Source organism: Oryx dammah, unplaced genomic scaffold (assembly GCF_014754425.2).
Source record: "Oryx dammah isolate SB20612 unplaced genomic scaffold, SCBI_Odam_1.1 HiC_scaffold_10, whole genome shotgun sequence".
NCBI classification, from domain to species: domain Eukaryota; kingdom Metazoa; phylum Chordata; class Mammalia; order Artiodactyla; family Bovidae; genus Oryx; species Oryx dammah.
The window spans coordinates 40791218-40844856 of NW_024070194.1; the positions used below are offsets into that span (position 1 = coordinate 40791218).

Genomic DNA, 53639 nt, shown 5'->3' on the forward strand with positions numbered 1-53639 from the left:
TTCTGCCTGGTCCTGAAGCAGCTTAGTTAAAGGTAGAATCCATCACTTCTCTGGGCTTCCCTGGCATCTCAGACAGTAAAGAATCTGCCTGCAATGCGAGCCACCTGGGTTCTATCCCTGGGTCCAGAAGATCCCATGGAGGAGGGCATGGCAACCCACTCCAGTATTCTTGCCTGGAGAATCCCCACAAACAGAGGAGCCTGGTGGGCTGCAGTCCATGGGGTCGCAAAGAGTCGGACACGATTGAGCGACTAAGCACAGCACACAGAATCCATCACCAGGTGGCAGTGTTGGCCAGCTTTAAAGTTTGTCAAAATCTGCACGCCTAGAAATTTGAGCGCTGTTTTCTATCCCTCACCTTCTCTTTAAATCGGTCCACAATCTGTCAATCCAGATTTCTAGGGCCCCAACTCAGTCCACACATAACCTTCCTGGGTCCTCAGCTGGTGCCTGCAGGGTTGGGCTCTGTTTATTCTGGGGCCCCCAGGGGCTGACCCAGAGGAAGTGATGTTCACACCAGGAGGTCAGCACAGGTTTGCTGCTGACCCTTCTCTGCTGTGGCCTTTGTCTCCAAGTCATGCTCCTATCGTAAACCTCCATATTTGGAGTGGTTGAGCCGAGATGCAGGGGAGCCCGAGACTGGTGGTGAAGTGGTTTCAGCTACCTTTGCTCTCTTGGACAGGAAAAGGAACTTTACTTCTCAAATCAGCCCAGAGGCTGCTCCCCGGTTTCACTCTGTCCCTCTCATCCCCCTCTTATCCTGAGGAGCCCAGCATCCAGAGTGATCACTGCCAAACAAGCGTCTAAGTAAGGATATCCCCTGGCCTGAGACCTGGAGAGGGCAGGGCGGCCACTGCCATCCTGACCAACCTGTTCCCTTGCCCTTGGCAGTAGAACCATCCTTCCCCCACCCCACCTGCCTGCTGCTCATGGTTGGGTCTCAAAGAAAACCCCGAGACTCAGCAGAGGGCATCCTCCCTAGCTGCCCAGCCCCTGAATGTTAATTTTAAGCATGTTAAAATACAAGCCTTCCCAGCCCAAACTGCAAGCTGCCCTTCTCCAAAGCTACTGGACCAAAATCTGTCAGTTGGTCTACCCCTGATTGTACTTGAGTCCAGTGTGGAGTTGGTTCCAGGGGAACTGACTTCAACAGGAAACTAGAAATGATGAGTTGAGGGGTGGAAGGGGGTGGTGATATGGCTACTGGAGTCCTGAAGTGGGAAGAGAAACAGCGGCTGCAGACTGGGGGTGGGACAGCACCTCTCGAGCTGGGACGATGGCAGTCTGCTGAGTTGGGAACCAAAGAAAGACAGGGAAGGGGTAGGGAGGGTGTAAGGTATGCAGAACTGAAGCCCTTCAGCCCTTAAATAAGTCTGTGCAGCCCCCAAACCTCAGAAGCTATGATTTTACATAAATTGAAAAAGCCAGCACATTCTTACTGCGATAAACTCACCACTAGGCATCTGAGACCTGAAGGGTTCAGGATCTCTCTCCCATTCATTCATTTTGCAAACGACAACACTGAGGTGCTTGCCTTACACATGGTGGGCTGGGGGCAGTGAAGAGGCCTGGTGCAGGGCTTTTGACTCCTCCACTGTGCCCTCTGTCTACCTGGCTTCCTCGGGGTGGGCGGAGGAGGAAGCCAGGGCTTGGTCCACGCTGACAGTGGTCATGGCTCGCAGTTGTTAGAGACTGGCCCTGAGAGGGACCTCCTGTATCCTGTGGCTGCCCCTGGCTTGCTGTCACAGCAAGTGTCCAGGCAGAGAGGCGGGAAGAGCCGTGGGTGTGAGGTCCCTGTGGACCTGGGCAGTGAGAGAACCGGTTCTTTCAGGTACCAGTGACACTTCACAGGCAAAGCCACCGTCTTCTCTCATGGCGTTCTTGACCACTGTGGGGTGTAGGGGTGTCTTCTGGGGGCCACAGAGAACCCCAAAGCCAAAATCCTTTCTGTGCTGTGTGGGTGGTTGACACCCCAGTCTTTCCTGCTCACCAGGGGCTGGAGAGAGTTAAAGGCTTCTGGGGTCTGGTGTTGTCGGCATTTAGGGAATTCACTGAGGAGTTGCCTGAGAACAGACCTACCCGGAAGTCTGGTGGCTCCTCAGATGGGGGTCCCTGGCTCTGGGGGGACACCACTGCAAGCCCTGAGCCACCTGGAGTTCTCTCTGGTTTTCACCTGTGGTCTCTCCCACTCTTTGGTGGTGAACCCTCTCACCCTGGGAACACTGTGTTCACCCTCCCTCCCGGGGGTCCAGTGTGCATGTTATGGGGCACTGCATGGGGGTTGTGGAGCCCACCACTGCTGAAGCCTTGGAGGCATGTCCCCACTCTCCATTGCTGCCCATGGGGACATTGGGAAATGGCGACCAGAGGGCAGGAAGCCTGACAGCCTTGTGTGACCAATCCCAGACCTCCAGCAGCTGCGTCCTTTCCTTCCTCCAACCCACTTCAAGGCTCTCAGTGTGGATTTTTCTTTTTGGTTTTGCTTTGCATTTCAGTCATTTGAGCTGGTGCCTGTCTCCCTGCCCCTCCCTCTCCTTGGGCTCAGGGGGTGTGTCTGGTTTATCGTTGTCCAGCTGACAGCCTCCACACTGGCCCATGCACACAGCAGGGAGGGACTCCTCAAATCCTGTCATTGAAGGGAGCTGGGGGAGTGATAACAAGGGCTGAGGAGCAAGGGGGTCTGGTGACTCAGCGCTGAGGGTCTTCTGGACCCTGATCTACAAAGCTGCTCCTTAGAAGGGTCCAGTGGCACAGCTCCGACCAACGCGGTAGGTGAGGCTTAAGAAGGCAAACACCTTACAGCTGCTCAAGTTGTGAGCGCTGGAGGCTGAGGCTTCCCATTTGCCAGCCATGAGACCTTGGGTGGGCTTCTCTCCTCTCTGTGTTTGCTAAGTGAGGATCAGAGCATCCTTCTCTTAGGATTGTGCGGGTTGCCATCTCCGACTTGAACATCAGGGCTGAGACGTAAAGTGAGCCCAGTTTCCCTCTCAGGCCTCCCACGTCTGCACCTGCCAATGCACTGCTTTCTGCAGCGGAGGGCTCTGCTTCTGTTTTAAGGGCCAGGGCTTCTGTGATGCGGGCTGCCTGGAGGGCCAGCTGTTCTCAGAACAGTCCAGGCCCCATTAGAAGCTGTTCTGCGGACGTCACTGGGTGTGGCTCCACCTGCTGTAGTTCCCGGAGGAGAGACGCTTCCAGGAGGCAGTCTTGGCCTTGGCCTCTGTGACCTCATCTCAGGTAACATTGGGCCACAGGACATGCAGTTCTGTACCACCTGGTTGGCTCTGCAATGTTTTCTGTACACACAATCACTTCTCTTTCTCCAGCCTGAAGGAAAGCCAGTTTCACACGTCTTGAGAGTCAATTCCGTGTACTTTCCCTATTGTTCTTGCAGTAGGGGCGGGCAGGGGGTGGGGCAGGCCTAGCCAGCTGCTCTTATCGCTCTGCAGTGGCGGCAGTTAGAGGCCCCGCTGCTCCACCAACAGTCAGCTTGCAGCTGTCCCCGGCGGTACAGAGCGCAGTGAGAGGTGGATTGTGGCCTTCTTCCCCGGGCCCTCCAGGCCTTCCAGCCTTGGGGTGGTGGGTAATCCTGGGGCCATAGGGACGGACTGAGGACTGTGTCTGGCAGAGTCCTCACCACAGCTGCCCACCACCGAGCCCAGGCTCTAAGCGGCAGCAAACCTCTCCCCTATCCCACCTCCAAGACCTGATGGCAGCAGCTGTCTCCATGGGTTGCCGTTTGTGGAACCCCGCCCCACTTTGTGTGGCCTGAGGAGCCTGAGTGCCATCTGGGGCTGGGTGGGAACTAGGGACCGGGCTGTGAGGGGCTGTCTGCTGAGATCTGTCTCTTCAGCACGCTGTGCACTGGTGGGAGAACCCAAACTGGATGCTGGACAATTGCTCCTAGGCAGGGTAACTGGCCTGCACAGGGACCCCTCCTCTTACCAAGGACCTGGGCCTCGCAGGGCAAAAGCTGAGCCTTGGGACCTTGAACCCGTAAAACAAGGGGTAATCATGTTGTTTTGCTTAGGAGGTTTGTTACGTGTTAACAGCTGCAAGGAGGCACGGAGACAGAATTAAATGACTCCCCTTCCCTTTCTGGTCAGAACAGATACTAATGTTTGTTTTGGTGGAGGTTTATAGGAACATCATGACTTGACCATGAGCTGACCTCAAGAATAAAGGCTCTGACAACATGAAGTCTGCAACAGCTACCCGCCATCTACCTTTCCAAGAAAAGGGCTTTGCTGAAAAGTTCTGGGGAGTTTAGGGTTTTTAAGGCATGAGCCTTCTCCCTCCTTGCAGGGCCCTGCAATAAACCTTTCTCTGCTCCAGACTCAGGTGTTTTGGTGTTGGTTGGCCTTAGGTGGACTTGCGTTTGGTAACATTCTTTGCAGGGGTCTCTAGGGCCTGCTTCTGTGGCCTCTCAGGGCCTGGGCTGGGATAGTCGGAGCAGCATTGCTCATCCACTTTTGGGGAACAGATCCCTCCTCTTGAGGGGGAGCCTCTCACCTATAGAGCAAATGCCTGGGAGTTTTCACCCACTGCTCCAGCATCTGTAGTCATCTTTGGGACCCCCGGCTACACTTACAGTCTTTCTATATTTCAGTTTTATTATTTATTCTATTAAAAATGGTGATTCAGGGAATTTCCTGGCAGTCCAGTGGTTAGGAATCTGTGCTCTCACTGCATAGGGCCCAGGTTCAGTCCCTGATTGGGGAACTAAAATCCTGCATGCTCTGTGGTGAGGCTTAAAAAAAGAAAAAAGTAATTCAGGCCAAGTGGTGAAGCAGAAATTGAGGCGGGAGTGGGGTTGCTGCCCAGCACGTGTTTATTTCTTAGGGCTCAGCGTCCTCATATGTTCCACTTGGGAGCTGACAGTGGGCACGACTTGATAGCTAGCACCAGATAACTTTTAAATTAAGTAGAAAAATGCAGGTCAAGCACTTGGCACAGAGCAGTGCCCATGTGTAAGTGCTAACTGTTCTCATTGGATCCCAGCACCCCCAGCCTTAAACAGTAGGCACCATGTGCAAGCAGACAAGTGCACGCAGGCGCACAGGAGAGGGAGCACACACACACACACACACGCGCACAGGAGAGGGAGCACACACATACACACACACACGCGCGCGCGCGCACAGGAGAGGGAGCACACACACACACACGTGCACAGGAGAGGGAGCACACACACACACACACACACACACACACACACACACACTGGGGCTGACAGCAGAATTTGGCTGAGGCAAGTTTCTGTGGGTTCCCTTCTATCTTTCCTGGCTTGATAACTGGGACATAGCCTCCATTCCCGTGCTCCCTGGGTACAGCTGGGGGAGAGAGATATCATGCGTTTCCCCCTCCCCAGGGCTGCATAAGAATAAATGAGTTGGTGTCTGAAACTTGCAGCCTGGGAGGGACACCCAGGGAGCTCAGTAGCCGGGGTGGTGTAGGCACAGAGACGTTTAAGGAACTCACCGGAGGTCAGAGAACTAGAAACGTCAGGTTTTGAACCCAGGACACAGAAGCTGCAGCAGCAGGCTGAAACCCCCGGGCGTTTGCTTCGTTGCCACAGGAATGCGGCGGACCCTAGACCACCTCCCTGGGTACCCCCACAGCCTCTTGGGTAGAGGACCCCACTTAGTCCACGGAGCGGGGGTACTGCTTGTGTGTGTATATTTTGAGGGGGGTCCTGTGCAGGCAGACCTGCGTGTTCCTTTTCCAGGGCGCACGAAGAGAAGAATGCCTTCGGCCTCTGAGATGCTGAATGGACCTAACTGGTGGTTCGCTGGCTCCGCGATCGCTCCCGCGCCCGGGAGAGCCTGCGTCCCCGGGTTCCCCATCTTTGCGGTTCCCCGCGCCGCGTAGCCGTCGGAGCTGGAGGACGCACCGGTTCAAGCGCCGGCAGCCCGCCCCGGGACCCTGTACCCTGCACTCCGGGAGGCCCTCCTTCCCCAGCTGCTCCCCCTCCCTTGGCGCCCCGCTCTGGAGCGCGAGCTGAGGGATTGGGAGGGGCGGGGCGGGGGGGGGGTTGCCTGAGGGCGGGCCCGGGGCGTTGGCCGGAGGGGCGGGGTGGGGGCGGAGCCAGGGAGGGGCGCGAGCGTGCGAGGACTGGGAGAGGGAGCGGGATTGGGCGAGGGCCGGGGCGTTGGCAGGGGGGCGGGGCCTTGGGCGGGGCGGGGCCGGGGCGGGGCGCGGGCACGCGGGCGCCTGGTTGCCACAGGGCTCTGAGGCGCGGGACTCTGAGGCGCGATGGCGGCGCGCTGCTTGGGCCGCGGCGTCGGGCGGCTACTGGGGGGCCTTCGCGGGGTGGGGGTGCGGGCGCTGGCGGCCCCGCGGCTCTGGAACAGCGCCTCCGCCCCCGCAGCGCCGCCCGGCTCCTACCAAGAGCGAATCAAGCTGGCAGCTCGCGAGCCCGCCGCCTTCTGGGGGCCGCTGGCGCGGGACGCTCTCGTGTGGGACACCCCCTACCACACGGTGAGCGACTGCGACTTCCGCAACGGCAGGATCAGCTGGTTCCTGGGAGGCCAGTTAAACGTGTCTGGTGAGTGGGCCTGGGGACCGGGGCGCCCCAGCTCGCGCGGCCAGGGGACCCCGAGCCCAGCGTGCGGCGGCTCCACACGCCCCCTCCTCCGCGCTCCGCATCGCTCCCCGGCAAGCGACGCGGCCCCCCCGCCCCCACCCCGCCGGCCCGGCCCCGACTCCTCGGTCGTGGCTCGGGCTCCCCGGCGCCCCCCCGCCCCGAGTCTAACGGTGGCCCCCACCGGCCCTAACACCGAGCGTGCCGCACGGGGGGTGGAAGGCAAGGGGCGCGCCAGGAGCAGGACTTACCGCCCCCGGGGCCGGCCGGCGACAGAACCGAAAAGCTTCTGGCCGTTATCACCGCCAGGTGCCGGCCGGCGACCCGCCTGGGGAGCAGCCCTGCCCATGTAAACAAACGGGGCTGCGCCGGGTGGCGGGGAGGAGGAAGCCGCGCCGGCAGCCGGAGTCAGCCCGCGGGCGGGCGGGCGGGAAGGAAGCAGTAGTGGGACCTCCCCGCTCTGTTTCACCTTCGCCCCGAAGACCCAGGGGGCCGGTCTTCCGAGGTCTCAGAAGCCAGCTCCATCGCCAGTCTGTCCTCTCTGGCCCCTACTGGAGATTGAATCCCCTACAGTTCTGTCCAGACTTGGGACTGGGGTTCACACTGCCAGCCATGCCCCCGGCCCGCCAGGGGCAAAAGGCCCAGCAACTAAGGGAAGGAGGAGGCAGGCTAAGCCTGGAGTGTGAGCAGCCAGATTGGGGGGCAGTCAGAGGGGCTGCCTGTCAAGGAGGAAGTGGGTAATGGGATAGATGGGAGTCTAGGGGCTGTTTAAGGAAAGGTCTTCCTGACCAAGGCCTGAACTTGGGCAGTGGGGTCTAAGTCTCCAGGTTCCACTTCTTTACTGGTCCAGTTTTTCTGTTCCTCTGAGTTTCAGCATTCTCCTGTGTAGACTGCTGCTGTTAAGTGGCTTCAGTCGTGTCTGACTCTGTGCGACACCATAGACGGCAGCCCACCAGGCTCCCCCATCCCTGGGATTCTCCAGGCAAGAACACTGGAGTGGGTTGCCATTTCCTTCTCCAATGCAGGAAAGTGAAAAGTGAAAGTGAAGTCGCTCAGTCGTGTCTGACTCTTAGCGACCCCATGGACTGCAGCCCACCAGGCTCCTCTGTCCATGGGATTTTCCAGGCAAGAGTACTGGAGTGGGTGCCATTGCCTTCTCCGCCTGTGTAGACTAGAAGGCACAATACCCACCTGAGGGGCTGGCTGTGATGACCAGGCACACAGGGTATGGAACAGGCCCAGTACTTACTAGTGAGCAATAAGTGGTAGTGATTTTGACTCGTGAAATTTAAAAGTAGCCAGAGTTACAGGTAGTTTCTTGCAGTTATTTTTCAAGCAAAGATATTTAAAGGAACTTTGGACCAGAGTTTTTTTTTTTATATTGTATATTGCTTTGCTGGTTTAATAAAAATGACTCAGTAGATAAGTGTCTTCTCTAAAATTGAGTCAGCAGAAAGTGTCCTTGGACTAGTGGGAGAAAAACTAAACCTTTAGGTTTGCAGGGTTGGTGGAATGCACCCTGGATTGAGAGAGCTGCATGCAGGGGCAAGGGGTGGAAGGTTGCAATTCCTTTAGAAGCTGCCTTGGACTTGGGAGACCTGAGGCTGCCAGGGACATTCAAGGTGAACACGTGCCACCTTTCACTCTCAGATAAGAAGGGGGGAGTGGTGGTGGTGGTGTAATGACAGATCCGGTGCGACGGGCAGCCAGGGCCTTGTGAGCCCTACTCGGTCAGGTTCAAGGTCAGGGTTAGGGTGTACAGCAAGACACTCTTCTGCCTCTTTTTCTTCATTTATTTCTCCTTTATGGTTACCTTAGCCAGAAACTGAACTTCAGAAAACTGCCTTGTAGAAAAACAGCATTTCAGCCACATTCTCTCATCAAATGTGTATGTGACGCACTCATCTGTCAGAAATATCTCTGATGGTTGCCAGTGTCTGCAAATCAGAGGTGATCATATGAAAAAGGACCAGACCAAGTTATGGCTATCCTGGGAGCCACTAGAAAGTTGTGGGCTGGGGTGGAAGGGGGTGTGTTTTGGCATGCTCTGTCTGTCTGTGTGATGGTCATGTGATGATGGCTTATTCCAAAGGAGCATCACTTAAAACTCCATTTGCTCCTTCAGGAAGGTCTGTATGTACAGTTCTCAAAGTGTGGTCCCTGGACCAGCAGCATCATCAAGACCTGTGAACTTTGTAGAAACATCCTAGATGGCCAGAGCCAGGAACCTGGGGGTGGATCCTCCAGGTGATCCTGATACACACTTAAGGTTGAGAACCACTGACCTGTGTCCAACCAGGGCAGGTGGGGCACCACTAAATGGGTGGATTGGGATGAATGCCAATCTGTCTCTCTCAAACAAACAAAGAGTCTGTGGGTGGTACCGTACACTTCAGTGGTGCTGGGTGTGTTTTTGCAATCATACCTGAGTTTGAATACTTGTTTTCCCCTGATCATTTTTTTTTTCTTTCTATCTAAAGTCTTGCCAAGTGCTTAATTTTTTAAAATTCATTTTTTTTGGAGTATAGTTGATTTACAGTTGTGTTAGCTACACAGCAAAGTGAGTCGAGTATATATATACATATATCCACTGTTTCAGATTCTATTCCCATATAGGTCATTACAGAGTACTGAATAATTCTCTGTGCTCTACAGTAGGTTCTTATTAGTTTACACTATTTTATGTATAGTAGTGTGTCTGTGTCAATCCCACTCTCCCAATTTACTCCCCCTGCCCTCCCCTGAATGTTCTTTGGTGTGTCTCCTCATTTGTAATGTGAGAACAGTGCGTAACTGAAATTCTGTTCCAGTTCCTATCCGTGCCATTTTCTTAGTCTCTCGGATTCCGTGGGTCAGGACTTTGGACAGGGCCTGACGGGAGTGGCTTGCCTCTGCTCCCCGCCTGTGGGACTCTAGTCATCTACCTTGCTCACTCCCATGTCTGCGGCCTGGCCTACAGGCTGGGCTTAGCTGGAGCTGTGGCCTGGAGCACCCACAAGGAGCTTCTCACAAGGTGGTGACTAGACCCAGGGCTGTTGGCTACCAGAGGTCCCAGAGACCAAGGCAGAAGCTGCTAGGCTTCTGACCAGCGGCAGGTGACCTGGGACTGCTGTTAGCATTGAATGTGAAAACGCTTGTGAAGCACTCTGCACTGTCTTCAGAACATTCCTTGCACCCAATGACTGGCCTTTGTTATTTATTAATGAATCCTGGGAGGAGGCTGTAACCTTGAACCTGCTCTTCTGCCGTGCTGCTTTGCCTCTGAATGGGACCACACAGGTTTTCCATCTGACCAGCCTATTCTGGGAAGCAGGCTGGGGAGGGCATGCAGGTGGCTGACGTGGCTCTGAAAGCCCTCCTGGACCATGGGAGAGCCAGGCCGGTGGGGGGTTGTGGTGTCAGAGGGCCCTGGGCAGGATGGGGTGGGGGTGGGGAGGTAGACCCGACACCCCCTGCAGTGAACTGGTTTGCACGAAACCCAAAACTCTTTAGAAAGCCACGTTCTGATAAGGACTCTTTCCAGCTTTTGAAGTTTGGCTCTTTGTCTCACAGGGCTCAACAGATGTCTTTGCTCTGTGGGTATAAACTTGAGACATAAGGAAGCTGCAGATGTAGAACTGGAGGGTAGTGACGTGTTGCTTTCAGAATACAAAACGAAACTCTATTTTGAGTCTGAATTTGAAACATGCGTGTGTGTATTCTTACTTTCAAGCTCGGGGATAGACTGTTTATAACTAGCATTGAACACAGAGATTCCTTGGACGCTTTTTGGAACATTCCTTGTAGCAGTGGAAACCATTTTGCTGTAGCACTCTCCTCTTCATGACGTGCCTCGAATAATTCAGACGGCAGAAACGTTGAGATGGCAAGAGCCTGCCTCTGAGGCTGCATTTCCTCCCAGTGGCTGAAGTAGCTCACTCAGGTCCTTCAAGGAACTCTCAGTGGATACATGACCTCAGGTCTCAGGAGGAGGGACCCTCGGAAAGCTCTGAATCCTCCCCAGTTGTTAGAGACATGACTTACTTTAAATAGCAGATGTTTCTGGAAAGTTGGCAAATACAGTTTTTGTGATTGACGTAATACCTCAAATTATGCCAGGGAGGTTTTCTTTAAATAGAAAAACCTATTGTGACTCCTCTTGTGAATATTAACTCCCTCATCTCTTTGGATTAAAATTAAATTTTTGTAAAGGGAGGAGGGGCAGGGATGCATTTAAACAACCAACAAGTTTGTTGAATGGAAATGCCTGCATTCGTGTGTCCATGTTTATGATGAAACTGATGACCCTCTGGTCACCTTTTCTTTTTTAATAATATCTTAATTTTTTTATGTGGGCTATCTTTTAAAAGTTTTTATTGAATTTATTACAACATTGTTTCTGTTTTATGTTTTGATTTTTTTGGCCTCAAGGCTTGTGGGATCTTAGCCTCCTGACCAGGGGTCAAACCCACACCCCTGCATTGTAAGGCGAAGTCTTAACCACTGGATTGGCAGGGAAGTCCCTATCACCTCTTCTTAAAAACAAACCCAAACTCACCACACACGCCCGCTTACCTGCTTGCAGAGCCACATCAGGCCCGGGTGCAGACTTGCCCTTAGGTGAACTTTGTGATGCCTCATCTCATGACATCCTTGTGACACCAATTTGAAGTGTCTGGTGGCCCCATTGTACAGATGTGGATGTAAGGGCTCTAGCTCGTGTTTGGTGGGGATCATGCATAAAATGCCCCAGTGCCTCGGAGCCTGCGTTCTGATGAGGAGAAGGACCACAGATTAGTAAAGGAGCAGGTCCACACTGGTGACAGTGCTCAAGGTGTTACAGCTGCTAAGGGGAGAATTAGGAACTTTGTCCCGTCATCCCCTACCCCCCTTCTGAGGTGAAGGAATCTTAGGGAAGTGGTCCCTGCCCATAGGGACCTTGTGACCCAATTGGGGGCGGATTTAGCAGAGCTGATGTTGTGTCAGAATGGGGGCTGCTGGGAAGATGAGTCAGTGCCTAATGGAGTTGTGGGAGGAGAGATTGTTGTGTGCTGGGAAATTTGGAAAAGGATCAAAATAAGAGGTCGGGTTTGAGCCAAGCCTTAAGTTGCTCTATCTCCTTGCCCAACTTTTCTTGGAAATACTTGGAAATGAAATTCTGTTGTCTTGCTGCCCAGTTCTTTGGTGGAGACTTTTTTTTTTAAATGAGAGATGTAAGGATTTCCTTCCTTTCCTCCTTTTTTTTTTTTCCCCTCTGCACTTGAGGCAACAGCAGGAGCCATGCAGATGTGTTAAAAGTCAGCAGACACATGGCATCATAGAGCCACATCACCTCAGACCCGGCCCTGTGCTTTCTCTGGACACTGTCAGCCGAGGGTTGTCCAGGGCAGCTGTGAACTCAGTTTCCCTTGGGGACACAGTCGCACCCCATGGCAGGAAAACTCCAGTGGCATCTGATTATTACCATGCCTCCTAGAATCCAGAACCGTTACCACCGCCAATTAAGAGAGTAAGATTTAGAGGTGGTGTTTAGAGATAAATAGACGAGTCTATGGTTAGTGAGTTGTTGGACAGTGGCCTGACTCTAGAGTGTGGTTTTAACTATGACCCCAGGCTGCCATCCAATGAGGGCATGGCCAGATGTCTTGCAGACAACGGTCTTTAATTACTCCTATCCAGGAGTTGGACACGACTTAGTGACTAAACCACCACCACCACCACTGGAAAAAGAAGGCTCCCTGGGACTCTGGACTGTACGCACCAGAAGACATATGTGCATGTGTGTATGCACCCACCTGTGTGAAAGAGGTCCCGGACCTGCAATCACACATCAAGTTGGATCCTGGTAGAAGTGAAATCCTCAAGACCACCCAGACCTGTTCAGTCAGAGACTCAGGGTGGCGTCTCGAAAGTTACATGCTCACAAGTCATCTGGGATCCTCGGGAAGTCAGAAGCCTTGATGTAGGCCCCAAAAGGAAACTTCTTGAGGGACAAAGCCAGGAGGATGAGAAGAGGTCTGTTCCCTCTCCCAGGCACGCACCCAGCCTGGTGTCACCTGGACCCCACATCATCCTCTAACTTGAGGACTTGGCAGGTCCATCCATCATCCAGAACTTAGGGCTTCCTGTGCTTGGAGCCCTGGGTCAGGCTGCAGGTGTCCAAACAGGAACGCATGTGACCCCTGCCCACAAAGGGGCAGCAGGTTGGAAACACCACAGGGGGTGTTAGAGTCTGGGAGGCATAACGTCCCAGGGAGGAGTAGTGCTCCGTAGCCGAGTGAGGACGTGTTGGCTGAGACCTGGGGGAGGCTGGGTACCAGATGATGTGCAGCAGTGGGGAGGGTGGGACGATGTCCCCCAGGGAGGGAGAAACTGTGCAAAGGCCCTGAGGCAGGACCCTGAGCAGACTTGGCATGGCTAGCAAGGGGAGGTGCCAGGACCCACTCCTGCTGAGAGTGGTCACCCCCTCAGCTGCAAGGTGTGGGTATGGCCTTATCTACTGATTGTTCAAGAGAAGCCAGAAATCTGTGGTCTTAATGTGAAAACTCTTCTAAAGTTTGTACCAGGGACTTCCCTGGTGGTCCGGTGGTTGGGAGTCTGCCTACCAATGCAGGGGACTTGGATTCGATCCCTGGTCCAGGAACTAGGGTCCTATGTGCCGTGGGACAACTGGGCCTGTGTGTCACAATTACTGAGCCCAGGAGCCACAGTCACCAAAGCCCATGTCCCCAGAGCCTGTGCTCCACAACAAGAGAAGCCAGCACAATGGAAGGCCCACACACCACAACTAGAGAGTAGCCCCTGCCTTTCTGCAACTAGAGAAAGTCTGTGCATGGCAATGAAGACCCAGAACAGCCAAAAATAAATAAATATTAAAAGAATGAACTTTGGACCAGACTGACACACACATGACTGATGTCAGGTTTATTGTATAAATCCAAGTTTTGCCACCAAGCCCCTTCTTCTCAGTTTGTCTTTTGTCTTTTGTCTCTTCTTTTTTTGGGGGGTGGGGATTTGTTCTCTTCTGTTTTTCTAGTAGTTCAAAGAACTTTCCTGTGGCAGTAAGTAGGAATTTTCCCCATGACATCCCCAACTTCATTTATCAAGTTTGTGAGGTATAGCTTATATACCTGTTAGAAACTTGAAATTTAAAAAAAATTATTTTTAATTGAAGGATAATTGCTTTACAATATTGTGTTGGTTTCTGCCATACATCAACAGGAATCAGCCATAGGTTTACATATGTCCCTCCCTCTTGAACATCCCTCCCACCTCCCAGAGTAAGGGATAGATAAAATATCCTGAGAGGGAAAAAATGTGATTCATATGCACACAGGCACACACAGACACAAGCTAAAGTTTGTAAATGTTTCCATGGGAGTTCACCCTCTCGAGGATTATGGGTTTGTTATGGGGAGAGTCTCCCATAACTTCTGTCAGAATGGTTTTCCATCAGGAAATATTTGTAGGAACTCCCAGCAGGGTGATTATCGGGTGGTGAACGACCTCGTATTCTTGTAACCTCTCAGGATTGCTTTCCATCTGATTCTGACCCAGCCCTGTGAGTTAGACTTGGCAAAGGGTACATCTCCCATTTCTGTAGGAGAAGATTAGTTTGGGAGAAGATAAATAACTGCCCCAAAAAGACAGGAAAGGAAAAATTTATATACCTTGACATGTGGGTGACCCTGAAGACCAAGTGGGCAGTGGCTGCTGGTCTGAAAGCTGTTCTTAGGTATTTATTTCCCTGCTGATGGAGAGGTGAGGAATGAAGACAGGCCACGAGGGCCAGCTGGAAGGGGCTCTGGCAAAAACTGGCCAGAGCCAAGCTCACCTTGAAGTCCAGTCAGTGGTGGTGAACAGGAAGTTAGCAATGAACATGATCCTACTGATCTTCAGGTTGACAGTAAACCACCACAACCGACCTGTTTTGTGGGCAGTCATATGACCTGAGCTTCGGTAACGGAGGGGGAGGGGAGCAAGCCTCCTGGAAAACTAGTGAGACGTTTCCCTTGTCAGTGTATCATTTCTGGGAGTTGGGTGCTGGATGGACACCTGAGAAGGGATGTGGGTCCTTGTCCTGGATCGCACCCTTACCCCACGAGCACCCTCCCCATGCACTGCATGGAATCAGGCCCTGTTTGTGTAGAGTCTTCTTTCCTGCAGCCCAGGCTGCAGTGCTCAGCCCCGGCTGTGTCAGAATTGCCAGGGAGCCTTGAAAACCACAGGGCCAGTTGGGTCAGGTCGCTGGTTGAGGGTGGTGGTGGTGGAGGTGGGGAGTGAGGCTGGGGATTGGGACTTGGGGAGTGCTCCACACATGAAGCACCTGCTTCAGAATTCCCAGTGGTCACCTGCACCTGAGAGGTCTCTCAACCTAGGGAGAACGGCGCCAGCCAGGCCCACCGGACCCTCCCCGTTCCAACTCCAGTGGCACCAAGTGTAACGTCCATGCACCTGTTTTTGTGCAGTCAACTGCTTGGATCAGCACGTTCAGAAGTCCCCGGAGAGCATTGCTTTGATCTGGGAGCGAGATGAGCCTGGAACTGAAGTGAAGATCACCTACAGGTACGGTGTGTCCCCTGATGGCAGGTGCCTCTGCGTGCGCACGTGGGCACCAGTGCCAAACGCTGCCACTGAGCTGTGGATGGGAGGAGGCCTGGCGTCCTCATCTACCTGGGCAGTACTTGGTGTCTTTAGATTCTGCTGGAGAGAACAGGGTCCTCAGAAACAAGTATGATGAATGTTCGAGGCACAGAGTCACTCTTGGTCAAGCAGTTCCGTGTGCCTGTGACCAGTTCTGGGCAGGGCATTATATGGGTATCAGGGGGCATTTCCACTTTGGAACTGTTCTCTGGTCTCAGGAAAAGTGAATATGAACATGAGCTGAATCACATACATGCTGAGGTAACTAAAATCAGCCCCTCTTAGTGCGTCATGTTAGTGGCACGACAGTAAACCCAAGACTTTGAAATGGGGCTAAAATAAAACAAGGGCCATGATATTTAAGGGGTCACAAGGTATCTGTGATCACGTATTCTGTACACCAAGTGTGTGCACTGGGGGGTTTGAGCAGACCTGGCATCAGGAGCAGGTACTTGTCTTCCTGAAGCCCTGCTCCTTGGGACTGTCTTGCTCAGAGGTGTCTGGTCTGTGGCCACACCCTCGTGGTAAAACCCCTTGGCTCAAGCTTCAGTTCATCTTTACAGGGCTATTGCAGGCCTACTGGGAGCCTAGCTTGTGGTCCCTTAGTACCCCAGGTAGTTGTGGGCACGATTACTCTCCTGGTGGGTGGCTCAGGGCTTCTTGGCCAGCCATTCAACAGGTGTCACCGAGTGCCACTGTAGCAGTCACAGCAGGCTAGGGTACATTACAGTGATGAACATCCCCAGGCCCATGGCCCCGGTGTGGGCCAGCAACCCAGTGAAGGTCGCTTTACATGCTGCTGACAAGGAGCGGCCTCAGGAAGATGCAGCCTGAGGAAGATGTAGAGAGAACATCCAGTCCTAGCCCAGGGATCCCAGGAACAGAGAGAAGGTGCAGGTGTGCTTGGCTGATGGGGAGGGGAGGAAGGGGACATGGCAGGAGGAGAGTTCAGAGTTCCAGGCCCCGGGGACCCTTGGTTTCCTGCTTGTTTCTCAGACTCGGGTTTTATCACAGATCGAGTGCACCAGGCCTGGTGAAGCTGTGTTCAGGTGGACTCCTAGAAGTAGCAAAGTGATGTTAGTTAATCTGCTGTGGCTCCTAGCAGGCCCTGCCCTGCTTATCCCTCCTCCTGCGCCCAGTACCCTCAGCTGTCTCAGTCCCTTTCAGCCTTTATTGCCCGTCACTGCATTGAGCTGGGTCCCCTGGACAGATACCCTCTGAACTCCATGTAGCCTGGGAGCCCTGGGCTCTGCACACTGGAGTCAGGGGTGCTGCTCTAACAGGTGAGCTGCTCCAATGTTCTTCAACCTCACTGGCCCAATTTGATCTCTGTGTGATTGTTCAGTAAAAGATGAGGGCTCTGTGATGGGGGTGGCGGAGGTGAAAGGGGGTCCAGCTATGGACTAATTTCCTCCTGTCCTCCCGTGGACCCGGACCATGAGCTGGTGTTGGGCCATGCTGGGCCTCTAAGGGCCTCTGGGTGAGCCTTTGAGTGTGTGGTTGTCACTGTGGGGGAGTCTAAGGAAGATTGCCAGCTCATTAAAACAAAGAACAACTTTATTTCCATTGCAAAGCTGCCCTGAGCAGGTATAAACCAATAAGTGCAGGCAAAGAATTTATTATTCTCTCTAAAAATAAACAGACTCAGCCTAACAAAATGGTTTTACAAACTTCAGCTAGTCTTAATGCCCCGTGACTGTTGCTATTTACTGTTTGAGGGAAAAGAGAAGCGTGTGACTGGGCTGTCTGTAATGGCAGCTAGTTTTTGAGGGACCTGGATTAATCATTTTCCTGGTCATGTTAGGTTTTCAGTGTGAGGTTTTCTCCCTCCTGTCTCAGAGGAGAGCTGCCTACACTTGGTGCTGGTTGTCCTGCCAGCATACAAACTGCCACTAAACTGAAGTGCCCTCCTGCCAAGTGACTCACGTGGTGGCACCCAAGGTGCCCCAGGATGGTCACAGGCCTTGGTGGCCTGAGGACAAAGTTCCAGATCCGTGACCTGAGAGCCCTTGAAGGAGGCTGTGTGGGGCTGAGGTTCTCAGGGACCAGGGTGCCGAGGGCAATGTGGTTTCCCAGGACCTCACCTGCCTCGTCTGTCTGAAGCTTGGGGGACCTGTCTTGTTGCTCAGGGGCACAGGCCTGTCCTTTCTGAGTCTGCCGAGTTCTTCTGAGGAAGTGCATCTGAAGAATCACCAGAGAGCTTGTAACATGACCCCCCTTCTGCCCCCAGTACTAGTGACACGTGGGTCCACATGTGCACACGTGTCCTCACACACATGCCCGAAACGTGCATGCATCTACAGCCTGCTCTCCATGTCCAAGGATCCTCCCTGGACCGCTCTCCTGGGTTGTGGAGACGCCGCCCTGCTCCTACTCTGGGAGGTGGGCCATTGCCTGGGGGTGGGGTCGACGCTGTCTTCAAGTTCTCAGTGCTGTTGGCATGTATGTCCAACCGCGCCTCCCTAGGGTGCGGGAGGTCTGGCAGGACCCGCTTTGGGAACCCCGGGGCAGCCCCGTGTCCCCATCCTGTCCTACACCTGTCTGCAGCACTGGCGGTGCCAGTTCCCAGGCGTATCCTGCCCACCAGGTGGAGGCACGGGGGGAGCTAGGCAGCGCAGTGGGCCTTGTGTGGTGCCGGCCGCGTGGCTCTGGGAGAAGGACAGCCTCTTTGGCTGGGGTTCTGTCCTCCAGACGCGCTTCCTTCTTCAGGCGTGGTGCTCACTTCCTGATGGGAAGCAAAAGGGCAGGGATCAGCCTGGGATGGCCAGCAAGCATCTCCCAGGGAGGAGGGGCAGCCTGTGACCTGAGCCCGGAGCCCAGGCCACAGGGCCGCCCAGCTGATTTCCAGCCTGCTTCTGCACAGAGGTGTGTCTGAACCCGTCCGATGGAGCCAGCAGGCCGGCAATCCTGGGCCCTCTGGCACCGCCTGAGGTCTGTAACGCCAGGCAGGCACAGATAACCTGGGTGTCTCCCCGAGGGGGTTCAGCCAGATAGCACTGGCCACTGCTCCTCCCAGCTGGCCACGTACCTATTTCACAAGCTGGTTCTTCACAGTCAGCTCAAGTAGAGAGATTCTAGAGATGCTTGGGGGTGGGGATGTGCACAAACACAAATCCCTTTCTTCTAGACAGGTGGGGGGCAGTTCAAGACCACTGCCTGCCTGGAACCCGGGGTCTGGGCCAAGGATTTCCAAGCGGGGAATGGTCAGAGAGCGGGGAGCAGAGCGGACAGCTGGTCCCTGTGTACTGCACTCAGGGCCTCTCAGCAGGGGGTGCCTCTGAGCCTGGTGCCCAGTCAGAGCAGAGAGTGGGCTGAGAGTCTTCACCAGGCCTTGAACCAGGATCTTCCATCTGAGGCTCTCTGAGGAGGGGTCCAGACATGAGCCCTTTACAGTTTTTTTAAAACTTTATTTTATTGAAGTATAGTTGATTTATAATGTTGTGTTACTTTGTGCTTTATAGTAAAGTGATTCGGTTATGCATATATATATATATATATATATATATATTCTTTTTCACATCCTTTTCCATTATGGTTGATCACAGGATATTGAATATAGTTCCCTGTGCTCTACAGTAGAACCTTGTCACTTATCCAAGACGTGACCTTTTAAAAAAGCTGGAGCAGATTTTAGCCCTGGCTTGGCCTTCCGCTGTGAATGTGGGTTACTGTGAGGGCAGCACGGCTGCGGTCGTGGGCAGGCTGTGCAGCTGAGCTGGGCGGCTGGGCTGCAGAGTAGAGCAGGCCTGGTCCCCCCCCGCCCCCCATGTACCCACACGTGAGCTGAGTGGAGTTTCCACTCTGGCTTCAGCCCCGGAGGGGGTGATTTCTGTGGTGGTTCCAGCTGGGCTTTCTTATGTAGAGGGTGCACAGTGAGGAGCCCCTGTGGAGGCGCAGAGCAGACATGCCCCCCCCCCACCCCCGCCCCACCGTGGAGGGCGCCTCCTCCCTGGGCCAGCCGGCACTGAGCTTTACTGGGCCCAGTGTGGAGGGGCCACTGGGAACACAGCACGGGCCCCAGGCTCTGAGGCGCCCCTCTGTCTGCGGCAGTCAGACAGCAGCCCTGGGCAGAGGGAGCGGCGAGGTCTGAAGCCTGGAGGTACCTCCTCAGAGGCTGGCTCTTGTCCCGGTTGTGGCCACTTGTTACTGTCACAGAAGGGCCCCCTGGGCTCTGGCGGGAGGAAGCAGGAAGTCTCGCTGGGACGTGGCTGGAGACAACGTTGAGGAAGTCCTGGGAGTGAGTTTTGAGAGGCCAGGAGGGTTTCGCAGGCCAGTGCACTATGGGGCGGGGCAGCCGGGTGGGTGCCCTGTGTTCCCACCCGCTTTGTCCCCGACTGTGGACGACCTAGAGAACATTTCTGGCTCCCGGAGCCTGTTTTCTCCTCTCCTGGGTGCTGGGTGCTGAGCAGCCCAGGGGAATGAAAGCGCAGGCCAGGATCTGGGAGGATGCAAGCCTCATTTAGCTGTAGGTCAGGGCCAGGTGAAGGGATGCCAGGAAAGGATTTCAGATTTGACGAGCGGAAGGGCTGGTGGCCCTGCTGCTGCTGGTGCCAGGAGGGGTGGGTGGGTTTTCCAAGGAGAGGACCTTACCTTGGGAGAACAATTTAGGGTCTGCTTAAAGGCAGCACTTCTGCCCCTCCCAGCCCCCAACCTTGCACTTGGTGCTTCTCACCCACAGATTAATTACAGTTTGCAGTGAGCAAACTCCTGTATTAACAAATTAGGGCAACTGAAGGGGAGGATTATTAACTGGTATAGTGAGGTGGAGAAGTGGGGTGCTTTGGGATGAACCAGCGCCATTTACCATGAGGCACTGGAACAGGGGCACCTGTCAGGGAGGGGAAGTGGGTTTGTGGGGGTGGGCTCCTCTGGGCGGGGGTACAAGAGGCCAAGGGCCGCCAGGCTTGTGTGCGGTGTCCCCTGCTGCCCTCTGAGTAACTCTGACTGCAGAACTTGGTCAGGAATCCCCGTGCAGGCTCCCAGAATCCGGCAGGAGTCCTGGGTTACTTGGATCGAGCTGGTTTTAAACCAGTATTTAAGTTTCCTTGAGACTTTAGTTTGAAGCTGGCAAGTGCTTTGAATTCTTCTCTACACGATACTGTTCTTCCCCCTTCTTTCGAGCAAACTCTTGAAATCTCACATTTTAGAATGGCCCTATTTTGGGACCGCAGTGGGAATGACCCCCACGAGAGTCGACCTTTTTGACGGGGGCCTTTCTGGGAAACCCCTGGCTGACGTTCAGTGTGAATAACAATGGCCTGCCTTGGCACTGGCCCCCTGTTTCTGTGAGCCCCTTTCGGCTGTGCGAAATGCGGGAGGGGCTCGCCTTGTGGGAGAACGAGCAGCCTGCCGAGGGGAGGGGCGGGGCGCAGGCACCCGGGGGTGGGGAAGGGGAGGGGCGAAGGCCTCCGCCTGGCCTCTTGGGACCAGCCTTCCGGGAGGGGAGGGGCTTCTATTCCAGCTGTGTGGTTGGGCTTCTGGCGGCTGCAGACCTGGGGGTGTGGGGGCGAGAGCTGTGCCTGGGCGGTGTGGAGGCCCAATCGGCCACGCTCCTCCGCCACCCTCCCTGCCCCCTCCTTGGCCACTTCAAGACTCCAGGAGGTAGAAAATCAAGGCCCCCGGAGGGAATGGCCCAGGGGGCTGGGACCCCTGAGATCCCGCAGGGCCACCTCGAGGCTTGGCAGACGTGCAGCCCCCAGTGCCCACGGTGCCATACCCTTCCATCTGCTGCCCAAGACCTGCTGCCTGGAGGGCTCCCTATAACCAGCCAGTGGCCTGCTGTCTTCTGGTCACCTGACCCGGACCCTAGCCCTGACCCTAGGGCTGGGCAGCCTCTGCTGTGTGGGTGGCTGATGCTTACAATCTTCACTGGGATTCGCGGTCATCCTCAGTTGTAAAGCGTGGGGCCTGACGCCCAGCCGGCCTCGAGGACTCTCAGGCTCCCCCAGCTGGAAAGGCCAGAGACGGGGTCGGACGATGCAGTGTCTGCTCTGTGGATTGTGCTCTGGAGTCTCAGAGGTGGTGAAGGTGTGAACAGTGGGGCTGCCGGGTGGCAGAACCTGGTGACAGGCCTGCACGCCTGTGTACAGACAACACATCCCTTCACTGACCCAGGGCGTGTGTTCCTGGCCCGCCCCTCCCCACGCCCACCCCAGGACAAAGATAACCATGAATACTGACTGGAGAGGTCAGCGCCAGAGAGCCCCAGATGGCCTCCAGGAGGGACAAGGGACGGCTGTAGAGCAGGTGGGCCTGAGGGCGGTGGAGTCCTGGTGTGGCTGTGGGCTGAGGTACAGAAAGTGCAGGTGCTGGAGCGGTTTGGCGGCGGGGCTTGGGGCTCTCAGGCCCTTAGAGGCAGGAGGGGTCACTGTGGGTACCAGGGGAGGGGTGATGGCCTGGAGAGGGAGGAGGGGCTGCCTGGCCCTTCATTTTCTCTGCTGGGCCCCCATGACTGTTTTGGACCTCATCCGAACCTGGGAAGAAGGGGGGTCCAGATCTGGGGAGGCTTGACAATTTCCCATCAGCAAATCCAGTTCAGTGTCCTCTGGGAAGCTGGCGCAAGGTTTCTGGGCCATAGGGAGGGTGGATTCCTTTGCTTGGTCTGGGCTGACAGCCCCATCCTCCCTGCTGGTTATGGTTGGACTGAGGCCGCAGACCGCTCTCGCCCGGGGCTGGCAGGAACCTCAGGGGTTCTTAATGGGTTGGTGTTGGCTCCCTCTTTGTGAGCGGGGCTCTGAGTCTGGAAAGGAAAGAACTTTTCCGGAGACAAAACTTGGGCTGAAGGCCTGTGCTGAGGTCCAAGGGAAATCAGGTGTGAATTAGGGAAGAAGTCTGACCTGTCACTTCTGTGCCACAGAGTGGTGTCTGGGTGGGAAAGACTTAGGATGAGTGAGAGACAGACCCTGGGGCAGGTGGTTCTGAATGTGGGGCCAAACACTGACTCGTGAAGTAAATCCATCCTCCACCCCATTCTCCTCCATCCTGATTAGACTCAATTCAACTACTGTGAGCGGCCTGGAACACTTCTCTTGCTAATTTGAACCAACCCAAGTAAAAATGTTGGTCTTCCCTGGTGGCTCAGTGGTAAAGAATCCACCTGCAGTGCAGGAGACCCAGGTTTGATCCCTGGGTCAGGAAGATCCTCTCCAAAAGGAAATGGCAACCCACTCCAGTACTCTTGCCTGGAGAGTCCCATGGATGGAGGAGCTTGGCAGGCTACTGTCCACAGGGTGGCAAAGAGTCGGACAGGACTTAACAACTAAACAACAACAACAAAGAAAAATTGTTACATTGGAATTGGCCAATGGCAAAATTGTCAAGTCTGGGAACCTTTATAATAGAATTCAAGTTGTTCTGAAGCTGTGGGTTTTGAGAGCAGCCCTTGGGGCCAGACTGGGTTTTAATCTTGACCTGATTCTTGACCCTTTCAGCTGAATAGCCTTGAGAAGTCACCTAACTCCTCTGTGCCTCAGTTTCCTCATCTGGAAAATGGGATGGGTGATGGTAACTTCCAACCCTTGGGCTGTTGTGAGGCTCCATGGATGTGCCTAGGATTCAGAGCAGTGTTGGGCACAGGACATCCGCTCAGTAGCTGTTGTCACTGAAGGAACTGTGAATGGGAGTGGGGTGGGAAGGGTAGGAGGAAAGTGCTCTGGGCAGTGACTTGGGGGTTGGGGAAGCCTCAGGGGCCTGGGGGTGGCTGAGGCTGCCTGGATAGCAGGGTCCTTGTGCTCACAGTGGGTGGTGAGCGTGGCTGGAGAAGATGGGGCAGCTGGTGGAGGTGGGGGGGAGACACGACAGGTGGTGGAGGGGCAGGGTGCACCTGCCTTCCCCCAGCCTCTCAGAACCCCAGGCCGTGGCTGAGTACTTAGAACCTGCCGCTGGCAGCGGCCCCAACTGTGGGTGATGTATCCTTCTCAGACCCCTCCCACCTCAAGCAAGGGCTTCCCATCAGTACCCACTGCAGGGCACAAGGCTGCAGGGAAGGGGTTCTGTAACTGTATTCAGATACAGCGGTGACCCTTTTTTACCCCGAGCCGATGACACAGCTGCCTGCGATTCACACAAAAGCAAACTGACATCCTCACTCTCCTTCCTGCTGTTAAGGAACCACCCATTGTCACCCATTTTCTTTTTCTGCAGTAATTATAGCTACTGTTTATAGGATGATTTTATATGTGCCTGGAACTTCAGATTTGGTCCTGTCCTTTTTTTTTTTAAATTGGATTATAGTTGCTTTACAACATATTTTTTGGCTGTGCAGGCCCTGTCTTAGGTCTGTTTGGACTGCTGTAACAAATGCCACTGACCGAGGGGGCTGAGAAATAATGGAGACTTATTTCTCAGCTGTGGAGGCTGGAAGCCCAAGATCAAGGTGCCAGCATGGTCGTCTGCTGGTTGGGTTCTCCTGGTCATAGCCAGCACCTTCCCTCCATGTCCGCACCTAGTGGAAGGAAAAAGGGAGCTCCATGGGGTCTCCCTTATAAAGGCGCTAATCCCATCATGGGGCTCCACCCTCATGACCTAATTTCCCCCAAAGACTTCCCTTTTAATGCTACCCTCTTTGGGGGTAAGGACTGTGCAGACATTCAGACCACAGGAGTCCTGGAGACCGTCTTAGAAGTACTCTTATTATTGGACCGTACTATGGTTGGGTCAGTCAAGACCGAGGTGTATGGGGAGTTGGGGGGTGGGGGGGAGCTCTACCTCTAATCAGATGTCCTTCACTGAGACACTCTCCTGAGAGGGAAATTCTCTGAGTCCAGAACTTTCTATAGAATATAGCAAAACCTCAAGGAGAATACATTTATTTTTTGTGAGGAATTTAGAAAACATGCAGCTTCAGTGACCCCCAGTTCACTGGCTGGCCCAGGGTCAGCAGTGGTGTTTCAGCTCTTGTTTGCTTCTAACCCTGAGTGTGTCCAGGGCTTTCGTTGGCAAGGGCAGCTTGGGTGTATTCGTGTTGACCTGTGGCAGTGGCTTTACAGTTCCCTGCAGCTTACCTTTGTTCAAGGTCATGGTCACGAGATCGAATCATGACGTGAGAGGAATTTCATACTTGGGTTATGAGCCCGCTCAGCTGAATTTCCTGGGCTTCTGTTCTCTGGTGGCAGTATGTAGCAGAGTAAGCACATGGCCTCGCGTTAGATCAGAGTTAGTGGCTACAGTAATGTCTGGGCCAGAGGATGGTCCTGAGGCCTTGCAAGCCTCTTCCTGTGGGAAGGGATCCCTTCTGCCATGCCCGACTTCTCTTGCCAATGTTTGCTTCTCTTACCATCTTCACCTTCCAGAAATGGCTTACTGAACAGAATAGCAGTCTAGAGAAGTGAGGGCTTCCCAGGTAGTCCAGTGGTTAAGAATCTGCCTTGTAATGCAGAGAAGGCGGGTCTGACCCCTGGTTGGGGAACTCTGATCCCACATGTTGCAGAGCAACTAAGCCTGTGTGCCACACCAAGATCCTGCATGCCGCAACTAAGACCTGGGGCAGCCAAAGAAGTCAAGTCTAGAGAAGCAGACTGAAGGAAGACCTGTCCTGTTCGGTCCTGCATCTGGACCCTGGGCTTGACCCCTCCCCTCAGCACCAGGCTAGGGGAGAGAAGACACTGTCACAGGCCTTCCACACACCCAGTGACCCCATTCCCTGGGCTCCTTCCCTTCTCGGCAGAAGGAAACGTAGACAGAGGAGTAGCCATGGGCTGGCCTATCAGTGGGGCTGTCCTGCCCATCGCACTCTCTGAGGGGCAGGATGTTTCCTCCAATGTGACCCTCTCCCAGTGCAGGAGGCTGGGAGGCATCTGCAGGTGGACCAGCGCTCACGGTTAGACCCCAGGCTCCAGTCACCCTGTGCCTGCCTGGGCTCTTTCAGGCTTACCTGCTGGTCTCCATTCCACAGACATCTGTCACACACCTTTTCTGCACTAGGCCCAGTTCTGGATACTGGGAGGGAGGCAGTGAACAAATCCCTGCTGAAAGGAAGCTGATACTCAGTGGGGCAGGTGGACAATGAAGGAGGTAGCCTCTTATCTAGTGTTTAATGAGCACAAGAGCCACAGTAATTGTAGCAAGTAAGCAAGTTGTGTGTTCCACATTAGTTTCTTAAATACAGCAGCAGTGCGTGTGCGCACACACACACGTGCCCCTGCACATACACACACATACACACACACACACACACACACAGCTATCTTAATTTCCCGGGTCTGTCCAGCTGTGTCCTGTTTTGGATTGAGCTGGACCAGAGATGGCTTTCTTCTGTCTGTGTTCAGGCAGGTATTGTGTTGATTGCACATACTTGTGGTTGGGTTAGCATTGGATGGACGTTCCTCCCAGCTGAAGCTTAGAGTTGGCTGTGAAAGGTCTCCTTTCTTCCCCAAGGCCAGGCAGCCTTTTGCTGTTCAGCACCCTGAAGACGAGGCCAGTCTGTGTATTTGTGCTTGTCATTTTCATGCCTCCGCATGGAAGTCTTGGCCCTGAGGCGTCTTTTGGCAGACAAACAAAGATAGCTTGTTCAGAACCTGATTGACAAATAATGTATTGCTCCTCGCACTGGAAAATAGAACTAGAACTTATTTTGTTAGGTGATTTCTCAGAAAGCTGCATGTCACTGTCCCATGGAAAAACCCCGCAGGCAAGGAGGAAGCAGTGTTTCCTGCAGGGACAGCCCAGAGCACTGGTCACTGAGTGACTGCACTATCTGTTTGATATAGAAGCAGCATATCGATCGGTTTGTGAAAATCTGAGAAGTCATGAATATCCAAGGACAGCTTTTGGATGATTTTTGAGTACCCTGGAGTAAATTTTTAAGTACCTAGAGGATCGTTTGCATAACACTTACATTTTCGTGATTTGAAGATCTAGGTTTGCTGACCTTATTCTCCAGTGGTGTAAGTCTGGAGGAAATTGTTAACGAAATCCAAGTTAAAAAAAATAATGGGTGGACTGGAAAGATGAGTAGAAATTGAGGTGGAATTAAATAGGGACAAATAGTCCAGAAAGTCTGATTTTGAGAATTAATTCCCTGATTGTGATAGGGCAAAGCCCTGGTTAGAGTCCTGTTCTGGGTGTGGTGATGGTTAGTGGGTTAGTGACCTCATGTTGAATTGGGGCCACCTGTGTTAGGCATTAAAAATAAATGTGTTCTTCATTTACATGGTTAAATATAAAATTGGTGTCAAGGGTCTGGGTTTCCTTATTCTGACCCTGGCAGACACCATGGGAGTGCTGGGGTCTGTTTTGTGACCTGGGAGTTTCTAGGGTGTAAGAGTCAGTTCCTGGAGGGCTGGGGGAGAGAAGCTGGGAGAGAAAGGCTTTGTGGGATGGTGGAGGGAGTGTTCTAGGAATCTGAAGGGTTGTTATTGCACGACAGAGTTATTCTGGACATCTTTAAAGGCTTTAGCTGGAACAAGGGCTGGAAGTGGAACAGCCACAAATCTTGGCCTGATTCTAGGAAGACTGTTTCTCTATTGAAGTAGCAAAGAAAGAGGGAGTGCTGTGTGAGGTGACTCTCAGCCACTGTTTAAGCAAAGGCTGGACTGATAAGGCCAGGAATCCCAAGGAGGTTTCAAGGATTTCTTCGACCTTGAGTTTTATGGCTTTGGTGGAGAGGACAGGAAGGGCAGTGAACTCAAGAGCTTTACCCGGATCAGATTCTTTATCAGAAACTTCTCTGGAGGCAGTGGCAAGAGTGCAGGACCCAGGCTTCCCAGGTGCCTCAGTGGTAAAGAATTTGCCTGCCAATGCAGGAGACACGGGTTCCATCCCTGGTCCAGGAAGATCTCACATGCCATGGAGCAACTAAGTCCGTGTGCCTAGAACTCGTGCTCCACAACAAGAGAAGCTACCACAATGAGAAGCCTGTGTACTGCAACTAGAGAGGAGCCTCCACTCGCCACAATGAGAGAAAAACCTGCACAGCAACGAAAATGCAGCATAACCAAAAATAAATAAATATAAAAAAAGAGCGCGGGACCTAGCGGACTTAGTTGCAGGGCCCGTGGGGAAGCCTTTTGATCCTTCAGGAATACTTTGGCTACTGCCGCTTGGTCTCAACACCTTCCCAGGGCCACACAGGTCGGTTGCCCAGCTCTGTCGCCAGGCAGCTTCTGGCCTGAAGGAATCCTCTTCCTTCTGGTGCCTTCCTCCTCTTCCCCACCGCTGGCCTTTCCCGAAAGTTCTCCCTGCTGCCCTCAGCAATCATACCCGAAACTGAGGCAGTGAACGCCCCTCACGCTCTCACGTGCCTTCACTTCCCCATCAGAGCTGTGCTGCCAGAGGACACTCTCCTCTCATTTCCTTGGTCTGGTGCCCAGCTTGCCCTCATAGTACTGAGAACAGAATTTTTAACATCTTATGAATTCACCAAAGTGAATGAGTTGATTTTAGTACTTTTAGAAAGTAATTTCAAACACAGACGCCTGATGGTAGAGATAATCTCTACTGAATGTTTGGCAGGGTCCTGAGTGGGTGATGCTTCTCGGTCACACGTGTGACAGTCCAACAAAGTGGAGGGGCCTGCTGTTTCTCAGGTGATCTCGTGCCGGCTGTGAAAGCTGAGATCCCACACTTGTACAGCTACTTTAGAGAGTAACCCAGGCCACTCTGTCTGGGCTGTTCTGTTCCTTCTTTCACTTCAAAATGCTGCCTTCCATCCTTCCATCTGTAGAAAAAGGACAGGATTTCATCACCACTGATCTCTGACACACTTGGGCCTCCATCTCCTCAGCACCAACCACGTCCTTAGGGCTGTTAAAAACAGCACGTGGGCTGCGCTTAAGTCACCTGGGTGACTGACCATGACGGCCTCTTCAGTGGTGTCACATACAGGAGGCATGTTTCTGGGCCCTGGTTCTGGGGCGTTTGCTGTTGGGGGCCCTCTGGGTGCTCTTTCTTTCATCATAAGCTCAGGTGCAGGGTGGATGGGGCGCCAGTGAGTGGTGCTTTTGTCCTAAAGCCTTAAGAGAGGGGACGGCGTCTGTGCCAGTCTGGGCAGGAGTTGGGGGAGAGTGCAGGCTGCGCTTGTGTTACCAAACCAGACTTGAGTCAGTCCGCTCACCCGTGCACAGTAGAGCCAGCTACTGACAGCAGGTTGTGGTGAAGGAAAGTGCAGTGTTTATTGCAGGGTGCCAAGTAGGTGTCCAGGGTAGCTGGTGCTCGAAACACCTGGACTCCCTGATGGGTTTTGGAAAGCCTTTTAAAGTCCAGGTGAGGGAGGGGAGTTCCAGGGTATGTGACCAGCTTGTGCACAGTTCTCTGATTGGTTGATGGTGAGGTAATGGGGCTGTTAAGATGATCAGTCCTCAGGCTCCAGTAGGTCTAGTAGTTCATTTCTTCCATTCAGTGGGCGTTTTAGCATCTGTAAGAGAACTCAGGAACGTGTGTGAGATACGATTATTGAGAGAGGAGCTAAAGCCGAGTGTATGGGGGAGGGCGTGTCCCACATGTCCTGCTTGGTTACACCGTGATCTGCTCCCATCTGGGCTCCCCCAAAGCCTATCGCCACCCACCCTTTGTTTCCTGGTGGCCCTTGCCAGGCTGCCCCTTTCTGGGTCTCTGACCACGGGGCAACAACAAACACTCCTGGGTCCTGGCCACAGGGGTGGAGCCATGTGTATGGGGCGAACTCACTCTGCCCTTCCATGCCAGCTCTTTCTGTTAAATAACAAATACAATAAAACAAGAGCAGCAAAAATGGGGAACTTCCCGTCCTGTGGGAAGTGAGGTTCAGCAGGACCACTTGGGAAACAGGGTTGAACTCATTGTGCAGCTGCTTCTGCCCTCCTGTACTTCCCCCACCCCTGGTTCTGCTGCAGACCCCTGGTTTCCGGCGGAATGTCATCCCCTCTGGGTTGGGTTGGGTCATATGCAAACCTCAGGCCAATCAATCAGCTTGTTCAGGGGGATGGGGCACTCTGATCAGCCAGCCAAGCCTAAGCCTGGGAATGGAGGCAGGGGCCTCGTGGATGCGTGAGGTGAGGGCATGGTATTCAGCATCCCCATCCCTCACCCCCGCAGCCTTGCCCCAGGCCATGGGCTGCCTTCCTCCCCAAATTTCAGTGGCTTCACAGAGTTGGGAGTGCCCTGCTCAGCAAGGCCTGTGTTGAACCAGAGAACTGGGGCCTCTCAGGGTGGATGTGTCAGAAGCCTTGGGGACAGGATAACCCAGGTCTGAGAAGCCCTGTTCTCTGTGGACGATGGGCAGGTGATTTTCCTCAGCAGTGTGATCATGAACCCATGTCAGTACCAGCCTACAGAGTTACAGTGTTTTCTGAAAACGTTCCACGCACCAGGTGTTCGAGCTGCTGCCCTCTCCAGGCTGGTTGGGGTTGCAATGCCTGCAGTTTGCAGACCTGTTCCAGCCTTCCCCTTCTTGTGCTGCAGGGAGCTACTGGAGACCACATGCCGCCTGGCCAACACGCTCAAGAGGTATGGAGTCCGCCGAGGGGACCGAGTGGCCATCTACATGCCTGTCTCCCCACTGGCTGTGGCTGCCATGCTGGCCTGTGCCAGGATCGGAGCCATCCACAATGTCATCTTTGCTGGCTTCAGTGTGGGGTCCTTGGCTGGGAGGATCAACGATGGTGAGCATGTGGGCAGTGGGATGAGGGGAGAAATCTGGGTTCCCCTTGGCCTTCAGGGACTCAGGGTGGTGGCAGACATCACTGAAAGTCGCAGAGACAGATGATGGGCACTGCCAAGCACAGTGCGTGGCTGAATGAGCATTTGCTCTATGAGCTGAGATCCAAGTACACTGGATTGAACCGCATGAAGAAGGAAGAGTCCAGGTGGAGGGAATGGCATAGGTATCTGCTGGAGGAGGCCATGTGGCTGCAGTGGAGGCAGGAAGAAACGTAGGGTGAAAGGAGGCTGGGGAGGTCTGGGGAAGGTTCTACCAGTCAACAGATGAGAGCCTTTGTGGTGAGGAATGATGGAGTCAGGTATGGGCCTTGTGGTGTATCTTTAAGACTTTCTGTGTGCAGGTAGGTCAGAGGCTCCCAGACAGGTGTGTAGAGCAATATTATCTCCTTTTTTTTCTGGTGTCAGAGGGCAGAGTGTCTGCATGGTGGCCCCATGTTTGTACAGCCAGATCCCTGGTCCCTTGAGATCCTGGAGGGCTCACTGAGCTGGCTCCCCCAGGAGGTGCCAAGTTCTGGGGGTTGTTGGGAATTCTTTTGTGTCTCACAGAAGACTTGCCTTTGGGTAGTGGACAGAGCTGAAGGGCAGAGTTCTCAGACCTCAGCTGACCACCCTTTTTAGGAAAGACTGGGGAGCCTTTCTGTTTCCTCTCAACATTTCCTGTTGCTTTCAGGGTTAGTGCTGCCATTCCCTTCTCTTTCTCTCTCAACTTTAGCACCTACTGTGTGCCAGGCTCTACCTGAGCAATCTGTGAAGGTCATCTCCTATAATTTTAATTTAGTCTTCATAAATACCATATGAGATAAGACTTTTGCCATTTCCACCCTATCCTTTTTCCTATTACTATTGCATCACTTTAAAGTGTACAATTCAGAGACATTAAGCACATTCACAGTGTCGTGCAACCATCATCACTATTCCAGAATTTTCCATCCCTCGAATGGACATCTCATACCCACAAAGCAGGCATTCACCATTTCCCCTCATCCAGCCTCTGGCAACCACCGACCTGCTTTCTGTTTCTGTGATTTGTCTGTTCCGGATGTTTTGTAAAAACGAACTCCTACAATGTGTGGCATTCTGTGAGCCACTTCTTTCACTAAGCATGGTGTTTTCAAGGTGGACCTGTGTTGTAGTGTGAATCAGTATTTCATTTATTTTTGTAGGTGAACAATATCTCACTGTATGGATAGATTACATTTTGTCTGTCCATTATTCTGTTTATGGGCATTTTGACTTGTTTCTAATTTTTGGCTGTTATGAATAGAGCTGCTATGAACGTTTATGTACAAGAACACCTCCTTTCAATTGTTTGGGGGTATACCTAGGAATGGAATTGCTGGCACATGTGGTAAATCTATTTTAACTTCCTGACGAACTGCAAAACTTTTCCAATGGAACTGCTCTGTGTTCCATGTCCACTAGCAATGTGTGAGGGTTCCAATTTCCCCAAATCCTCATCAACACTTATTTTCCTTTTAAAAAAATTATAGCCATTCCAGTGGGTCTGAAGTGGTATCTCATTGTAGTTTTGATTTGTATTTTCCAAATGACTAATATCACTGGATGTCTTTTCATGTGCTTGTTGTCCATTTGTGTCTTTTTTGGAGAAATGTCTACTTAAGTCCTTGGCTCTTTTTCTAATTGGTCATTTGTCTTTTTTGTTGTTGTTGAGTTGTGAGTTCTCTATATATTATAGATACTGTACCTTTATCAGGTATATGATTCACAATTATCTCATTCTCTGTGTTGTCTTTTTGCTTTCTCAATATTGACCTTTTATGCACAAAAATTTTTAATTGTGATAAAGTCCAGTTCATCTATTTCCTTTTGTTGTTTTTCTGGTGTATTATTTAAGATTCAGTTGCTGAATACAACATTATGAAGATCTGTCTCTGTGTTTTCCTCTAATAGTGTTTTTTTTTTTTTTTTTTCTAATAGTGTTTTAATACTTAGCTTTTTCATTTAGGTCTTTGATGCATTTTGAGTTAGTTTTTGTATATGGTGGGAAGTAAGGGTCCAACCTCATTTTTTTAAATCTGTGCATATCCAGCGATACCAGCACCATTTGTTGAAGAAACCATTCTTCCCACGTTGAATGGTCTTGACATCCTTGTCAAAACTAACTTGACTGTATATTTGAGGGCTCTTTTCTGAGTTCTGTGTTATGCTCCACTGATATATATATATCTATCCTTGATCTTCGTATGTTGAATCCTTGCATTCCAGGAATAAATCCCTCCTACTCATGATATATAACCTTATTGCTATGCTACTGGATACAGTTTGTTAGCATTTGGTTGAGAGTTTTTGCATCAGTGTTTATAAGGGATATTGGTCTGTAGTTTTCTTTTCTTGTGATGTGTTTGTCTGATTTTGGGATCAGGGTAATGGTGGCCACATAGAATGAGTGAGAAAGCATTTCTACCTCTGCAATTTTTAGAATGAGTTTTAGAAAGATTGATGTTAATTTATTTTTATTTGGTAGAATTCTCCAGTGAAGCCATCTGGTCCTGGAGACCCAGGCACAGAGAAGGGAAGTGACTTGCCCAGGATCATACTGCTGCTTAGTGACAGACCCAGGGTGTGAACCCAGGCATCTTGCTGATGCTTTTAACATTACATTAGGCTGCTCCTTTTCTGACTTGCTGACGTGGTCATAGTTACCAAATGTTTCTGTTAAGATTCTCTGAAATAAGAAAAAGCAGTTGATTCTGGGGAATTGGTAACTGGATGCAGGGCAACTCCTAGACCTCAGGAATCCTAAACAGCCAGGCCATGGGAAGGCAGGGCCCAGTCAGCTCCAAGAGCCTTAGTAGGGAAAACTCCTATAGCTTTTCTCCAAAACTTTGCCATTAAGCAACTCTTCCCCAATACCCTACACCTCCATTCAGGTATCAGTTTCCTGGGGGTAAGACCCTGTTGGGACAAGTGTCTGTGTCCTCTTGGGTCAGTGAGTGTAGTATTTTGGTTATCTGCTGTATTACAAGCTACTCCAAAAGTTAGTACTTAGAATAGTGTATTGTCTTATTATATTTCATGATTCTGTGGGGCAGGAGTCAGGTGGGCATAGTGGGAGTGGCTTCACCATGCTCTGTGGTATCTGGGACATCAGCTGGGTTGGCTTGGAAGGTTGGGGGGCCAGGGTCTCTTCCTCTTCATGTGGCCTTGCACATGATTGATGTAAACTCCCTCACAGCAAAGGCTATGAGGGCAGAATAGTGGCCTGAGCAATTGCCAGTGCCCCAACCCCCAGTATCTGTGAACATGTCCCTTCCGTGGCAGACGACCTCTGCAGGTGTGATGGGGTGCTAAGATGGGGGAATGATGCTGGTTGTCCCAAGCTAACTACCCAAGTCCTTAAAAACACAGAACTCTCTTTGGCTGAAGCTGTGGCAGAGAGGAAGGTCAGAGAGATTCAAAGTGGGGCAAGGACTTGACCTGCCTTTGCTGGCTTTGAGGATGAGGAGGTGTTGCCCCAGGGGGGTGTAGTGGCTCTAAAAGCTGAGGACAACCCCTGACCGACTGTCAGCAAGGTGGGGGCCTCAGTCCTGCAGTCACATGGAACTGAGTTCTGCCAACACCCTTAATAGCCTGGAAGCAGATTCTACCCTGAGCTTCAGGTGAGATCGCCAACCCCTGACCCCTTGATACTGGCTGTGAAACTCTAAGCAGAGGACCCTGCTGAGCTCACCCAGGCTACAAAACCATAAGCTAAAAAAAAAATAATGGGTGTTCTGAGACACTAAACTTGTGGTAATTGGCCATGGGAGCAATTAAAAACAAATAGAGGACTCCCCTGGTGGTCCAGTGGTTGGGAATCTGTCTGCCAGTGCTGGGGACAGGGGTTCAATCCCTGGTCCCAGAAGATTCCACATGCCACAGGGCAACTAACTTTATGTGCCACAACCACTGAGCCCACGAGCTGCAACTTGAGAAGCCCTCATGTCCAAGGGCCATGCTCTGCAACAAGAGAAGCCACCGCAATGAGAAGCCCACACACGGCAACTCGAGAGTAGCCTCTGCTCACTGCAACTAGAGAAAGTCCATGCACAGCAACGAGGACTTAGCATAGTGGAAAATAACTAAATATTAAAACAAACAAACAAAGACAAATACAGATGCTGAGATCTGGTAAAAAAAAAAAAAAAAAAACTAGGGTGAAAGCAAATTCCCACAGACAAAGTGTCTGTGGTCCCACCTGTGCTGATGTGCTTGCCGTGGCCCTGCTGCCCGTCCTCAGGGGCCTCAGGGAGTGGAGGCTCCCCAAGCACCTCCTGGGGACTGGACCTGCCAGGGCTTGGAGGTTCCAGTCCTGGAGGACCACTCGGGCAGGGAGGCCTCGCACAGGTGGGCACCAGGAGTAAGGCCTGCATCACGGAGGCCAGGGTCCCAGCACCCAGGATGGGCAGGGGCTGCTGTCTCCTCCAGGGGATCTTGAGCATCCTGCCTCATACGCCATTGAGGGGGTCCCTTTCCCTTTGCTGGTCCGTCTCCCTTCCTGCCTGGTGCAGAGCTTCCCTGGACAGTCCCCGCCCAGGGAGACAGGCCTGGAGAGTCTCAGGCAGGCTCTGTCCACCTGTCTCAGGTGGCTGGCAGGGCTGTGCCACCTCCAGGGTTCTTGCTTGGGAGGAAGAGAGGTTGTGAGCATGCCTTTTGAAAGTGCATCTCAGCCCGCAAAACTGAGGGAGACTAGTGCCTCGGGTAGGGCCCCAGGAGCTGGTCCTGGAGTGAGAATTCAAGTGCAGGCAGTTCACTGGGGAGGGGGTCCTGGGAGGCACTGTGGGCTGTGGAGTGTGAGGCCGGGGAGCTGCCTCCGTGGGTGCCCAGGTCTCAGACCCCATGGGAATCCCCAAGGCGATGGGGCCCCATGCATCAGCATGACCCCCGAGGGGCGAGGGACCCGGTTGAGGGCTGCTGGGTGGGTGGTTCCCCAGGACCTCTGCCCATGGCTCCAAATCAGCCCTCTGTGCCCACACCACAGGTTGAGGGCCGTGTGTGGTCGTCAGCAGGGCAGCTGGATGTTTGTTCCAGACTCTTCCTCAGGGGCCAGTTGTACAGTAGCCCACTTTATCCCTGATCCCTTCAGTTTATTCCGGGTTTGGGTGTTGTGGGTGGAGGGTGGGTGGTGGAGGGTCCCCCCAGAGCAGGTGGGAGTGGGAATGGGAATCTGGAAGAGTTGAGCTTCCGGTGGCTCCTCTCCATTACACCCACTTCTCCCAGGTTCTGAGCATGAAGTTCCCAAAGCAGATGGAACTTCACATTTCTGTGTGGACTCTCCTGCTCAAGGATGGACTTCCTCCATCACACCCTTAGGTCTGGGACGTGTGGTGGTCTGGGCTGTGAGAGTTAGACTAGGGAGGAAACTGACCAGAAATTCCTGCGTTTGACTCCGATAGCCCAGTGCAAGGTGGTTATTACCTTCAACCAAGGACTCCGGGGAGGGCGCGTGGTGCAACTGAAGAAGATCGTGGACGAAGCCATAAAGGTCTGCCCATCTGTCCAGCATGTCCTGGTGGCTCACAGGACAGACAACAAGGTCCACATGGGGGATCTGGATGTTTCCCTTGAGCAGGTGAGTCTATCTTTTTTTGTATAGTTTGAGCAGAAGAGGTTGCCATTGGATTAACTGGGTCTTATCAGAGTGTAGTTCTCAATCTGGGTCCCTCAGAGGTACCCAGTGTTCCTCTGTGTTATCTGATGGGCTTCCATCCTGGTGGGGAAGATGGAACTCAAAGTCCACAAACAGAGGGAAACACTTCACATAACGAAATGATTGGATCCATCTTTTTATCTTGCATTATCTAGGGCGGGCTAGATAAGGTGAACCCTGAGCCTGGTCTCCCAAGTCCTGCGGCCGTGGGGGAGAGGAGGTCTCTGGGAGGCTGGGTGTGGGGCAAAGTCTCTATCCTTGATGGGCCATCTGGTCCTCTCCCTCACAGGAGATGGCCAAGGAGGAGCCGGTATGTGCCCCAGAGAGCATGGGCAGTGAGGATACACTCTTCCTGTTGTATACCTCGGGGAGCACTGGGAAGCCCAAGGGGCTCGTTCACACCCAGGCGGGCTACCTGCTGTATGCTGCCCTGACGCACCGGGTAAGGCGCCACCCTGGGGAGATCTGTGGGAGGGGCTAGGGGCGGCTGGACTTGGGGGCCACAACTGCTGCTGTGTTCAAGAGCAGGGCCAGGAGTCCTAGCACCAGTGTGGTTGGAGGGGTGGGCTTGCGGGGCAGTGTCTGTGCCTGTCAGAAGGGCCTGGGTCCCGCATGCCCTGGTTTCCTGCTTGTCCTCAGCCCATCACATGTGTGCTGAGTCTTTGTGGGGCCTGCCCTGCTGCTGGCACAGCTGCTTTCCGGCACTGGGTGCCCCGGACATTCCAGCATTCTTGGGCCCTTCTCCCATATGACTGCATTGGTGTAAGGACGAGTACATTGCTGTTATTTGTTAAAATGCTTGCTTCTGTTTAAGAGATCTTTTGGGTCTGATTTTAAAAGAAAGTAAAACATTTTCTTGGGCCTCTAAAATGCTGTGGCCTCTAGGCTCTGCTTACTGGGGCCTCAATTTGAAAGGAAAAAATTTTTTAAAAGATTTGCTTTTATGAGGAGACTTAAATTTAGTCCATGGAGATTGCATCCAGGGGGCCATCCTTTAAGGATTATGAAGCAAATGATCTGGAACAGCTTTATTCCAGTAAATGCATTTAAAAATCAGCACTCATTTAAATATGAGTGGGTGGGTGGGGGCCTCTGGTTACTGTGTATCTCTGGTTGCCTTGGGGAGGAGCTGACCCTTTCCAAGGGGTCAGAGACAAGTTCTCAGGATACTGTCTGTGGACCTGATTTCCTCTGACCAGAAGCAGAACTCAGCCCCTACCAGCGTGAGCAGCAGTGGAGCAGACTGGCCAGGTGACCCAGAAGCCCAGGTCCATCCAAGCAAGGCTTGGATGCTGAGAGCACCTACATTCTGGCTGAGGTCCAGGGCCCCATCCCCTCAGTCACTGGCGGGGTTGGTGGTGGGCTATGCTGATCAGCCAGGTCAGTCACTTGGAGGCAGACCTCATGGATGAGTGTGGACTAGGAGCCAGTGATGCCTCCTGTGAGTGCTGGCCACTCGTGGGCAGCTCTGAGGATGTGGAAGTGAGGCAGAACGACAGATATGGCTAGAACCAGGCCAGACAGATGAGGTATTACGCTTGACACTATCCATGTTAAAGCCGCTGTCTTCTGGCTGCTGGGTGACTGTGTTCATCACGGAGCCGTTCTCGTCTAAAAGTCCCTTGCTCGGCTCTGGGGAGGTGTGTTGCAAAGTCTGAAACATTGGGTAAGTCAGAACGCTTTGGAAAATGTAACTACTGAGACTGAACACCAAAGAAGTCGAAGAATGGGTCAAAGTGTTTCCCTATTTCCCTAATGCTAACAAAATTAGCATTAGGGGTTCCCTGGTGGCTCAGATCAGAGAAGGCAATGGCACCCCACTCCAGTTCTCTGGCCTGGAAAATCGCATGGATGGAGGAGCCCGGTGGGCTGCCGTCCATGGGGTCGCTAAGAGCCGGACACAACTGAGCGACTTCACTTTCACTTTTCACTTTCATGCATTGGAGAAGGAAATGGCAACCTGCTCCAGTGTTCTTGCCTGGAGAATCCCAGAGACGGGGGAGCCTGGTGGGCTGTCGTCTATGGGGTCGCATAGAGTCGGACACAACTGAAGTGACTTAGCAGTAGCAGGTGGCTCAGATGGAAAAAAATCTGAATGTGGGAGACCTGGGTTCAATTCTTGGGAAGATCCCCCTGGAGAGGGGAATGGTAACCCACTGCACTATTCTTGCCTGGAGAATTCCATGGACAGAGGAGTGTGGTGGGCAACAGTCTATGGGGTCACAAAGAATCGGATACATCTGAGTATGAACACGACTAACACACACACAGCATTAGGGAAGCTGTCAATGTGGTGAAATAGTTTCCATTTGTTTTCAAGCGTTACTAGGGCACTGTCTGCATGAGCAGAAGCAATGGGGATGCAAGGGTGGGACCATCTTTTGAATTTCTCTTCAATACAGTGAGGGCATTTTAAAGCATTAGGAATAGAAACTTTCAGCCTTTTGTATGTAAGTGTATGTCTGTGAGTGTGCACATATGTGTGTGTGCATGTGCTGAAGGTGTTAGGGCTGTTGGTTTGTTCAGGGAAAGGGAAGTTGAGTCTGTAGGGGTGGTGGGGATGTGAGCAGGCTTCGGGGATGTGAGTGGTGGTGTCGGGGTGCCTTGCTGGTCCCGGGCACCTGCTCTCCTTCCAAGAACGGCAAGGAGACAGAACGCCAGTCTCTTGAAAGACGTGGCACAGTGGGTATGCATTGTATTAAAACCCTCTCAGTCTCAGGATGCTGTGGGCTTTGGGGTGTGGGTGTCCTGCTTCACTGGTGGAGCAGGAGTGCTGTTTCCTTGAGATTCTGCCTCTGCTCATAGCTCCGCAGGGTCCTAGCCAACTTGGGACCACTGTGCTGTCTGGGAACTGCTGGGGGACCTCAGGGTGTGTCTGTGGCAGCAGGAGATGGGACTGCTCGTCCAAAGGTTGAAAAAAACCTTTACTGCAAAAGAGAACACAGACACAGGGACTTCTCTGGCAGTCCAGCAGTTCAGACTCCATGCTCCCAATGTAAGGGGTCCAGATTCAATCCGTGGTCAGGGAGCGAGATCCTGTATGCCGCAGCTAAAGATTCTTCAGTGAAGACTAAAGATCCTGCTTGCCACAACCAACACCTGGCCCAGCTAAATAAATAAAAACACAGATACAGAAAACCATCAAAATGAAATCTGTGATTTCACAAATGATTGCTCAACAAACCCACTTCAGTCAAAAACCGGAATACCTCTGCCTGACACGGAAGCCCCTTCCTGGCCCACCTGATCCCAGTCCCCCTGGCCCCTCGACGTTCATCCAGGTTTTATAGTGTCCCTGCCCTGGTTTCCTGGTTTTGTCACTCTAATGTGCATCCCTAGCTACTGAGGCTTACTGTTGCCCACTGATTGTTGTTTAGTCACTCAGCTGGGGCCGACTTTGTGGCCCCATGGACCGGCATGCCAGGCTTCCCCGTCCTCCACTGTCCCCCGCAGGCTGGTGGTTGCGGGAAGGCCATGTTTGGCCAGTGGATTTCCCTCCACCCTGTCACTGCCTTAAGCGCTGTCCATCGTGGTGTCCGGCCCTGTGTCCCTCTGTCCCTTTGTCTCCCACAGATGGGCGGGTGGACCTGCAGACTGAGTCAGGCTCAGGTTTTAGCCTTTGGCAAGAATAAGCAGATGGCCATGTCTCAGGCTCTTAAAAGCTGATGAGGCTTGATGTGTTTCTCGGTCGATTTGGCTTTTGTTTTTTTGCCCTTTTTAAAAGATTAAAAAAATATATGGCTTAACTTAATATAGAAGAAAATGGCAACCCACTCCAGTAATCTTGCTTGGGAAATCCCATGGACAAAGGAGCCTGGTGGGCTACAGTCCATGGGGTCGCAAAAGTCAGATATGACTTAGCAACTAAACCACTAAAGGCAGAGGTGCCCTTATTTTAGACACAGGAGTGCATGGAGTTCACCTGTGGGTACACGTGTGCCTCCCACCTGTGTTAGGACGCAGGCTTCTCTGGCTCCCCTGACTTCTGCCCCGCAACCCCACCTCAGGGCCAGTGCTGGGTGACTCCTGGCACATGGGTGGGCTTTGTGTCATGGAGTGTCCTCTCTGGGGTCTGGCTCCCTCCGCTGTCCCCAGTGGCCGTCTCCTCATCATGGCTGTTCTGCCCTGACTGCTGCTCTCGGGGGCTGTGGGAGCAGCCAGGCTCTGACAGGACACACCCAGCGACGTGCGGGAACTGCTGCCAAGCTCTTGATAGCCCCTCCCCTGTCTCTGCAGCTTGTGTTTGACTACCGGCCAGGTGACGTCTTTGGCTGCGTGGCTGATATCGGCTGGATCACAGGACACAGCTATGTGGTGTACGGGCCCCTCTGCAACGGAGCGACCAGCGTCCTTTTTGAGAGCACTCCGGTTTACCCCAATGCGGGTGCGGGCTGCAGGAGGGGCCGGAAGGAGGAGCAGAGGTTGGGGGGTGTGGGGCGAGTGGTGGAGAGTTCCGGTGACAAAGCTGCCGGGCCGGGCCGGGCCAGGTGTGCAGAGGGGTCACACGAGCAGTGGAGAGGGTCTGACCTCTGAAGGCTTCAAGACACCACCCACCCTAATGTCCCTCTCACCTCTGTGGCCACCTGACCGGATCCTGCCCTTCCTGGAAACCCAGGCCAGTGGCCAGCCTCCTGGGTCCCCTGCTGCCTGTCCTTCGGGCTACTCGGGCAGTGTGACCTGGAGCCGATGCCATGGAGTGGCATTCCTTTGAGGACCCCCATCTTGCTCTCCTGGCATCTCCCTCCCTCATGCCACCGCATCCTCCAGTGTCTGTTCAGATGTGACCAGATGTTGGAAGTTGTGCTGAGGCTGTTGCCCAGGCAGTCCACGGCGATGATAGCTCCGTGCCCAGAACTTTGGTCCCTTGTCTGGGTCCTCTCCAGCCTCCTGCAGAGGCCAGCTGTGCTCCTGGAAGACACGCAGAAGGCCTGGCTGGGGATGGGAGGCGCATCTCAGGTGGCCTCAGTGAGTTGGGGGTGATAGGGCCCGTGCATCCTGTGTGTCACCGCTGCTCCAGGGAGCACTGGTAACCTCTGGAGGCTGTTTATGTCCTCCTGGATGTGGGTTCTGCATTGGTGCTACTTCACCGTAACGTCCCTTTGACTGCTTCCTTGCTGTGTCACGTGGGTCAGGACGTGGGCTGGCAGGCCCAGGGCCAGGCGGAGGTGGTGCACGGCGAGCCCCTCCCCTTCCAGCAGTGGTGCAGAGTGGGTTTCGTGAACACTGTAGGTGTTTGCATGCATCCAGCACATGGTAACGTGGGTCATCTCTGAGTGAGGCTCATGGAGGTGACATGACCCGGGGCCTCTCATAGGTCGGTACTGGGAGATGGTGCAGAGGCTGAAGATCAATCAGTTCTATGGCGCCCCGACGGCCTACCGGCTGCTGCTGAAGTTTGAGGACTCCTGGGTGAAGAAGTATGACCGCTCTTCTCTGCGGACCTTGGGCTCAGGTGAGCGGCTGCAGGCGCGTGTGTGTCGGAGCCGCGCAGGCCTCTGGATGCTTCATCATGATGGCCATGTCTGTGCTGAGTCCACTTGATGTGGCCACAGCGGTAGAAAGCAGATGTCCTCCCTGGAAGCCCTTTTCCGGAGCCCACAGCCATGGAGGGACTGGAGCTCAGCACTGCGACCTTGTCTGTATTCTGTCTTCATTATGAAAACTCAGCATTGTGGGAAGGTCAGGCCCTGGCTGGTTCCCCGCTGCTGCCTGGGATTTTACCCGCTCTGTTCCCAGCACGAGCATCTGTGCCGTTCTGCTCTTGGGTGCGTGTCTCCAGGCAGGGACGGTGTTGCGAGATTAGAGGTTACCTTCACTTTTATGATAATTTGGATCCATGTCGCCAGGTCACGTGAGGACATTTTGGAAAGGTGACCTTGAGTTGAGGTGGTCCTTGGAGGGGGAAGGTTTCAGGCCTGTTCTCCCGTAGGGGATTTAGTTGCTAAGGAAGCAGGACCAGGTAATGAGGGAGATGCTGCTTGAGGGTCTGTGTGTCCCCCAGGCCTGGCAGACTTCTGTGGGCCTCACTCCCTAAAACCCAAGACCAGAGCCACTCTCTCAGACCAGGAGTGTGCCGAAACCCCCTGCCCCAGGGAGCCCTCACAGGCTAGCCAGGCCTCTGTAACGGGGCAGCCCAGCCACATAACCAGTGCCAATAGCAGAGGCCTGTGGGGTGTTCTGAGACCAGGGTATTGTCGAGGAAAATAATCAGTAACCAGTGTATAATAAGAATTGTCATTTAGTCGCTCAGTCGTGTCCAACTCTTTGCGAGCAACTAATAAGAATAGAAGAGAGTTTTATTCAAGCCCAGCTGAGGAGGCTAGATCTGAGGAGCTGCTCCAGAGAAGTATGTTGTTGCTAAGTCGCTTCAGTCGTGTCCGACTCTGTGCGACCCCATAGATGGTAGCCCACCAGGCTCCCCCGTCTCTGGGATTCTCCAGGCAAGAACACTGGAGTGGGTTGCCATTTCCTTCTCCAATGCATGAAAGTGAAAGTGAAGTCGCTCAGTCGTGTCCGGCTCTTAGCGACCCCATGGACTGCAGCCTAGCAGGCTCCTCCGCCCATGGAATTTTCCAGGCAAGAGTACTGGACTGGGTTGCCATTGCTTTCTCTGCTAGAGAAGTATGGTTTTTAGCAATTCTATGTCTTATCAGAACAAAATACATCAAACAAGTCAGGGATACATGCCTTCAAGGTTCCGAAGAAAGCCCATCAGCACGTACACAGAGTCAGTACAGCCGCGGCCCTGGGAGAAGAGTCTTATCATCAAAGGAGTTCCAGTGTCGGCATCCCAGGCAGGAGGCATTTATCTCTATCTCCTAAACTTCTGGTTGGTGTGCCCTTTTCCCTTTTTTTTTAATGACGAAAGCAGATTACAGGGTTTGTTTGACAGGCCACAGATGGGTTGTTGTCATCAGCCTAAGTCCAAGTTAAATGGCATGTGAGCCAGAACGACTTCCCCGCATCTCGACGTGCGGCCGCACTGGCAGAGGGGTGACCAGCACGGCGGCTCCTGCACTGGGACCGCTCCGTGCTTTGGCCGGTGCTGGTCCATCAGGAAAGTGCCATGACTCACTTCGCCATTCTCATCTCCACGGACTGTTTTTAGCTGCAGGCTGCAGGAACACCCTCGTCCATTTTTCCTTCTGGGGCTGGGCACTGGGCACTGCCTTCTCATCACAGAACGAGCGTGTGTGGCTTTACTGCGTTCTGCCAGCAGCAGGTGCCTAGAGCAGTTGCAGCAGGAGTGTCACTTCTAAACAGGAAGAGAGGAATTTCCCTAGTGGTCCTGTAGTTAGGACTCTGAGCTTCCACTGCAGGGGCATGGGTTTGATCCCCAGTTGGGATGACCATAAAACAGGAAGAGAAACGCCTGCATCACTCCCAAGCTGCACTCGGGTGGTGTATATATGCTGGTGTTTCCTCCACACTCTTGCCAGCCTCTTGGTTTTTGACCCCCTGATGGTGAAAATATCTCACTGTCATTTGTATTCTTCAATGGCCATAAAGAGGAGGATCTCACTGCTTTCTCAAGTCTCCTGTGTGCCTTTCAGGACAATTAACAGATCTGTTTCCCTCATGAAATCCGCTCCTTTGGTTTCAGCCCTGTTGAGTCTCTTAACACTTCTGTCTCGTATGGTTGCAGTGGGAGAGCCGATCAACCACGAGGCCTGGGAGTGGCTGCACAGGGTGGTGGGGGACGGCCGGTGCACGCTGGTAGACACCTGGTGGCAGACAGGTGAGCCTGTCCATAGGGGGAGGCTTAGCCCCACGGGCGCCTGGCGTTTGGGGAGAGGAGCTCGGGGCTGCTGCTGCTCTGCAGCTCTGACACCTGGGTGTGAAGGCTTCCCTGAGCCTCCTTTCCTCGTCTGTAAGGTGGGGCCTGGGTGGGCGCGGAGGGGGTGACACAGGAGCCCACAAGGGTCCCATCCATGGAGGCCCACCTCCTAAACCCAGCATAGTCTAGCCTGGGGCCTGCTGTTTAAGGGACCTTGAGTCTAGGATTACATGTTAGTGGGAAAAGAAGTTTTATTTGCATTGTTTTGCTTTGATTTGCCCCTCTCCTCTGGGGTGTCTGACTTATCAGAATTTGGGGGCCAAGAGACCCCTCACTGAAGTGGCTGAAGTCTCATCCTTCAAGAAGCCAGAAAGAGATGTTCCTGGTTTGCAGGCCTCGTGGTTCAGAAAGGCCCTGGGTGTTCCCTACAGTGGAGCCCCGGTGGGCCTTTCCCTGCAGGCTGATGGATCCAGAGAAATGACCAGGGGCAGAACCTGGGGCTGTTCTCCCGGTCTGGCGTCCTTGCCCTGAGCATTCTTTCCCTCTGTCCTCCTTTCCACTGCCCCCATGTCCCCATGACACAGGCTGGGGACCTCAGCTCCTGGGGCTGCCCTAGGTGTGCTCTTGTTTCCACAGTGGAGGGACCAGCACTCTAGCCTGGTTTCTCCTCAGACAGAGGTCCTTTTGTCACCGGGGCCGTTTCCGTGCCCCGGATGGCAGGTCCTCCCCTCCCTCTCTGGAGCGTACCCTTGTGTGCGGTGTGGACCTAGTGCCCATGCGGTCTGGATGCACGTGTCAGTAGCCCCAGGCCCACTGGCGTTTCTTCTTACCCCCTGCAGAAACGGGGGGCATCTGCATCTCTCCACGGCCCTCAGAGGAGGGGGCAGAGATCCTGCCCTGCATGGCGATGAGGCCCCTGTTCGGCATTGTTCCCGTTCTCATGGATGAGAAGGTGAATCACCCCTTCCACGCGCCCTGCCCAGCCCCACTGCTTGTCCTGCCGCCCTGGCCCCTGCTGCCCTCTCCCCATCACAAGGCACCCACCATAGGGTCTCCTCTTAGAGGGGAAAGCCCCTCTGGGGTGCCTGTCCTGTTCCTGCGTTGGACCCGGCAGTTTGGAGAACAGGAGATGGTCACTCCTTCTGTCTCCCGGGTCTGCAGGGAAATGTCCTGGAGGGTGGAGATGTGTCTGGGGCTCTGTGCCTGTCCCAGGCCTGGCCGGGCATGGCCCGGACCATCTACGGAGACCACCAGCGATTCCTGGATGCCTACTTCGAGGCCTACCCTGGTGAGCCTTCCCCTGTTGCTGCTGCTGGACAGTCTCAGAACTGTTTCCAAGGGGCCGGGGGTTATGTGAACTGTCCCTATTTTCCTTCCCTCTGAGTCAGAAGTGGCCCTGCTTGGGGTCCTCCTGGGGGCTCAGGCTGTGGGCTCCCAGGAGAAGCACAAGGACGCCACCCTGGCAACGACGGTGGTGGCCCCAGGCCTTCCCTGTCTCCCTGTTGTTGTCCTCCTGACGTGTGTAGTGTGGTTGGGCGGAAGTTCGCAAATACGTGTGCCGGTGGGAACTGATGCCCAGCAGTGGCAAGCCCATCAGAGACACTAATGGGGAAGCTGGAGTGGGCTCCTTGCAGCTCCTGCTTCCAGGCTCAGCCTCCGGCCGTCTGGCAGCCGTTCTGCCCTTTACTGGCACCAGCCAGGCAGCACATGGGGAGTGTCCCCTGCGGGAGTCTGCTGGGGGTGGGGGTCGGCACTTACTCCCGTTCAGGAGGGTGTCTCGTGGAAAGACGGGAGCCCTACTGGTCCTGGCTGGCGCTGGGGCCGACTCCCGCGCTGTGGTGCAGGCTACTACTTCACGGGAGACGGGGCTTACCGAACAGAGGAGGGCTACTACGAGATCACTGGGCGCATGGACGACGTTATCAACATCAGCGGCCACCGGGTGGGGACTGCGGAGATCGAGGACGCCTTGGTAAGCACGGCCGCTGCTGGTCTGGGGGCTGAGTCTGAGTCAGTGCCTCACCTCTCTGTGTTCTGTCCTGCCCAGGCTGACCACCCCGCGGTGCCCGAGACCGCTGTCATTGGCTACCCGCACGACATCAAGGGAGAAGGTGCGTCCTCCACCCTCCGGCCCTGGGGGCGGGGCCTCTAGGAGGCGTGAACTCTTGGGCAGGGCCAGGGCTTTCCCTGGGGTCAGGCTGCTGGCTCACCCCTCCTTCAAGCGGGGGTTTGGGGGAGGGGGCCGAACAGCACGAATGGTAGAAAAAAGTCTGGATTCTGCAGCTCCGCCATCTTTGAGGGACACTCACTTGTGGCAAGCAGCCCTGACCTTTTGGCCCAGCTGAGCTCGGGGCGCTTCCTCCTGGTCCACAGCCTCCCCTGGCTAGGGATATGTGTGCAAGTGCCCCTCGCTGCCCGCACGTGGAAGGCCCGGACTCTCTCTGGGGAAGTCTGACCTGGGTTCCCCTGCACAGCGAAGGGCCAGGGAAGTGCAGAGCCTGTGACAGGACTGATCCTCATTGACACGTTTTGCTTCAAAGCCTGCCGGTTTCTAAGCTGTGGGTCTGGGAAGGGGCAGGCTCATCTGAGCTGTAATGCCAGGTGGGCAGTGGTGACACTGGCTGGCCTGACCAACTCTCCGTGTTGCCCTTCAGGACAGACGGAGCTCTCTGCCTGGAGCAGCCCAGGCACACTTCCTCTTGGGGTCCTAGCGTCTCCAGCCTCCCTGGCCATGTCTGCGTGCTGCTCTTCTATGAGTTACTCACTGTCTCTAAGCCAACCTTTAGGAAAACTGAACACTTATTAAGTGCTTTAAAAAAGCATTTTCAGTTACCATGAAGGACACACCCGTGAGGCTGTCTCCCTTGTGAACTGGCTGAGACTCAAGATGGGGGTGTCAGGGGTTGAGGGGATGAGACAGGACAAGTCCTCGTGTGTGTGTCTCAGGGCCCTTGGGCCATGCCATGTTCCACCAGCCTCCCTTGCCTCCTAGTGGCTCTGGGTGTTGCCTGCCAGGCTTTGGGAGAGAATTTGTGTATCGGCTATCGTTATGTGCATTTTCCTGATTTCTAACACATTTGAGCATTTGTCCACTTGTCAAACATAAACAACAAAAACTGTGGGTGTGTGTTTTTCCCCACTCCCTCTGCACTTGACCTGACGGGGGGGAGCTCCCCAGGTCTCGTGTGATTAGGACGCAGACCTAGAGAGCGACCTAAGTCCCTGCCCTGTGGGCTCATGTGCTGGAGGGGCCCGGGGAGAGGGGAGAGGCAGCTGGATCTGTTCAGCGGGATTCGTAGGCGTCTCAATCAGGGGTGGGCTCGGGGCAGGGATAGGCAGGCCAGCGAGCAATATGGAGGCTGCATATGAAGGGAGCTGCGGTAGGAGGGGGCAGTGCAGGTCAGACTGTCCAAAGTGACGCTGGGACAGTGACCACTCACACGGAGAGAAATGGAGTTGGGGCCGTATGCCCGGGAGCCCCTCTGATCCTCTCTCGAGTACTGAAAACAAAACCTGGTGTTTATGCTAAACTATTGGTTGACCAGCACAGCCCAATAGAGCTTCTTGCTGAGCAAGCCATTCATCTGTGCTGTCCACACAGTGGCTCCCAGCTGCATTTTACACTGAACTTGTGTTTAAATAGCTATGGGTCTGGTGCCCACAGGCTGGACACAGATCCACAGACTAGTGTCTGGGGAGTGATTCCACGCCCGATGCACATGGTGGAAAGTGAGTCTCTGACAGCCCATGTCACGGCTGTGTCACAGGCGTAAGGACAGAGGTGAGTCACGGCTCCAGGGTCTCTCCACATGTGTCCGCCATCCCGGGGCACTCAGAGGAGCCGCTGGAGTCACTTCCACCTTGAATGAAAATGGAAATGCACCTTCAGGGAGGCAGCTACAGGGATCAGTGGCCACAGGCGCACTGGCCTCTGATCTAAAACCCCTTTGGACTTAATGGCGATTGTGTGAAACACGCTGCCCTGGGAGGTAGTTCATGTTCTGAACCTCTGCTCTCCTTCCAGCTGCCTTCGCCTTCATTGTGTTGAAAGATGACGTGGGTGATGTGGACGTGGTGGTGAAGGAGCTCCGGTTGGTGGTGGCCCACAAGATTGCCAAGTACGCAGTGCCCGATCAGGTCCTGGTGAGTGGACACCCCTCAGGGGCCACCGAGCTGCTGCTTTTCAGCCTTCTTTCTGCTTCCTACCATTGACAGGGTGGCAGCAGGAGGTGGGTGAGGGGGTGGCTGCTGCGTCCTCGGAGTAGGGGAGGAGTTACAGTATCAGCGTGGACAGCTCCCGGGCACTCAGGCCTGGCTGGGTTGCAGAGGGTCAGGCATTGTAAATAGAGAGGCCTGGGTCTGGACCAGATGTCCCTGGGCTGGTGGGGAGATGCCACCAGAGTCTGCCTGGGAGCCTTTGCTGGGGTGGGTTTTGGGGGAGGACTGGGCCATCTTCTCAGTCCCAGTGGCTTTTCAATCCTTTCAACACCAGCCCACGACCTTCTTTAGCTGGGAGTTAGGACTCTGAGACAGGAGGGCCCAGCCTCACTTGGTGCCATATGAGTGACACTGTTGGCCTGGTGACCAGAGCTTCACCTGAACTCCCCGTCGATGAACAAGTTTCTTTCTAAGGACCGGCCACTGTTATAGGCCCTAAATGCAGCCCTTCATGTATTGCCTTGACATTGAATGCCTGTGGTTGGATAATGTCAAACACTAAGTTTCAAACACTGAGCAAGACGACATTTTCCTCTCAAGCAGCTCCTACTTCTTACGTTAGAAAAGCCAATTATGGTCCCAGCCAGGGGAGGAGACAAGGTGCCCCTCAAACACCTGGTTCTGCTGTCACCCGAGAGCCCTCCCAGCTTAACTGGCGGGAGGAATGGGTGTCAGCAGTGAGGTCCACCAGGTATGGGTAGAGCCTCCGCGGTGGAGATTCAGCTAACCCCCGGGCAGTGGATGGTTTCAGCTTTAGGTCCAGAAGGAGGAGAACAAGGGCTTCCCAGGCAGAGCTAGTGATAAACAACCCATGTGCTAATGCAGGAGATGTAACAGATGTGGGTTCAGTTCCCGAGTTGGGAAGATCCCCTGGAGGAAGGCCCGGCAACCCACTCCAGTATTCTTGCCTGGAGCATCCCATGGACAGAGGAGCCTGGCGGGCTACAGTCCATGGGGTCGCAAGGAGTCAAACACGACTGAAGTGACTTAGGATGCATGCTTGGAGAATAAAACTGGAGGCCACAGCCCCGCCGCTCTCTGTGAGGGGGGTGCTGCACCTCAGCCATTCCTATTGGGTCCTCGGGGAGGGGTGTCTTCCTCCAGGACACCCTCATCTCACTACAGCTGGACACCAGCTGGGAGTCTGAGCACCACTCAAAGGCTAATGCTGCGCCTTCCCTGCCAGGTAGTGAAGCGTCTTCCAAAAACTCGGTCTGGAAAAGTCATGCGGAGGCTCCTCAGGAAGATCGTCATGGGCCGAGCTCAGGACCTGGGGGACACCACCACTCTCGAGGACCCTGGCGTCATCACGGAGATCCTGAGCGCCTACCAGGAGTACAAAGACAAGCGGGGGTGTGCCAAATGATGGCTCTGCTGAGACCAGGCCCCTAATGTGTGCTCCTAGGACACAGCTCCCGAGTCAGCTTGTTCCTAGACGCCCCAGCAGAACCCAGGCTGCCCTCCTTGTGAAGCCTGAAGTCCCCGCCTTCCCCCCCCGGGGACCCATGACAGGTCCTCGCCCAGGACGAGCTTCCTCCCTCTTGTCCCGAATCTGGTTTCCTGGTGAAAAGTCCATCCCCCTGTCCCCCTGACAGCACAGGAAGGTGGAGCCCCTGTGTCTGCTCAGTTGGACTGGGAGCAAACAGCAGTCATGTTTCCTCCAGATGTTTCTAGAAACAAAAGGTGAAGATTTTATTTTTATACTTTTATATTTTAGAAGAAACATGGTGCCCACACACATGCAGTGTGTGCTCTACTTGCACACGCTCTTCTTAACAGTTACGAAAAGCTTCCTTTTTTGCCTACGCTCGTGGGGAAGCGTGGCGGGCTGGAGGGTGCACTTTGGGTTACTGTTTGGCTTGTTGGAAATGTAAGTTGGAAATGTTTGTGCCTCTGTCTTAACACAGCTATCTTGAAACCTCTCAAGCCCACAGCATCTATTTTTGGTGTGTTTCCACTTCTCTTGATTTGTGTGTGATGAAACCTAGCTGCTAGAAGCACCTGTGGGGATGGGTTCTGGTCGTGTGTGTTTGTGCAGGCTGTGGTCTGGGATGATTACTCTCCCCTGGCCTAGGACCCTCTTAGCCGCCGGTTGGTGTGCTCCACTCTTGGGGCTCTTCAGGGAAGCTGGGGACTCACTAATGCAGCTGAAACTGGGTCCCCGCAAACCGTCCTACCTCCCTGCTCTGAGCCAGTCTTTCCCTTTGCCAATGTGCCTTGAGTCCTCTGGACTTGACAAAATGATGTGGACCGGTAGGCTGCAAAGGGTCTATTTATAGCCAAGCACATGAGGGCCCACTTGTGGATCAAGGGGAGGACGGCCTGCTGAGCTGGGTCCCGGAGAACAGGGAGGGCTGCCGCCACCTGGCCCTGTGCCCCACAGTGGGCGATGCCCTGCAGGCGTACAGGTGTTCACAGGGCGTCGGGTTGCTTAACAGCTGCTGTGGCCATGCTGGGTGGCCAGGCGAGGATGGGTGGCCTCGGCTGTAGCACACGGCTCTAGCAGAACCACATACCTGCACCTGTAGCGTTTCACTGGACTTGGTTCATTATAGTCAGGGCACTACTTAGGAAATGACTTCACTATAGCCTGGGACAGTGACCAGGGCCTCAAAATGATCTGCAGGGCCGTTCAAATAAAGCTTTATTTTGTTCATTCTCTTCTTTCTGTGGTGACGTTTTCTGATTAAAAAAAATTGCTGTTCTTAGTTGCTGAATATAATCCTTGTAACAAAACTGGAAGAGACCGGTTCACTCAAAAGAGAAAACTTAGAAAATTCACTATCTTCCTGGAGGAAGTACAACTCCAGGAACCTCACCTATCTTAGGCTGTTATTTGGCTAACTTAATGTGTCTCTAGACCACTGGTGCTGGCCAATCACTAGTTACCTGTGTCTAGTTGGATATGTTAAAACAAACAAACAAACTAAAAATGTAGTTCCTTGGTGGTGCCAGCCAATAACGCTCAGGTGCCACGTGGCTGGGAGCTACCAGGCTGGATGACACAGACCCGTCAGCCGTGGGGGCTGATCTAGAGCACAGAGCTCGAGGGGGTAGAAGCCCACCCAGGCAGTGACCCCCCCACCCCCTCCCTGCCACCCAGAGATGGACAGGAATTGTTTCCTTCAGTGGATGAGAGGCAGGCTTCAGAGAAAGACACGTCGAACGGGCGCCCTGAGAGGTAGGGATGAGAAATGCTCCTCAGAGCTTGAGCCCAATGGCCCAGGGACAGTGTCCCTCTGGAGCCCCCAGGTGTGGGGAGGAGGCTGGGAGCATGCTGAATTTACGAAGGTGGCTCACCAGGAAAAGACCCGGATCTACCTTTGGCTGCCTGGGAAGTCCCAGCCACAGCAGTCTGGCCCCAGGCAGGGCAGTGGGAGAGGGTTACAGGGCGACTTTTAACAAATCCAGTTACCCAGCGTCCCCTTCTGGTAAAGCAACCCTGATCTCGGTCTCCTGGGGGCTTGCGACCGTCATTCCCAGGGAAACCATGTACAAGCCTCTGTGTCCTTGTCTTTTGAAGTAAAAGGCTGACTCAAGAGTTAATGATTGGGAAAAGTGAAGATGTAGAAGCAAAGAATAGCTCTTGGGCCAGGGAGCTGTGATGGCAGAACTACCGAACTCTCAGTTCCCTGAAAGATATGGATAAATGTCTGACACATTCCTAAGTTGTTTTTACAGGCAGTAGATCCCTCCGCATGAAAACTGCTGATCCCAAGAACACAGACCCTAGACTGGTTGAAACCAGAAGGCTGATGATACTTGAAACTCCACCTTGACGTCAACTAACCTAACTCTCCATGAGCTGATCCTGCCCCGCCCTCTGAACACTAGACCACCTTCCTACTCCCTCCAGAGGGGGGTCACCTGGTCTTGAAGGCATTAGCCTACTCTTCCCCCCTTTGCCTGGCAAAGCAATAAAGCTACTCTTTTCTACTTCACCCAAAACGCAGTCTCCGTATTTCTACTTGGTGCTGGGAAATAGGCCAAGTTTCGGCAATGCTGGCATCACAGTCCTTGGCTGTGTGATGCGTCTGGCCTCTAAGAGGACTCGGAGAGAGCTCCAGCAGGGCCTGCCTGGGACAGAGTGGGGCACACTGTCCTGCCTAACGCAGCCCCAGGCTTTGCTCCCTGCATTACCTCTTCTGTCAAGACTGATAAAGACCCGACTTGGAGCCACCAACAGCAGAGAGCAGAGCGGAGATGGATGACTGATGGCGTGGAAGCAGAGCAGGGACCAGAAGGGACAGAAAGACCACTGTGCTGTGACAGCACGACACCGGCCTAACGGCAGATCCCGAGGTGACACAGGCACGCCAGGACACACGTGCTGGTACCGCGTCACCCACAGTGGCTGCACTTGCGGAGCAGGAGTGGCAGTGGCAGTGCTCACTCCACTGCCTCAGCCTGACTCGAGTGCGATTAATTCAAGTCCTCCCAGACTGACTCGCCCTCACCTCCAGCCCTCAAGATACCCCATGTCATTACGGAAATGCTTCCACGGAGCTTGCCTGGTGGTCCAGTGGTTAAGAGACTCTGCCTGCCATTGCAGGGGACATGGGTTTGATCCCTGGCCCAGGAAGATTACATATGTTGTGGAGCAACTAAGCCCACACGCCACAACCACACACACCTAGTGAAGTGCGAGCGCCTAGAGCCTGTGCTCTGCAAGAGAGGCCAGCGCACCCCAACCAAGAGTAGCCCCATCTTGCTGCAGCTAGAGTAAGCCAGAGAATAGCAGTGAAGACCCAGCACGGCCAAAAATAAACATGTGTTAAAAACAACACAACCACTTCTGCTGCTGAAGGAGCCCCTGCCAGGTGCTCAACTCAGCCCACTTCACCCTCACGGCGCCTCCTGTATAGACACTTGTCCCCACTTGGCAGAGGAGGTGGGAAGGTGGTGGAGTTGGGTTTGGATGGAGCCTGTCTGACTCCACCCTTGACCTCCATGCTCAGACCCCTCCTGAGAGCTTAGGGGAGCATCAATATTTAACTTTTATTTTATAATTTTGAAGGCATCTGTTGGCCTTTGAAATGTTATCTGGGATGGGGAGAGCCGAGGCAGGTGCAGGCCCCACAGTAAGCCTTCCGGGAGGCGTTGACTTTGGTGGGAGGAGGCAGGGTGCTGACCTCTAACCTAAATTAAGGAGGTTTTCCCTTCATCATTGTTTGGGAATTCTGCTGCATAACAGGGTGAAACCAAGCAAACAAATCCTTTTTGGTTTGTGAACACCAGTTGTCTTTGGTTTCACAGTATTTCATTTCACAAATAAAACTTATTTATCCTGCTTGGCTCCACAGAACTTCTTGAGTCTGTGGGTTGATGTCCACCTGAATCAGTTTTAGAAATGTCTCAGTCATTTATTGTATCTTTAAATATAATTTGTTATTCTTTCTTCTGAGGACACAGACATCTCACGCTGCAATTCCTCACATTCTCATCTCTCTTCCTGCCTTGGTCTCACCTGCCCTGAAGGAGCTGCGATAAAGGCTTGTATGTGACTTACTTAGGAATGTGATTCCAGGAACAAGTGTGAGGGATAAGGGTGTGAAACAGGAAAGCAGGCAAATGAGTGCCATGGCAACCATTGCTTACCTCCCAGGACTCAGTACTACACCTGGGTCTCTGAACTGGCTGGCCTCTCAATCTCCTCCTCTAGACCTGTGAATGCACTTGGGGAAAAAGAGGCTTCCAGCCCTGGGCTCATCTTCCCGAGCCTCTGTCATTCCTGGATCCTAATCACCATGCTGGGCTCATTGGTGAGTTCATCGTTGTCCCCACTGTGGGTGTGAGTCTATCACCTAATCTGCCATCACAGGAATAGAAAGCCATGCATGATGCTCCTTACATGTGAAAGGTTCTGAATTCCAACATCCATTTCACTCAAGCATTTCCTGAGTTACTGAGGTTGTTTACATACTACTTTGTATTGTTCGTTCCCTCCCAGTACAACGTTGAGTATGTGGGCGTTGTGTGCCAAGTCGCTCAGTCGTGTCCCACTCTTTGCGACCCCACGGACTGTAGCCCTCCAGGCTCCTCTGTCCATGGGATTCTCCAGGCAAGAATACTGGAGTGGGTTGCCATGCCCTCCTCCAGGGGAAGTTCCCATCCCGGGCACTGCACCTACATCTCTATGTCTCCTGCATTGGTATATT

The 53639-nt window shown here is 53.6% G+C and overlaps 1 protein-coding gene across 1 annotated transcript; it reads left to right on the forward strand.

The window, feature by feature from the left end:
* The first annotated feature begins 6234 nt into the window (after window positions 1-6234).
* On the forward strand, window positions 6235-50145 carry ACSS1 (acyl-CoA synthetase short chain family member 1). The gene is made up of 14 exons (XM_040248852.1): window positions 6235-6544; window positions 15028-15124; window positions 29579-29778; window positions 35233-35408; window positions 35776-35928; window positions 39723-39870; window positions 40801-40938; window positions 43132-43224; window positions 44103-44215; window positions 44425-44551; window positions 45108-45235; window positions 45311-45374; window positions 47288-47406; window positions 48668-50145. Exons 1-14 carry the CDS (start codon window positions 6253-6255, stop codon window positions 48845-48847), a joined length of 2028 nt encoding a protein of 675 aa, XP_040104786.1. The 5' UTR covers window positions 6235-6252; the 3' UTR covers window positions 48848-50145.
* Window positions 50146-53639: the final 3494 nt, after the last annotated feature.

Bases quoted from the DNA above. Each gene is read 5' to 3' on its own strand.
- ACSS1 (XM_040248852.1), top strand. From the start codon at position 6,253: ATGGCGGCGCGCTGCTTGGGCCGCGGCGTCGGGCGGCTACTGGGGGGC. The intron at 6,545-15,027 runs GTGAGTGGGCCT...GTTTTTGTGCAG, and splicing joins AGGCCAGTTAAACGTGTCTG to TCAACTGCTTGGATCAGCAC. The intron at 15,125-29,578 runs GTACGGTGTGTC...CTTGTGCTGCAG, and splicing joins GAAGTGAAGATCACCTACAG to GGAGCTACTGGAGACCACAT.